This window comes from Phalacrocorax carbo, chromosome 2, assembly GCF_963921805.1.
Source record: "Phalacrocorax carbo chromosome 2, bPhaCar2.1, whole genome shotgun sequence".
Lineage (NCBI taxonomy): Eukaryota > Metazoa > Chordata > Aves > Suliformes > Phalacrocoracidae > Phalacrocorax > Phalacrocorax carbo.
In genome coordinates, this window is record NC_087514.1 from 40890459 (window position 1) to 40951406 (window position 60948).

Consider the following 60948-nt stretch of genomic DNA (forward strand, 5'->3'; position numbering starts at 1 on the left):
CAAGGAGAATTTAGCACTGCATGAGGAGCTTGGAAAATCTCCACATTTGAAGGTTTTAAGAACAAGTTAGGTAAACATCTGTTGGGAATGTTGTAGATGTGGCTGATCCTGCCCTGGGGCAAACGATAGGCCTGATGACCTTTTGAGCTCCCCTCCCGTTTTCTGTGTGGGTGTGGTAGGCCGGGAAGATAATTTGCCAGATGGTAAACACATTTTTGCCCAGACTGAAGCTGAATAAGGAGTACTGATTCGAGGGACGAGGGGGTCCCAGGCTGCACAACTGTGCAAAGGTATCACATGAAAGCTGGAAACGAGGAGAAAGGATTAGGTTACTGCACTGTCTTTTCTGCTGAGCGTCAGCCAAGTATATTGATGGGAGGTAAATAAGAGAAAGAGGAGATGAAAAATGGGTCAAAGATTGCAAGTGTAAATTCACAGTTGTGCTCGATATAATGAAATTGTTCCTGTAAAAACTATTGTATCATTGAATGCCACTGTATATTCACTCACAAGGCCATAAGTATGTCTTTCCCAGACTACCTATAATAAAGATCTTCATGTCTCTACTCTAAACAGACAATGCCAAGGGGGTCAGCAGAAGCAAGAAGAAGCACTTTACTCCAGCTAGTCTGCAGGTGAAGTGGAAAGGAAAGAAGAGCCAGCGGCAGAACAATGGAATCGGGTATTGGAACACACACACAGAAGTCACTCATTGAGGTGGCAGCAAGAGAGGGTTTAAAAGAGGGTTTAAAGTAAGAGAAGGGAACAAAAAGATATGCCTTTGTGATAGGAAGACCCTCTTTATTGACAAGACCAACTGTACTAAAGTGAGCTGAATGAAACTTTTGGTTTAAAAGACAGCTCAGTGTTGAAAGAAAATATTTTCTATGGTTTTATATGGCTCTGAATGGAGCCCAAAGACTGCATCCAGAACGAGGAGGAAATCAAGGTAGTAGAAATACATGGAGGCTTTATGGCTTTATTAACTTACCTAGATTCACATGTTTCTTGTATTATTTAGAAAAGATCAGTCAAGTTTCAGGCTCTTAAGCAAACTGTGTGTCTGTGTGTGTCTGTGTGTATGTGCATATGCAGAGGTTTGTTGGGTTTTTTTAACTGCATCTATCATGTGCCCTTGAAGAAACTAAATGCAGACCAGATGAAGAATGATATTTCTTCGGTGGGATACAAGGAGACATAACAACTGCTGAGAAGAATTGGGCAGAGAAGGTACCGGTTCCAGAGCTAGACTATTAGACTGAGGGATCCCTCCTGGTGCCAGGCATGAGGTTTGCTCCTGAAATGCATGGAAGGTGCTTAAAGCCAGAAACAGGGTTTAGCCTGTTCTCAGTCCCAGTAAGATAAGGATTTACAGCCTCCAGAGTCTGGACACTATCATGACCATCTGGTGAGAGTCCAGTCATGCCAATTTGCCTAGGAGCCCAGGGAATTCATACTGGTATTGGAGAAGGAGGAAAATAAAATATAAAAATAGAATCCAGTTGATATAAAGCTGAGTTTGAGTTGATAAGGACATCATAGCAATGTCAGAGCCATGGAAGAAGACTAGAGACAGAATGGCCAGTCAGTGGGTCAAGGACAAGGTGATGGCCATGTGAGCTATCAGCGTGGACAGGGGAATGGGTTGCCAAGGGATTACCACATGATGAAAACGTGAATAGGTTAAAGACAGAGCCAAACTAACAAAGGCTCACTGAAGAACTGGTCATAAAGGGAAGGCTGAGAAGGGGGAAAGCATGGTCAAAGATGTCTAAGGAGAGAATAATCAATGAGAAATTGATTATTTGAGTTATCATTGGTAACTTAGCTTTCACAGACAGACTGGGGAAGATGAAAATAGCAAGAAGCCTTGGCAGCAGCCAGAAAAGGTTATGTTGGCCTTGACAAACACCTCGTTAGTGGATGAAGGCACCTTATTTCAGACCCATAGCAGGGTAAAGGAAGGGTGATTCAATGGAAGTCAAGTGGTGGCAGTAGGAGGCACTTTCACAAAGTTTGAAGTCAAAGCTAGATAGAACTTGCCGAGAAAGGAAAAGTCTAGATTAGATTTTAAAAGACTGAGGAGATGAGGGCTGTGTCAGATGACAGAGGGAAAAGAAGTTTAAATGGTGGGAAAGTAAACTATCTGTAACCTGGAGGATAGGGATGAACCCAACGCTTTCAGGTCTTTGTTCATGCCTGTGTACACTATCTATTAGCATTTCTAAAACTGAAAACCTCCTCACTCCGAGTAGTGGTAACCTGTAGAGGCAGATGAATGGATGACAGGAGAACTCAAGGCTACCGCTGCTGAAAGCAGGCTCCTGGCACAGCCAACCAGTCACAGCAGACTCTGCTGCTAGAGCGCAAGTACCATTTGGGTGCCCAGCTTCCACATCCCATCTCCATAGCTTTAAAAAAGTATTCAGAGTCCATCCAGAGTGACTTTGAAGCTGCATGAAAATTACACCTCTGCTTCTATGCCAGTATCTCTTGTTATACAGGAAGGATCAGAGCTTTATGACAGTGACTCACTACCCATACCTGGATGTTATTTTGGCTAGTTTCTCTGTCTCCGTTTTGCTCAGCACTAGGCATAATACAGTGCTAAGCTCCCGGAAAACCAGTAGGGACTCTGTCATACAGAACTAAAAATCACATATCTCACTCTTCCATGTGGCAGCAGCAAATTTGCTGTCCTCTGTGCATGTGAGTGTGTGTGTATATATAAGTGTATATATATATGCATGAATCATGAATGATCTATCATTATTCATTTGTTAGATATTCATTGTAATTACCCTGCTTGTGATTAATTCATTTGGTATTAATTCAGATGTCATATGTACAGTACTTTTGTAAGGATTGCCATACGATTCAGCCTTAATTAATCTATCTCTAAAGCAAAATGTTAACAATCAATTCACATTACTAGGATGCTTAGGCTGTCGGCAGGAGCACATTTATTATGATTATTATTATTTATGGACACAAGGAAGAAGACATTACAATATTTGCAATCATCTATACGTTCCATACAGTAGGATATTTTAGTCCCAATATAGCTATATATCTGCATGGCCTTGCTTAACTGATTTGTCTAATCGATTTGTGAATGTCCTTATCTTTAAAGATGTCACCTTGTATTTACAATCATTGGCAGGTCATTATCCATAAAGATATCTCAACTCATTTTTTTCTTCAGCAGTGAATCCTATTACTTATCTGCTGTACACCAAAAATCTCTTTTCACTTTCTTATGCTCCTTTTTGGGGTGGAGTAATTTATAAGGGGGTATCAACGGTTTAAAAACAATCCACGAGACATTTGTATTCCAGAATGGGACTTATGTAAATAATGAATTTAGAGAAGGCTAATAATATTTATTATTATTACTAGAGAAAGCTAATAATCAATTTAGAGAAGGCTTTATTACTAAAGAAGGAAATCTTATTTTAATTGCATCTCAATTCAGTTGAACTCCAGTTCAGTTTTCTCAGTGCTGTAGTAAGAACACCAAGTGCAAACATTGATTACAGTAAGGTATACAGAAGCATCAAATAAGAACAAGCAATATTTCTGTTTAAATGCACATCATCCTTCACCAGAAGAAAGCACTAAAGCTATCAAAACGGAAGCACTTTTAGAACACGTAGGAATGAGGAACTCTATTTACATCAAATGTAAATAACTAAAACCAAACTAAAGCTGCAATACATAAGGAATGTACTGCAGGAAACAATGAGATATAGAATTTATATTATGTACAGACTCCCATATTATTCTTACAGTGCTTCTGGATACATGATTATTCTTGTAGCCCTCTTGGTACTTTCAATTTCCAAATCCTGGGAACAGGATACTTATGCCTGCTGAGATCTTTTTCCCTAAGTTTTGTTTTCATTTTCCTCTGATGCAATGTTGTTGCATTTTGTGAAGAGGCAGTGAATAGCTTATTGTAAAATAGAGGATTAATATTAATGCACATTCTTAGCAGCTTTTATCAGGAATACAGTGTGAGCCTCCTTGAAAGATTTTTTTTGTCCTTTTCTTGGGGTATGACAGTATGATGTATATGATCTATCATGCTCATTTCCTTCACGCATTCTTAGCCCTACTGGAGCAGCCTTAGAGTGATGGTAATCTTATGAAAACTCAAAATGATTTGTTTATTACTGAAGGTTTATTTAAGGCTGTCACCATGACCTATATCCATTAGTAACCTCAAGAATTCTTAAAGGGACACCGGTCCCATTACCTGCTATTTTCAGCTGTACTCCACGAGAGTAGAAAGCTAAGGCTGTTGCTTCTGAGAGCTTTTTATAAATTATATTGCTTTCCTTCCCTCCCCATCAACCTTCTTTGTTCTACAGAACTCTTGCCTGGAGAAACGCTTAATCCCACCCATATCACTCAAGCAGCACATATAAGGGCTCCAAAAGAAGGGAAATGAAGTAGCTACATCCATGTATTCCAGTGTATTGACTTTCAGCAATTTGACTCTACTGGTGAATCATTTTGAATAAAAGAGAACATGAGCCCAGATTCACTCAGAGGATACAATGACCTAATGCAGCACAGAAGTCCACTACCTACATGCCTTTGCATTTACAGGTTTCCACCCTAATTCACTTATAGACAAGTCACATAAGGTACCCTCCTTTTTTCCAAGAGGGCTGCACAGCCACAGGAAAAGCCCCTGTCCCAACTCCCTAAGGTCTGCAAGTCCCAGAGCATGGTCACAAGAGGGCTTTGTGCAGCAAAGGTAGAAGAGAAAATGGCACAGTTCCTTGCCATCTCTAGGCTTCACATTTAGTACCCTAATCATCACTCAGAAAAATATAAATATTTCTCAATCTGTTTTGAAATGTTTCGTTCTTGCCTCCCATTTCCGCAGACAAAGCCCTAAGTTACGATCCCTTGCCACTGCAGCCAGTCCTGTTGAAGACATCACACTTTGCATTTCACTTACATTCAGATGGAAGCCAGTGATACATCCTGATGAGCTGCTACATAATCCTTCTGGCATACCTTTAGGCTGAATGACTGTTCCAATCCATGACATTCAAGGCCCAAGTGAGGCGGCAGTTTCATTTTCTTCATTTTCTTCGAGAAAAAGGCAGACATTAGCCCCAGAGAACACCTGGGGGCAGGCCATGAGTTCTGGGTAGTGAGAGGTGGCTACTCCCCATGTGACCACACTCAGTAGCTACTTAGGTTCTCCTCTCATGATGTACAAGGCCTACCTTACAACATGTTACAGCTGTATTATATGTAACTTCATTATGACAAAGCGACATGGCCTCAGCCTGTCCTTTGCTGAGTATTTACACCACTCAGGGAGTAACAGACCTGGGGTTAGGGCTCTTTTCAGCCTGAGAGGCATTAAACCCACATCCCAAGAAAAAGCCCTAGCCACCAGGCCATTGCAAGACAGAGAAGACTCTGTCTCAAGCCTACAGCATAGGAATGGCAGGATTTTTCTCCTTGCATCCAGACAGGCGTAATTTTTCCAGAAAGAAACCCCAGTTGTATATTCACAGTACCAGAGGTTAAGTCAGGTTGAAAGGGACTTCCTGAAGTCTCTGGTCCAAGCTCAGCTCAGCTATGAGGTCAGAATAGGTTGGCCAGGGCCTTGTCCGATCTGATTTTGAAAACCTCCAAAGATGGAGATTGCACAGCCTCTGGGCAAACTGTTCCACTGCTTGACTGGCTTCATGGAGCTTATACCCATCTTACCTCGATATCTGCCCATCATCTCTCACCCTCCTTTCATGCACCTCTGTGCCTTCTCAATAATGTTCTCACATGTACAGGTGTGCTGCTAGGAAAGGTGGGGATTTGCTCTTTACATCCACACTTAGTGCACAGTTCTCAGGTTCCTTTGAAGCAACCCCAGATCCCTCAGTCCCTCACTTCATTTGATTGATGTCTTTCTTGTACCGGGAGGCCTGAAACTGGATGTGGTATTCTAGGTGCCATCTAAGGAGTGCTGAACAAAGAGGGATTATCACTCTCCTCCCTATACTGGCCTTGCTGCTGTTGATACCACATAGGATGCTGTTGGCATTCTTTGCTGCTGGAGCACACTGCAGGCTTATGTTCAGCTTGCTGTCTACCACAGTCCCCAGGTCTTTCTCAGCAGAGCTGCTCCCCAGCTGAAGCATCGACTTCGATGCTTTCTTGCCGTGCCCTCATGGTAGGAATTTACATAAAAGATGGGCTTCACCAAAGCTCGTCATAGTTGTAGGCCCACCTAGCTTTTCAGGATTCTCCAAAGGCTCCTAAATGGAGTTCACAGACCCATCTGTCCTAAATCTGGACCAGACTGAAGCTTCATGCTGTAGGAAGATGATCATCTCCACAAAACAAACACTTCTGAGCACACGGGGAAATCAGAAATTTTCCATGGTAAGGATAGGCAAGATCTACTGGCATTTCGAGAGATTCACCCCTATAGCTTCCTGTTCAGCATGTTGCTTTCCATATTTCCTATTCTCAGACATGGAATTCTTCTGCATTAGATAAGGCAGTCTGTCGTCTAATCTGGGTTATGAATTCCCCAAGATGATAGGACATAAAAGAGTAAAGGTTTACTGTATGAGATCACCTTGTGAATGTAGTTACAGGGTTTACCTCCATAATCCAGACTACCTCAATCAGCACATATGATTTTCCTGTCTGGCTAAATCAACATATTTCCCTCAGTAACCACCCCTTCTGCCACAATGTCTTTTCCATCTGAAATCTCCCTGTTTATTTTACCTTACCCATGGACCTGGCTATGTTGCATAAAATCTGCTGAGGAATGAAAGAGGTGCTATTGAGCTATACTTAATGTTCTAACCTGGGAGAAAACAGAAACCTCCTTCTCTTGTCTTCTTGTAGAGGGACAGAAAAACTTGCTGCCCTCTCAGAACCTGACATCACACAATGTGACTCCTTATACTTAAATGATGGTCTAAGGGTTCAGACCACAGGCTTGAATCATCCCTTTGCTTGGTCTGTGAACTCGTACATCTTGTACAAGACAGACGTGAACAGGCAGTGGCACAAAGTCAAACCCCAGACTCAAGAGGCTGTATCAGTTCAAGTCTGTAGGCCATAAAACTGAACACAGCAAGAGACCTGAGACACCTAAAAAAGTGGTGAATAAAATCTCTTCTCAGCCCCAGCTGAGGACTGAAAAGTACAGATGAGATTCAGAGTCCTGTACATCCATGCAGGGTTCAAATTTCTACCTTCTTTACCCATAGAAAGAGCCCTGAATACCCAGCCATAAGGGCATTACAGGGGAAGAAAGAGGATCCCTATTACAGACTCTTTTACCAGGAATTTGAAACCTGTTTTACATGACAGGAATAGAATAAACTCAGCAGAAGACCTCATGTGCTCTAGAAGGAGCCTTGTCAGTCCTGAATGTCACCCATGCATCAAGCTCCAAACATTGCTGTGCATCTAAGTCATGGACCTCATCTGGCCTAAGTGTCCCCTAGGAAGATGCCCACACCCCAGAATCCACTTTAATTGGTCAGCTAGCGAAAAATACAAAACCAGTACAATGAAGGATCAAGCTGCCTGACTGTCATTTCCCTAAGATTTATGAATGCCCAGAATGTTAATTAAAACAAAATCTTTTAGAGAGCATTTTTATTCTAATCCTTTTTCATATTAAGATAAAACTTTTGGCCTATGTAATGCCTGTGCTCCTAAGTTGCACAACTGAAGAGTACACAACTGAAACTAGTCCCTACAACTGTTTAAATGTGCCAATGATATCAATAAATAGTGAGAAAAGAGGTTACTTTCAAGTAAATTACTATTTCAGTCATTCCAAGTTCAGGGTCCTAAGGTAGAGGGACAAAAGTGAGAACTTTTCTATGCTGTATTTTCAAAATCTCCATTCTCTCTGATTATAAAGGTGTGATAGTCCATATGGTGAGAGAGGATTTTTAAAGTTTGCAGCTTTCACCCTTCAACTGTTGGGAAACATGTTTTCTTTTGTAGCAAGGCAAATCGAGGCACCATTTGAAATTCTTCCTGGCTAAAGAAATTTAGACTCACTTTTAGCTGTAAGAAGTGACCCTTCTTTGGGACACCACAATTCCAATCACAGCAAATGGCCCGCAAGGACCATCTGTTGCTCTGTTGAAATGCTTGAATAAAAGGGCAAAAGAAGAGGAGATAGCTGATAAATTAGAGCTCTCCTGAATCATCTATGTGTATCTACGTTATATCTAAAATAGCTTAGTGCTGTCAAGGGTGGGTAAGGAACTCCTCTGATACGGGTTGGGGGAGCACGGATGGAAATGTCCAATTGAGTGCCTTGTCAAAGGGAATTTGAATTCCAGATAGGTAGTTCAGAGTGCTACACAGGGTTGTGTGCATTCTGAGCATCTTTCTATAAGCTACGACTTAGCTCAGCTGCAAACTGCTCGTGTAGCTGAAGAAATCACAGTGTGAAATCACATGCCTGGTGCTATGCAGGAGGTCAGACCAGACGAGCATAATGGGCCCTTCTGGCCTGAAACCTATGGAGTCTACCAAATCTTGCAGAAGATAATGTGTATGCAGACAAGAAACATGAAAATCAAGTGCATAATTACAGTACCGCTATATTTCAAATGAGGATCTGAAACTAAACGCTGTAAATGAGTCAGAGCTTATTTTTTTATTTACTGAAGCATATGGCAGATGTAAATGAAACTGATCTGTACATTCAGTCACTCACCAGATTTGTCCTGTCCAAACTATGAAGATTATTTTATCAGAATCCTATGTATTTATATATTTTGGAACAAAACTCAAAATAAACAGCGGCGTTAACGGGTACTATCACAGAGACGCCCTTTCAAATCACCAGCACCTGCCTCTAAACACTAACTGGCTTGCTCACAACCGAACTGCGCACAAGAAAGATTGGCATCTAGTAATGAAAGTATTGCTTCCCTGCTATGTTGGGTAAACACCTTTTTGATTAAACCATTTGGGCTTTAATAAAGAAGAATGGGTGCTGCAGAAACACAATGGAAGTGGCTGGATCCTTCTCAGGCGCAAGATATATAAATGCACCGAGAAATGTAGATGCGTATGGAGATCTTTATCCGCTCTCTCGTGAAGGTTTTTTGGCTGCCCTGTGCTTCGGGGCGCCCCGCGGGGGGCCGGGGGGCGGCGCCGGGGCCGGGCGGGGGAGGCGGCCCCGGGGGCCAGCGGCAGCGGGGAGGCCCCGGAGCCGGGGAAAAAAAGGGGGTTCCCCGCCTCGGTCCCCGTGCCCCAAAGCCCTTCGGCTCGGTGGCAAACGGAGGCGGGAGCGCCGCGGTAGCAGCGCGGGGCCCGCAGCCGGTAGGTGGAGCACAAGGCTAGAAACTGGGGCTGGGGAAAGCGCTCGGTGGGCTGCAAAACTGGCGAGTGTTTTGATTCATAAAATGTATAAATCCTCCGAGATGAATAATAACAGGAAAACGCCGTGACTGTGCGCTTCCCACGGGGCGAAAAACCTCAAAGTTCCCAGCACCCGTGCTGTGACCGCCTGTATTTAGCCTTTATTTCAGATTTGGACGGCAGTTCTGTAGTTAGTCCGCCAAGATTTGTGCACCTTCTGCGTGTTTCGGTCTCGGTTTCACTCACCTTCGTGGTCCCAGGAAAAGTGTGTTTCCATCGCCGTCCTGCACCTTAACGGTATAGCATGCAGTAGCTGCTCCTTGGTATCGTAAGACCTAGCACGCTTTGGAAATGTAGCAGCTTATAAAGTCTGAGAAGCAGAACAGTTCGGTTTTTAAAAAGTGTAATTAAAAAAAAAAAAACACAAAAAACCCCCAAACATTTTCAGGAGCCCTTAAAAAACAAAAGTTTTGAGATAAATGACCCACAAGCCCTGAATTTCAAGGTCCTGTAACTCTTGCAGAAGCTTCATCATCATTGTCACAGCTTACGTACAACATTGATTTTTGTGTTATTATCCAGACCAGACAGGGCATAATGTGTGAACATCTACCAGCTATTTTTCCACTGGCTTTTATTTCTAATGTGCCTCAGAATCTGAGCAACTGCGAATTCAAGCCCCTTAGTTCAGTCGAATTTATTATCCTTAAGGGAGGGGGACCAAAATCACAATTCTAAGTGCTCCCTCCGCTCACACACGCATGCACGCACACACACACTAGATGTGCTGTCTGTGCACCACTCCCCTATTGTTTTCACTGTAACTGATTTTGGCACCAGCTCTTTAGCACTTTGGAAGGGCCTTCATTAGCACTGGGACACTGTCCAAAAGGAATCCAGAAAAATCAACACATGGCTGCTCTTGTTCTCATGATAAATGACAGCTTTGGCTGAAAAACAACAACAGTAAGGAAGCAAAACAAAACCCAAAAAGCAACAAGGGTAGCCATAATGTGAATAGGAGAAGTCAGACATGACTAACTCAGCCTGGATGGGGGAATGGGCTTGGCTGGGAGGGGGCAGGGGGATTCCTCTCTTGGTACTGTATTAAAAAACTGGTTCGGCCTTTACGCTGACATGGGGAGTTCGCTCTCGGAGGGGAGAGAAACAGGGGAACGGGGAAAGACTGTGGCCAGACAACACCGCTTTGGTGACACAAATGAAAGGGCACCAGCGCAGTGGGTTATGGAAAAGAAAATGTCTGCCATCTTCACCAGGAGGAAGAAGGATCCATGTCCCTTATAAAAAGCAGAGCTTACAAATGCAGAGAATGTATTAGGCTGCTGTATTAACCCATTTATTCCCCAATGGCTGTGTTTACACTCAAATCCTGAAGTGCTTACTCAGGCAAAACTCCCAGTTGACCTAGTCCTGAAGGCTTTAATCAGGAAGTATGCCCAGTGACTTCAATGGGAGCTTTGTCTCAATAACTATTCAGGATATGGCCCATAGGGATCTTGAAACTAGAACTAATTGAATTTTTTGCACGACATGCCTTTTCACTTGAAAAGAACCCTTTTTATCCAAAAACAATTCTTCACAAAATGCGTAATTTTTCTTTACTATTGGAAATTTTCTATCATATTTCACCAGAATGCTCATGGACTTTTTACTTTGTACATAAAAAAAAAAAAAAAGATGACAAAACCCAAACAAACCAACCCCCTCTCCCCGAAAAAGCCCAGATCCTTATGGAGATTTTTACTCCTTTGCTAAGAAAAAAAAAATGACGAGCAAATAGTTTTGAAACAACGTTGGTGAAAACTATGGAAAACACCTAGGGAATGTCAAAAGAAAAATTAAAGTCCTTTTTTTAAGGCAACGACAATGGGCTGATAAAGATTTTGTTGTTGATATTGTTATTAACTCATTCCTTGCATTTTTATTTCATCCATTAAAAAATACGATATACTACCAGTGAATGCACGTGTTTGCATATACAGTTCTCTTAAATCACCACAGCCAATTATTAAATTCATTTTGGAGCCTGTAAAAAGGAAACAAATGTCAGGCCTGACCTGTGAAGTCTTCTGTACACTTAAGCATCTGAGCTGTGGGGAGTCCTTCAAGTCACACAAAATTCAACAAATATTTCAGAACAGGCTGACATTCAGTACAGAAGACAGATGTGGAAAGAAACACCATAAATAAATTTTTGAGGCAAACTTCCACAAATCTGTGAAAAGATGTACACACCCATCACAGCAGTAACAAAATTCTCCTGGAACTGCTTAGAAAGTGGGGTATGTGCCTTTATTTTCAAGTCTGAAAATAGACTGCTTTTCCAAAAATATATCTCAGGATCTGGAGTCAAATCAAAGAGAATGTTAAAATACATTTTGAACCTATGTCTTCAAGTGAGAGCATCTATTGAATTTCATGGGGGAAAAACCCATTTTGCAAGGTGCAGGTCTGCTGTAAATAAACCAAAACAATGTTTTCCAGAAATCCTTCATAAGCTTTGCACACCACGTGTCTCATCCAAACTTGGCACATATCAGATGGCTGGTCAACAGTGACCCATGAGAATACACACAAGACCCTCACACATCAGCTGCATTACAACTTGTTCATTACCACGCACAGCATCCCACATTGATCATGAATATATATCATTAGAAAACAGGCTGTACACTGATGAGAAGGAGTTTGGAAATTGTCCTGCTTGCAATTCACATGAGGAGTGCATTTCTGATAGATTTTTAGACTGTTCACTTAACACATCTGAAAGATAAACAAGTATTTTATTGGAATTTGCACCTACATCTCTATCCATGCAAAAAATATTTAGAGAAAAGCCTTACATACTGATTTTGATTTTGCTACAAAGCTAAAGGCCTGATAAGGTGTGCTGAGCGATCCCCTCTGGTCTCTGAACTTGAATCAACATTTTGAACAAGCTTGAGTCAGGCATTTGTTCTGAAACAGCATGAACTAGCACTTCTCAGTGTTTTCACATGAACTTCGCAAAAAGCTGGATCTTTGCAGGGCTATAATTCAAACAAAAATTCAGGGACACTAGTAGATTAGAGCTGATCCTTTCCCGTATCTCCCTTGTGAAGCTAAATCACTGGGAACAATCAGTTGAGCGTCTTCTAAATTCCCCTTCACACCCACCCAATTAAACTTTTATCATATGGGTTGATCCTGTGATATAAAACACAAGTGTGTCTTAATGCAATTTGAAGTCGCAGGCAGCCTTCTGGGAGAAGGGCAGATGCCTGATGTACCTTAAGCTGATGTATTGGATGCTGTTTTTCCCTGCTTTATGCCATTAGTACACTTGTTCACCATCTCCCCTACCACATTGCCATCAGGGAGATCTAAGCTTGGCAGCAGGCTGGGATCCCTGCCTCTAAGCTGAAAGAGGTTGAGCTATTTGCAGAAATAATGCTTTCCAGACGTACTAAACAGCACTCATCTTTCCAGATGGAGGGGCATTAGTGTTGCTTCCAGCCATCTCTTCACCTTCTGGTGTACTTGCCACTCCTCCCATATGCACCACGAGCCTTATGCTTCAGATACCTCTCCTGCATGCTGAGAAACTCCGCGATGTGCCTGCACCTTGCAGCCCTGGGAGCCAGCTGGAGGAGGAATATAGCCCATCCCATTTTAGCGGGGGGACTCCTATCAGATGGGAAATGGGGGGCTTCAAAAAGAAACAAACATTCACAGACCTTTTTCCTTTCCACAGTCTGTATTTCTACTTAAAGGATTCAAAAAGGAGAGGAGTTGGCAGGTAGAGGGTCTGCTGAAGATAAGCGCTGATGGCAGCCAAGCTAAAGGGATATAGAGAGAGAAAGTCAGTGATGAAGAGGTAATGGCCCCCTTGCTAAACTGAAGCTTTTAATGGTCCCACAAGACCTGCAGACTGTCTGGTCCAATGACTAAGGGCTAAGAGCCAAGCCTTGAACATGCAGATCTTGGATCTGCAGCACACCAGGCTACATCAACCCTGACGAGGTCATCTGGATCACATGAATGCTTCAAGTCAAACAACTTTAAAAAAAAAATTATTTTTTCTTTCTTTTTTTTTCCTTTTTTTGTTCTTCATGTGAATCCCCAGTGGAAGAAATCCACCGAACAAGCATGTTGATTTTGGCAAAGGCACACACAGTCACTCTGTTCTAAAGATGAGCTGACACGTGCAGATTCACAGATTAGCCATTTCTAAAGGTTAATTAAATATTGCCATTGTTTTCCAAGCTATTAATGTATGTTATTCTATTTTTCGCTGTTAAAGAACATCTGGGTTTTGGAATTAAAAAATATGCAACCCTCCGTCCCCCTTCGAAAAAGGTCTTAAAAAACACACACAGAGTGTCTGCTTTAAAAATATGGCATGACCATCTTCAGAGTCACATTACAAAGTTGAGAAAAAAAATCTTTGGAAAAATATTAGGAAAAATGTTCTTCCACAGTTCAGAACATTTGATGTGCATTCTCGTCTGCCGAATGCATCTCAGAACTAGCTCACACGCAATAAATGAACGGTAGGAGAGGCTCCTGGTATTAGTCAGCCCTTCGTTATTTGCTGAAGTTACTGAAAGTGATTACATTCAGATATGTTCCTGCTCCATCCCTTGGTGCCAGGATGTATGACAGCCAGTTTTGTTTACAGTGCTGGCACTGCTGGGTAAATGAAGTGGGTCTGTACAGCTTTCCTCATCCCTGTCCTGCGTCCCTCCTCGGCATGTTGGACTCAGTTTATGAACAGATTTGAGGTGAAAGAAAGAATAGGTAGGATTAAGAGAACTGAGGTGTAGAAACCCTGATTTGGTAGAGGTTTCTTGGCAGAGATGTAAATGACTACAAAAGATTCAAGGCAGTCCTAGCCCTAGTGATCAGGCTTGCCAGCAGGAGCAAAGGAAAGCTAGGCTTTGCCTGCAGCTTTCCTCCAGTGTTCCTGTGATATCTGAGACAAATCAGCTTTACTCCTTGCACAAAACCTCCTTCATTACATCTCCAAGCCCAGGTGTTAGGCAGTCTGGAAAACCAAATTGATAATGTTTATCTCCTCTTTGTACAGATAATAACTGCTTAAAATGCACAGAAGAAAAAGGAATCTAATCCAGTATCTCCTGTGCCTCTATTTACCTCTCTGTCAAGCAGTGACAGTAACACACAGGAAACTCTCAGGTGTGGCAGGAAGTTTCACAGAACCACAGAATCACAGACTGGTAGGGGTTGGAAGGCACCTCTGGAGATCATCTTGTCCAACCCCCCTGCTTGAGCAGGCACACCCAGAGCAGGGGGCACAGGAACGCGTCCAGGCAGGTTTTGAATGCCTCCAGGGAAGGAGACTCCACAACCTCCCTGGCCATTACTGCTAAAAAAGTGCTTGGAAATTCTTAGCTGTAAGGAGCACAGAAACAAAAAATATTGTTATAAGAATGAGAATGTGATTTTGCATATTTGACAAGGATGGCTATTCCTCATCAGCCGGACTTTGAGCTTCAACTTCATGCTATCTGTGCTAATCAAAGTCCCATGCAAATCCTGAAGAAGATATTCACCATCCCTGATGCTGGTTCTGGCCCCAACCATGTTTAGGTCCCAGTTGTCAGCTAGTGTATAGTTTTGTCATCTTAGTGGCACTGAATGAACTAAACCCGCTGGTGACACAAGCCACAGATCAGTGGTGGTCTAACTCATGTCCTTCTGCATGACCCTACCATCTCTGCAGCCAAGCTGTAGTAGCAACTGATCCCTTTCTCACCTCCTTCCTAGGATGGCAAGCTGTGGTGGATCGCTTCCCCTATTTACCAAGTCATACTAGCATGGGTGAAGGGAGCCCTGTGTTGCCTCTATAAGGCATCGGGTCCCAGAAAATCAAAGGCTTAGTACCGCTGGCGGTAGGTAAGCCTGGCTTGGAGCAAAACCAACCAGCTTCTACAGTGTGCCTACCATACTCTATGTTGCCATGAACTCAGCTATCTGTACTTTATACCACCATGTGAAGTTGGTTTCCCCAACCTACTGCCCAGTGCTATTATACTTAGCCCTTCCTGATACTGCTGGGATCACAACAGTCAGAAGAAATGACAATAACTCTGTTATTTATTTCTGTCATGTTCTGCTTGGAAGGTTTGATGATTCCTCCTAACAGGCATTTTACTAGATGACAAAAAGTTATCCATATTGCAGTGCTTGTTCTGACCTGCGAGTTAGCAAACAATAAATCTTAATTACACTTAAATGCCAGAAATCTGCAAAGAATGAGGCAACATTAGTCAGCTGTGAATTGGTCCTGACTCCTGCCTCTGCTTTGGCTGGAGATCAGCTGCAGGAATACATAAATCAGTTTTTTATTTGTTTGTGCCAGTACAATCAGTTGTAGCTGTTCCTTAAGAGCATTTCCAGTATTAGTGGGCTTACTGGCATTCATCCTATTAGCATCTCAGATGCAGGTGGCATCTGGAAAGTTTTATTTTAAAAGACTTTTAGTATTGTACTTAGGTTAATAAGAAAGCGTTATTTTAAAATATCTCGGCAGTTTTCCAGAGTGCAGCTCAGTCTCATGACATCTGCTCAGTGGATACTTGTTACCTTTGGGTTTATTGAAAGAAACCCTCTGAATAAACTTTTTGTTAGCAATCTGCTTTATAGGCCCTGCAACGGAATAGCGTTGGAGTGCAAATGTTGTCGCTAGCAGAGGGGATTTTCTATGCTGTAACAAGCTCTTTGGTATTCTGGCACTTACATGTCATAACGTTCAATAAAATTGCCCAGGCCTCCTCATGTCCCTTTTTGTGAGATTCTGCCATCTTTACTCAAGAACTGGAGTTCAGCTGACAGCCCAGCTCAGCTCAGTGGATGTGGTGCAGTTCCCACTTCAGTAAATGGTGTCTGGGGAAGATTTCACTGCGGCAGTATAGGTGGTATCATGTACTGTTTTAAACGCTGCAGTGAGGTCAATTTTAAGCGACTGCTCCTACCGTTCAGGAGGGTTGATAAATTACACTGGCTGAGTAATGGTTCATTTGCAATAAATGAAAGGAATCACCAATTCCATTTCCAAATTTCACCCATTCCAATATTTATCATTCAACACGAAAATGATTCAGTGGAAATCCTGTTGGTGAACAAAAGGATTTTATTTATACTGAGCAAAGTCCTGTTGCCAGAAGGAAAAACACACTTTTCATGAAATTCACCTTTATCAATAGCTGACAGAGCATAGCTGGTAAACCAAGCTACCTATTCAGCCACTGCCATAAATTAAACCAAAGCAGAAACAATTTTTACAAAAGGATCAGCTGGAGCTTGGGCTCCCGTTTGGTGACATCATTCTCAATACACTAAGCCAAATTTTGCAGATTAAAGAGCAAGAAAGCTGCAAACATAAACCAAAGTAAAGGAATTGAAGCAGTCTTTTCCTGTGAAACACCCGTATAAGAACTTGAGTATCACTCTGAATACGTAGCCAGGGCCAAAACGTGGGTTGAGTCTGGTGTGGCTCCACAGAAATGAAAACAGCAAAAGTGCAAGCAGAGGCTGAGCTGATTCACAGTCCCTAAGCGTTTTACAACTTAGTGTAGTTTCTATTCCAGCATAAGGCCTAGATCTCTTTAAATATAGCTGAGTAAAAATAAAGAAATAACATTCTCAGAAGCTGTTGCAGGTCTTCTTTAAGTCCTAGGAAACGGCAGTCATTCTAGTTGATGGCTAAGCTGGAAACTCCAGATTTGTCAGAGTGTTCCTAGCAAACAAACTGTAGAAATCAGACACACTCTGGGGAACCTCCTAAAGGTGCACCACCTTTACCAAAATATCAGAATGACAGAGGAGTCATCAAAATGTTGGACAGAACACCAAAAGAACTAGATTCTGCTTCAGCTTCAGTCAAAGAACATGGACTGAAGTAATGAAAAGTTATGTAATCAGTAGTTTTCTGGCCAAACCTCAGATTTAGGTTCATATCTAAGGTAGACAAAGGAAGTTGAGTTAGTCTTCGAAGAACAAATGTCACCAGGCAGCTGACACCAGTGTGATGCTGTCATTTTTTTACAGAGGTCTTTTCTTCTGGTGTCAAACCTGGCTTTGGGAATAGTTTACATGATAGAGTTTAGAGAAAAAGTTTAGAAGAGAGAGTTGAGATCAGCCTTATGGTTTAGATGATAGCTGCTAGAAACATGGACTTCAAAATGAGGTAATATACAAATGATATAAGAAGTACTCCAAGAGATATTTTAGGAGTCTTGGGAACATTAATTCCAGATACAAAGCCAAAGTTTTGTCTCTGGCTGCTGGGCAAGAGCTCTCAGAAAAGACCAAGAATAATTAAATAAGCAGGTGGCATATGCAAATCTGTTCAAACCAAGACGAACAAAGGCAGCTTGTTTTAAATACAGAGGAATGTCTTTGGTAGCAAGGTCAAATCAGTCAATTTTGGACTGCCTGTAAAGAAAACTTTCTCCACTTGGACAAATATATTTCCTCCTGTGTTTTTCTACACTGTGTCAGGATCCCTACAGATGTAGGGATCTGTGTCTCTCAGTGCTACTCAGCCAAGCAACAGCAGTGTCGTCAGGTGCAGTGACTCTGGGTCTGGACAGAGTATCTGGCTGCAGGGCTGTGAGATCAGGTCCAGGCAGTCCAGGAGCTGGATCAGAGGCTGATGACCATCTGTACTAAATCTGTCAGCCAAAACTGTCTTGGCCAGTACAGAGCTGGAGAATGATCTTGTCTTTGTCTCTTTTTGATCTTTCAGATTACCCTAGAAATCAGGGGAGCTACTGGAAAGGCACAATACAGGGCTCAGCAGGAGAAAAATAATCCAATAACAATGCTGGACCTGAGCCTCCTTGAAGAAGCTCCTATTCTTGGAGGCAAGCAAACCTGTTCTGGTGTCTTCCCACTGTTGCCTCCATATACAAAGTCTATATTTACTACTTATGGACTGCCTCCTCAGGAAGATGCTGCTTTTTTTTTTTTTCAGGATCCTGGAGATGAATGACCATTTGGATTCCCCAGGTGGATGTCATCCAGGTCTGAGTGTGAAGCCTTCATGGAGATGGTCTTTCTTAACATGTCTGTCATGACTCTGTGAAGAGTCATCTTGCTGAGGCTTGAGATCAGAATGCTGTTCAGGCCACTTCTGTGTCTCCTGTCTCCAAGAAATTTGTATGTAATTTCATGACATAGTTCCTGGGACAAAGTTCTCTGCCTACAAAGGTGGTAGAAAAAATTAGTGGTAAAATGTTAGTGATGCAGCTGTGATTAAGGTCCTTATCAAGGAGGAGCTTTCCCATGTGTTTTTATTTTCAAGCCACCAAGCCAGTTCTGCAACAAGATTTGGCCCTAAGTGTTTCCTGTCTATCCAATGTGTTATCTGAGAACAGACTGACTTGACTCAGAGCTAATGACGTTGCAGACTAAATCGATAGGGCAAATTCACATATATTAGGCTGACATGAGATCTAATTATGGGGTGTTGGAATCATTTTGATAACCCATAGGAATAGAAGCACTTGTAATAAAGGAAATCTGCCAACAGGGAACTAAGATTTTACTGATCTGGAGTTAGTCATTAGCCCCATAGGCTGAGAAAGAATTAGCAACAACTAATGGGATGCATAGAGATGTGCATATCTATATGATCCGAATGCCATGCATTCTTACATGAGTAACTGCCACTGCTGAGCATTTTATAAAGACATTCTTGTTTATGAGGGGGCCAATTGGCAGGATTTTGTGCATACAATTGTTTGATCCTGTTTTATCCAATGGACTGCCTCCAGTCTACTCTGCTCTTTCTGGTTTTTTCTTGCCTCTTGGTCAAGAATTGAGAAACCTGAAGCTCTGCACAAAGAGCAGATCAGAGAGTATCTAGTTTTTTGTTTCATGCCATTAATAGCCATTGAGGGTGAGGAAATTAAGCAAGAGCCACAAACACACCTACCTTTTTTTTTTTTTTTGTCCTTGACCAGCTACACAGCAAAGCAGACAGCCCAAAGCTGCTGCTTTTTTGAAAAATCCACACTTGGGTATAGGCACCTTGAGTGAGATCCACTCTCATACAGACCTGAAAAGCAACAGCGTGCTTACAACGGCTCCTCAAGCTTCCAGGGGCAGAAGAGGTGAGAGGAGAGGTGAGAGCAACAAGTTCTGACCTGCTCCAGGAACAGGGGCTGGAGGCAGTTCACAAGGAGACTGACAAGGCAAGGTGGAAAGGGAGAAAGGAACAAATAGGTGCATTTCCAAATGCAGGGCAGCTTCTGCCAGAAGTAAATATGTCAGCAAGATCTTTTGAAGAAAATGTGTAGGTGAGACCCATTAACCACTCCTGGAAGATAAAGAGTTGACATCACATTTTTACCTTACCTAAAAATGTATTCCTATATACAACTCCAGCTCTCTTTTATCCCCCCAAGATTATTCCCTCCTTCCTTATGCTCACCCAGTTGTGGGAAAAAAAAAAACCAGACAAAAAAAAAAACCCCACTGCATTAATGGAAAACATCTTCACACCAGTGGAACCAAGAAATATGCACTGTCCCTGAACTCAGCTCCAAAGGACTGGAGTGCAGGTAATTCATAGCTCTCTTACACCCATCTAAGTTTCTGTTAATCTAGGTGTCACTGTGGTGACACCACTCTGACCATCAGTCTGGCACCACTTTTGAGCTGTTCTCTATGAATTAACAGTAGTATCTGATACAGGATCAAACACTAACAACCTCGCTTGGAGTGTGCCAGCACCATCTAACTCTACCAGAAGTATGCCAGAAGCTAAGGGCTCTGACCACAGATCTTGGCGATCCTATCAAGTGATTTTGAGTGCCAGCTTGAATCCCCACTATATCTTTAGACTACAAGTCTGTAGGCACATCTCTTGGCATGGCTGGAGTGTCCCCTCCAAAAGAGTCTGAGATTCAGATGTCAGGTAGGTACTTGGTCTTAGCAGACTGTCCGCAGATGGCTATGGAGATAGCGGGTGGATAGTACAGCATGGGCCATACTTATGGCATCCCATGTATCTATTTTTTCACAGTCCTCTGAAACTGCCTAGTCCAAAGGAAGACCATCAACATTCATCTCAAAGTGTTTAGGTAGCACTATGTCTCATTTTATGTTAGCTCTTCACCTGCAAATCTGCTACAGCACACCACTTAAAGCACCTTCCTTTGCATTTTTTTCTCCTAGGCTGACCTCAAGATGTGTAGATAGGGGAAACAGTGGTGGAGGAGCAGCACTGCACTTATCTTCTTCCTGCTGCTGACAGGCCTGGCTGGGTTTACCTAAGGCTTGACCCCTCTCTCTCCTACATAGATGCCCCAGCAGATGCTATGCCCATTGTGGAGATGTGCTAGTCATCAAGATAAAAGGAATAAGAATCTCAAAGCACTTAGGTATGATTAAATAAAGGAGGCCATTTCCTGTGCTGCTAATCTGGTGCCTTTGGAAATCATAAACTTAACTCTTTTTTTGAAGTTACCATCTTTTAATTCTCATGGGTCTCCTTCATAATACTCCTCCTCCTTCCTGGGAAGTGGTGACCACTTCATGATACAACAGTAGCTCACAGGGCTGATTAAACTGAACTCCATGTAACACAAACAGCAATTTTTCCTGTACAAAATGAAAGAACTGAACTGCTCTCTCTTCTGGGTTTTGTCTGGGTCAGGATACCCAATTAACCTGCAGGCTCCTGTACTGGCAGTTACCTGCTCTTCACTTTGAAATCAAGTCACTCTCCTGTTTTGGGAGCTCTACTGCTCTGAAAGTCTTCCTGTCCTTTAATATGACAGAACAAAGCAGAAGCAGCTACTGTGAAAAAATGAAAAAATAGACTCATTCAATATGGCCTCTTATTATATGTGTGAGTATTACAGTCTAAAGTTCAATAACATCTTAAGTGCTTGGCCACTAAGAGACAAGGTATTTTAGGACTCTAATATTTGATGAGTATGTATGAAGTCAAGTAACTCTCTAGGTCGTACCTTCCCACTCACAGGAATTCCAGGGTTTAGTCTTTACAACCTCAGCACTTTTTTTTTTTTTTTTTTGTGCCATTCTTCCCACAAACTCAGACAGATTGCATACCTTGATGGGCTTTCCAGATTAGGTACCAGATGCTACATACAGTTTCCCATGGAAAAGTCCAATATTTGGTAGCCCTCCATTTTGGTGTGGTGGGTTTTTTTGGGTTTTTTTTTTTTTTCTTTCTTCCAGGATTTCAACTCAAGTAGAAAAAAATAAGGAATTTGTATACTTATCAACTGTTACCTGCAGCAACCATACAAAATGGCCATTGAGCATGTGAGGAAGGACCATGCATTGTCAGTGAATCCCAATCTGTTCTAGGCATAATCAACCCCAAAGCTACAACCATAGTGTTTGACATTTGAAGTGCAACAGATATCTGACCACAGTGAACGTATCATGTGCCTTTACTTTGGACTGGTGACCTGCGAATGTGTCTGTTGAGCAAAGCCGTAGGCAAAAAAGGGTTGGATGTATCTGATGAAGTGTCAGGTGCAGGGGGCATGTGCTGCACAGAGCACAACCCCTACCTCCACCTCAGTCAGCCTAGATGGGAATGTGACGGTCATAACTTGTCAGAGCTGCACTTTACCTAGGATCATCAAAATCTACAGAAAGCCGTATGCAACTGATATTTCTCTGCTGCAAAGTATAGCACAGAATTACGTTATTTACCTACTGAGCCTGACTTTCCTTTATCTTATGCCGTGAACAGTCTTTACATTTGTGAAAAAGGGTGAGAAACCACCACCAAGTCAGTATGGTTATACAAGGTGTGAGCAAATGGAGAATGAAGTTTCTGGCACACTACACTTTTCTCTATGGTCTTATTTTCTATAAGTATAAACTTTTAGTAAAAGCTAGCGTAGGATTTAAGCTGGATGTTTTAGAAATTCTGGAAATCAGTAAAACCAGTGCTCTTTACTCTTCCTCAGTCAGACTTTACTAAGTGTGATTTCAAAATATGGGCACTGTTTTTGAGCTGACAATTTTGCTCCAACTTTAATTTTGTGCATGTGCCACAGATTGTAAGGCTATGCCATGCCATAATATGCAATTGTATGTGTGAGAATGTCCTGCACTAGCGGCATGGAGGCTGATAGCTAAATCTCTCAGAAACCTTAGCGCTTTTGTGTCCCAGGACTCCTTCAGAGCTTCTCATCATTAGAAATCCCCGGGTTTCCACCTCCTTCCACGACAGCCATCTGGCCAGTGCACACTCCAGCTGTAGTCAGACGCCCCTCACCACTTACACCTGATCTTTTGACTCTGCACACCTGAAACAATTCTTGCTCTATCTATCAAGCAATATAACATTAGACAATCAGGAAAGCTTTTACAAAAGCTATGAAGAAATTGCCCAGCTTAAAATCCACACATGCTTTCCGTGATATCCCAGGCACTATTAAAATGGAGGGAAGGATTTATTTGAGGAAGAAAATGCAAGTGTGTTTCAATACTGCAGTATATCCTGATGAAATGGTGTTTGTAAAGGTTTGTACTTCTTTGGCCATTGTTCTTTTGATGCTTGCTGTTGGGATATTCTGATGGACAACTCCATCGTCACCTCCCTCTAGTTAGTGGATCAAAGTTTAACACGCAAAAGAAGGTAGCATCTACCCGGAAGGGCATTGCAGAAAGGGAGACACACGGCTGGCACTGAGTGTTTGAAGACTGTCACTAAATAGTGGTGGGACGTGGGACCAGGAGGAAGAAGGCGCTATGCTTTGAGCCTACCTGGTCCCAAAGCTTAAGGGCATCTACTTTATAACACAGACCTTTTTTCTTCACTCCAGTTTTCTCCTTCTTTATTTTCCATATTGAAGGGCAATGATGGATTATTTTCAGGTTTTTGTCCACAAAACATTTGAGACAAAAACCCCACAAACCTCCTTTTTCATACAAGCCTTTTCAAACTCTTCCATACAGCAGTCTTTGTTAATTTATAGCTTAGTTAGGTTAGAACGAGCTGTTCTATATCAGCAAGAAATCTGTTACAGGACAGACGCCAGCATGATTACAAGAGATGGGTAAACCTCAAAATGCCTAAGATCTGGTTTGGTTTCCATGAAGCTGAACCTCTGGGGAGCATTGCTTCCTGTTGGGGGGTCTGGTTTTGGAAACAACAAGAACAGGGAGTATTGTTTTTAATGTTATTTTCTGCTCCTGGTTTTAGGCCAAATTTGAGAGTGCAGAAGTGCGCAATTACTTTAATGAACAAATACAAGAGTTTCACAGCCTGGAAACATATTTGCTTGTGGTTTGTTTCCCATACTCTATTTTTATTTTATCATTGAATACAGTGGCCTACCTTTAGATTTCTGTGGCATGGTAGACCTATCAGAGCTTGCCAAATCAAGAAAATCTGACTCCTTATACTACTTTTGTCACTGCCGCAGTGACCACAGAAACACACTTTCTGTTAATATTTTTTTGTTGTTTTTCATTAAATGCCAGAGTCTGAGTCTGTTCTTAATACCTGTTAGATTGCCATTGACTTCCATGGAACAATTCCAGATTTACACTGATCATCATTAAGAGTTGTTTTATCACAAGGCTCATAGCAATAACTTAATTAAAATTAGTTTTGCTGATGTTGCTCCTCTTTTTTTTCCAGTTAAGTAAAAAAAATCTTCAAGGAGATTTCTTCACTGGTCAGCCTGGAGAGCTTGCACGCTGCCTCTCAGATCTTTCCCCTCTCCGCATTCCGGTGCCCAGTCTCCCCTCACCAGTCCCCTATCACACACACTGTTTTATAGTAATGGGGTCAGTAGAAAACATAGAGTTCAGCACTATAGAAGTGGAAACAGAAAGCAGCCATGGGCAATTAACCAGGGCTGTGACTGCTTATGTTTGGTTCCTGCTTCCATTTCTGTTTCCATGGAAATGGACATCAGATCATTGGAAATAAAGTAGATTTTCTACTTCTCCTCACCTTCATATCACCCGGGCTATACAATCCAAATAAATCTAAACTTATCTAATTAAATGTGAATTTAGAAACCTTTTCATTTCATTGAAATAAACTGACAAAAGCAACATTGCTTTTGAAGGACTCAGATGCTATTGGCCGTTCTTTGGGAAAGAAGTAGGTAAGTTTGCCCACCCCTTTTTGCTTTGTAAGGTATGGAAACGTGCAAACATCCACCCTACCCCTTGCTCTGTGCTCCTGCCTGCCCATTAATATTGTTGTGCTGAACAGTACTCATCACTTGCCCATTAGGGGTCATTTAAGCATAAATGACCTCCCTTACAGAAACTGTGTGGGTTAAAGACCTCTTCTTTGTCTGGCTGCTAAAGCTTTGAGGTTCATTTGTATTGCAGAGCAGCTGCATAAAAAAAGGTTCAAGCCCACCTTTAAAGGTCATATGGTCTCAGAGGAGGAGCTTTGACCTAGAAGGGTTTCCCAGGTGAAAAGCTCAGGGTTTGGGAACAAAGAAAAAAAAGTGCTTTTTAAGCTTTCACATTCCTGTGAGAGACTGAGAAAGATAAGACTTATGTGTCTTTTGTAAACAAACATATTAGAGACTGAACGCTTGATTTCTCCTCTAAACAAGAAGCTGATCTGCAAAACTACCAGACCTGTAGAAGGGTAACAATAATTTTTAGTTAGGCTTATGATGCAACAGATCAGACAGACAAAATCTTGAGAATCGGCTTCAACAAAAATGTCCTATGTCATGAGTCAATAGCCTTCCAGTTGTAGCAATTGCCTTTACTGGTCAGTGAATGAAGGCACAACTTGAAACAAACTGCTAGTCTACCAATGTGAGTTACCCACAGGGTGATGCTTCATACTTTTTTCTCAAAGCAGTCCTCTAATTCTGTTAAACCCAATGAACTAATAGAAACTTGCCGGCAAAATAGCACCAAATAGTATCTCTGCTTGAATTGGCATCACACTTTGCAATTTGCAGTGATTGAAAGGATAAATATCATTACTGTATTAATGCAAACTCAGTGCCAATAAATGGCTTGTTTTCTAACAGGGTCCATTATACAGCAGAAATCAGGGAAAGCACAACCTGTCTTTTCCAGTTTCTACCAAAGTGTTAATTTCTGGAGCCCACTAACAAGAACAGTTAGAAAGAAAGCAATCAAAGTGGATCTATATAGGGTGGTAGATTTAAAGTGTTTAATTACTGTAGCTGTAGCTGGTTATTGCTAATGCGTGGATCACAAAAGCTTCACTCCTGTAGAAATCAGTCATGCGTGGGAGATCAGGAATTACAGATACTTCACCAATGTGAGGGATTTGCTCTGGTCCTTTAAAGAGATTTCCTCCAATGACAAAAGCACCGTGCCTGATACTAATGAACAGTATGTAACAAATTTACTTTAAAGAAAAGTAGCCTATAACCTAATCATACTCAGTCCTAAAATATACTTCTTTAAATGACTCATATCAAACCGTTCAGTCATGACGTAGATCTCTGTTTTTTTTATTATTAAATCCATCTCTGTCAAAGATGTTAGCATGTCTTGAGGAAGCGGAGAAAGCTAGATGGTGGGTAACTACATGCTATCAATGGTAAAAGGTCTGATTTTCCCTCTCTAACTAAAAGCAAAGCTTCAAACTCTCTTTTCCTGCTATAATCCCAAGCATTACCGTCACTATCACAAGCACGGACACAGTCTCCAAATCTATCTGTATGAGTTTTCTTCCCTGAAAGGCATTGCACCCGCATTTAGAACTTAGAACAAACACATAGGCCATTAACACTGGTGTAATCACCCACAAATGAACGTGATTGGGATCTAACTTCACAGCACTGGAGCCACTCAGTACTGGAAAATTAGAGCATTACAGAGTGAATGAAGGAGAAGCCTATTAAGTATTATTTGGATTTGCACAGAAATACATGAAGAGGGCAGGGAGCAAGGTTCAAAATGTTTAAGGGGCACAGTAAAGGAAATAAAATAGCTGGAATTGTGGGTTGAGGTCTAGTCTATAGCAGGTACTGATAGGTGCCAATAAATATGTAGGTACAGGCCATATTTATTCAGCAATTCTAATAAAGCTATGCAAGGCAAATCATACTTTTCTGAGTAAACTGCAGGTATACTTCAGCTTTTATTTCAATATTTTAAAGAAAGAATCATACCCTTAATCGCTGTTATGATCAAGGCCCAAGTTTACATCTTGTCTAATCATCATTTTGTAGACTAGATCCCCAGAGACCCTTCTGCTATGTGTACTGATTTTGTTCATATCTTAGGAGACTTTTTTCAAGCAATAAGAAAGATTTAAAGTGAATGTCTCTTAAAGGATAATAAATACCTTGAGAAGAATGAGGAAATACATTAAAACTGAATCACTGCTGTGTCACACCAATTTTCCCCTTTTACTCTCGAGATTCCAGTGAAATCAATGAAGTTACAGTTACTTAAAGCTGTAGGATTATACGACTGAACCAGGTACATCGCATTGCAATAAATGACTAGAACTTGCTGGCAGACTTGCTCAGAATCAAATATGTCCCCTTAAATTTCACACTATTTTCACAATCTTGTAGCAGCAAAGCAAAACAAGCAGTTCACTGTGCAGTCAGAACAAAATCTTTTTTCTCTGGTCTAAGTATTTAGCCAATACAGTATCACAGAAACATTGATTTCTGTTCCCAGCCTAAGAATCCTCCTGATAGTTTCATACAGAACCAAAGACCCAACACAATCTCTTCTTTTATGGCTAAGAAAATGCTGGGAGAATCGTTATCCCTGGGAAAGATTTCTTTGATAGACGAGGAAGGACTGTTCATTAGTGTCATGAATGATGCTGCCTCTTTTTTATGCAACTTGCATTCACTGATGCTGGCACTGTCAGAGTCTCCAACTGTGTGCACAATTCAGTTCATCGAACAACGCGGCATCCTTTCCAGATACACTCAACGTGCGGTATTATGGTTGGGAAAATCATTCCGCAGAAAAGAAACACAAATTATTTCAATTCTAAAAAAAAAAAAAGCACAGTCTGTGCCTTCTTTTTCCATGCTATTAGAGAGATTATCAGGAAAAAATAAACACAGCAGTTGTTCGAGGTCCCACACAAACAAAACAAGGACTGCAGGCCACTCCACACACAGTGCTGAGCCATTGCTCTGTTTACTTGAAAGATGTAAAATAACACATTTTTCAATTCTTTTTTTTTTAAAAATAATTATTCAGTGCTGACAGAGCAATTTTGCAAAATTTTAAAGAAGAAAAAAGCCCCAAATGTTCGCAGTTTTAAGTACGCTCTGTTTTCAGCTCCTCCATCTCAGCCATTTCCTTTTGGTCTATTTAGTGTGGCGGCAGCACATCAATTTGTCTGCAGGGAATGGCTGCCTTTCGCTGATGCCAAATGCAGGTAGAGGCCAGTCCCACACTCCTGAGTCACCTGCAGAGCTCAAGGTGCATGAACAAATTACATGTGGTCCCTAAGCAGCAAGGACCAGATCCAACAAAACAAGCTACGACACGTGTCTATGTATGTGCCTTGGCGCTTGCCATACGAGAGAGCCTGGAGCTAACAGCAGGGGAGCAGATACATCTACTACAAGAAGCAGAGAGCCCTGCAGAGATAATATCTCATGTCCCAGGAGCTGGGTAGGTGCTTTACATCAGTAAAGCTGACATAGAGCAAAAAGCCCAGTTCTCTCCCTAGGGCTGAGCTAGTACGGTCTGGGCACAGTGCTGGGGGCAGCCCATCTCTGGTTCGGCAGGGATCAGCTGAGCAAGTGCTGCTGTGCAGGACAGGCAGAGTTTGGGGATGCACTGATTCCTCCCCTTCACCCTCGCCTCATCCAGCAGACAGGGGCATTGCACAGCTGGGGCACAGGCTTTTTAAGATCACAGCATTTGGCCCTGATCTGCAATAGCTCTGACCCTGCGCTTTAAAAGCAGCAGACTGAGCAAGGAGCCATCGCAGCCTATCTCTAGGAAAACTCTGAGGATGGGTGATAGGGGTGCAATTAAAATCCCTCTTCTCTCTAGACCGTAGTTATTTTACATTGTGCATTTTCCCGATTTGCATGCCTCTTTCCAAAAGTTGCCTCTTTCCTGCAGAACTGAGCAGGGTCACACAGGGTGGTCAGAAAAAGAACCCATGTCACTGAAATCCTCCATCTTTTGTAATGGCTGAATAGTCCCACCCAAAGCGCCCTGTCCCCTTTTCTGCCAGAAGAGATTTACTTCTCTGTGCAGAAAGCTCTCACTCACACTGTTGATAAGGCATTTGAGGTGGAAAGACCACCCTTCCCTTCTCTTTACAAAGCAGTCATGCTTTGTAGGAATTATATATATATATATGTTGAATAAGAAAGATGATACATGATAAGAAAGAAGAAAGATTTGGCCTAATGGTCAAAGAAGGACCAGATCTGGCAGAGCGCAGCAGGTGGATTCAAATTGTCCTTGTGAGGCTGAGCACTGCAACAAGATAAGTGGATAACCATGGTTTCTAATCTGATTTAAATGTGAGTACCCCACTGCACAGCCTGGTCAAGGCAGAAGCACAGGTTAGGCATGCTCTGAAAAGGCATTAGATACCTCGGGAATTTTAATAGCAAAGACTGAAGGACCTGCACAATCTAAGTGCCTGACAGGAGCTGAAGATGGGTTTCAGGGAACTTTACACTCAGCTTCCTAATTTCCTTCCGGTTATGTTTAACATGCCTAATTTCTGTCTTTCATCTGGTGTGAGATGCAGCTACATTTGAGATACAGAACTTGCAAGGAGCCAAGTTCCCCAACATTTTCTCACAGGGATTCCTATAGAAGTGAGGAGGAATGTTGCATAAACCCCTAGTGAATCCCCCAATATTGACTTCTTTGTGTCCTTCAACATAACTGCCAGCTTTAAAAAAACAAACAATCTAACGAAGATGCAAATAATCCCTGCTACAAATGGAGTGGACTGGAATGTGGAGCATTTATTTTTCCATTATCAACCATCAAGGTAAAGGGAAGGAAGTGAAAAAATTATGTGCCAGAAATATTTGTATGGAAACCTTTTCAAGCTATATGTTAAAAGCAATTTTTTATTACTTCAGGAAATACTCTAGCATCAAGCAATGACCCCATGTTGGTGTCAATGCTTGCCCAACAGGATTACCATTCAAAAAGCTTTATGGTTACCACATAATGTTTAATCAGTGCATTAAAAATAATTTAAAGATTTGCTAATTGTAATGTAATTAGCTTAATTTAATTACATTGCTCAGTGACTGAGAATTTTATTGTTATTGTGAGATCTTTTCTCATTCGGGGCCTGAAGTTAAGTAGCGCAGTATTGACAACCATTTCCTCCCTTAATATTCAGCTTCAGGAATGGGCTGAAATTTTTACCTGAATCTTGCAATTTATCACAATCAGTATCATCACAAATTACAGAAAGCATCCAGTAACATGATAACTTCTAAATGAAGTGTCTGTAACCAGGACAGTAGCAGCCTCGGCTGTTAATTTGTCATATTTCATAGCCAGCCTGACACCCTGTTCAATTTGCTTGTAAGCTTTATCACAGAGACAGCTATGTGAGCTGCCTCTGACTATGAGCAGCATGGAGGAGATGGACAGAAATTCAGTGGGGGCAGCTTGGCCCTCCAGGTTCCCTGTCTTTGCATACAATCCAGCTGAAAAATAAATGGCCCCATGTTTTGGTGATGTTTGTTTTCTCCATTAAAATCCCTCCCTTCTTTTCTCCCCTCCCCACTTCCTCATTAAGACAAGCAGACTTTTTTCTTTAAGACTTTCTGCTGACCATAACCTGATGGTCAACATAATTTCTTAGCAGTTACGGGGGTTAAAAGAAATAAGAGGGATAACAGTACTCAGAGCATTGTTACTTATCTTACACAGGCTCTCAATTTCAATCTAAAGCATGTCATCCTCTCAAATGACCTGCAAGTTTTTCCTCTTGGGCAGAATTTGTGCAGCACTGTAAAAATGGCCATGAATATTCCTTCAGGAAATTGGTCTCTCTTCTCCTGTTATCTTCCAGATGCTCTGAGGCCCTCAATCAATTTGCATTGATTTAAGCAACATCATTCAATACATATTATCAATCTGATCTGAGGGGAATTGTGTGAAGAGTAGGTCTTCCTTTCTGCTCCCGACATGCCAAGCGCAACAGCACAAGACACTACAAAACCCGTAGAATGATTTCTAAAAGACCAACAGGTGTTAAAAGATGACTGGACTTACAAAATGCAGAAAACTGCCATTTTATTTTGTCTAACACATTAAAATCAGGTTGGCCAACTTGGAGTGCAGACAGAGCAAATGTCTGCTCGGACAGATTTTGTTGATAGTATGGGAACATTTTTGAAATCCTCAGTCTGGCTGCACACAGCACCAACCACCTCCTAGCATATTGGGGTACAACAAACTAATACCAGCCTAACACCCTTAGGTTTTTCTGGAAAAGAAAAATAAACCTCTCCGTGAGACAGGAGGTGTTGCGCTTCCTTCCGTTACTTGCTCCAGCAGGTGAGGCCGAACACCTGCCCTCCTCCTATTGATGGCTGCCCACTCCACCAGAAGACCTAGCAGCCAGGCTCTGCAGTGCTCAACTCTCCAGCCTCTAAGTGGTTTTACAGGTCTGTCCCTTATTACACCAGCAACCAAGAGAGCAACTAGAGGGAAATTAGCATAGAAGCATTCCAGTCTTTACAGCTGAGCCTCCAAAGGGGCTATAAAACCTCAGACGCTGTTGGGGTGTCAGGAGAAAACAGAGAGCTTGTAGTGCCTGCTGTTAATAAGAAGAATTTGAGAATGGTGACTGTCCAAGCACACCAAGACTAAAGAGAAGGAAGAATGAGAGGACAGAGGAGAATGAAATAAGGTAGGAACCAGTCAAGATCAACTGTAGAAATGGTTGAAAGAAAGAAGACAAAAAATGTAGATAAATTTTCAAGTTCGAAGGAGCTTTTTCAAGCCAAGTGACCATATGTCAGTCTCCTGAGGTTTTGCCTATCATGTTGAACTCCAGGCCCACTGATTCTGTAGGATGCAGTCTTCAGCACACGGCTACCACTGTGAGTGAGTCATTTGGTACAGTTCCTGTGGCAAGAATCCCAAATGTGTCAGGCCTGGACTAAAAAGCAAGATGGAGAATGAATACACCTGAAGGCACATTTGGCACTTTAATTCTGAGCAGATATCACTTCTAATTATAGCCAGCCTTATGCCAGCTTACTACCGTTCAAGCACTTGTGGGTTTGCGCATTGAGTGCCAGATTTAATCCATTCAAGGTAAAACGCAAGAGAACCAATTGCATTTTGCATGCCTTCTACCTGAATGATTTGTTTTGTTGTTCCCAATTTGCAGTTTGACTGGAAGATTTGCACCCCTCTGGTTAGTTCTGGTTGGCTTCTCTGCAGCCATGGGGGCATATTTTTCAGCTGAATGAAGCCCAGCTGGCAGGCTCAATTTACCCCACCAATGAGTCATATCTTTCTCTCTCTAATTTCACCTGCATGAGAGAATTGCAGGTTCCTCTCATAATTCTTCGAGTTCAGAATCGTTCCTGCAAAAAGAAGGCTTATGCCCACCCCAGCACACAGAGCCGTAATCCTGCTTGTCTGGAAGACAGCGACAAAACGCAAGACAAAGCCACCAGTAAACAGTACTTAAATAGTAAGTTTAGTTAAGAGAAGCCTTTCCCAGTCTGATCCTGTATCAGATTTTGATCTTATATGGTGCCTGGTGCTTCACAAGGACCAGTGCTCAGCATCCCACAAGGACATATCGTTTTCTGGTATGATGTAGGGCTTGGAGCAGAGGGAAGGTTTAATAAAATCATGCATCAATTTTCTTTTCAAGCAGCACTGTGAAACACAGAACAGAAGGAGGATTGTCTCTTCTCCCCATAAATCCACTTAAGCTTGGATTATGAGCCATATTCACCCAATTTTTGCTGGGAGCTTAAGGTAGCACCAAGTTGCTGTTGGGCTGTGGGATGCTGGGAAGCTGAGGCAGGTTTTGAGAGGCTCCGAAATTCCACAAGTGAAAGAGACACGTTCTTCAATATGTGGGGCTGGAGCAGCGTAGGTCTGTGTTCAGCCATGCTCTAGGTCTGTGTATGGAAATAGCTGGAGTGTACAAAGCACAGGCAGAAAAGGTTTGTTTTAATAACTAGTCTCATGCTAGTAGCTTTCAAAGCATGTGTTTTTCAGCAGCTCTGCCACATTGAGTTGACAAAGAAATAAAAGGGAACGCTTCCCCCCCCACAAATCTCTATTGATCCGAATATGGATCTTGTTTCAAGATAGAGAACAACTAGCACTGATGCTGTCAAACAGAGCCTTCTGGAATTATTTCAGAAGCTCCATTTTCCACCCTTATGCCTCTTTCCCTTCCTGCTACTACACAGAAAGAGAGGGAGGGAGGAGAAAAAAAAAAGAAAATAAATGAAAAGAAAGTGGAAAAAAAAGGAAAAGGAAAAGAAGAAGAAGAAAAAGAAGAAAGAAAAAGAAGAAAGAAAAAGATGAGAGCCAGCATGGCCGCTGGCAGGCTGCATGAACCCTCTGCACACGTCACCTGCTCCCAGCGTTGTCCTTCCCATACCTATCCCTGATGAGCTGGCTCAGTTGTGCAAGGTAGCTCCTAATTACCTCTCTCCTGGTTTCTCTCTTTCCCCCCTGAGGATTGCCTTTCCAAGAAGTAACGCACACGCACACACCTGGCACTGTGAGATAGGGAGCCTCACCATGGATACCAGCCCCCCATTCCCAGCCCGACCTGTGCTCCTGGGATTCAAACAACTATCTCCAGGATGCTGCAAACTCCAGATGTGCCTTACCTAGTGCCTGGAGACACCGTGTACGAACGCCAGTTACAACTGTTATTCTGCATTCACACACACACAGAGGTTCTGGCTATGCATATCAAGCTTTGAGAAACAAAATAAAGCAAAATGGTAATCTTAATCTTCCCTTTAATATGCTACCCCATGCCAGATAAGAGCAGCTGTGCTCACACGATGTGTCCAACTGGACATGATAAATAGCCTGGGAGAAAAGAAAAATACATACATACACACACACAAACACATACGTGCAGACATGCTCTAAAGAATTTAAAACATGTTTGTTTTCAGAAGGGGTGGCTTCCAGTTCACAGCTTCCTTGATTAATAAAAGGGTTGATTAGAAATAAATACGGCCTGCCAGGGTTGGGATTGTTCATAAAATCCTAGGGTAAATATCTGCAAGGGTAGCCCAAAGGGTTAACCTTACCAATGCACAAATACTGGCTCTCCTCCTGTTACAGTTTAAATGCTGATTGGAAGGAAGAGATCATTCTAGGTCAGTATGTCCTTTACATTGTGAATAGCTTGACAGGGGCTAATAAACTCCCCTGCCTATGGAACCGATAATTTATTATATGTTCCCAGGCATCACGTGCAATCTTTTCTTTATACATGTATTGTTTGTTGGTTTGTTTTTAAAGAGGGGAAACAGGGCAATCTGGGTCAAGAAATATGCTTAAACCTGAGAATGCAGAGTGCTCCGCTCTCTTAGTCTCAGCCTGTGGTGGAGGATAACATCCTGGCCGCTGCTCCCAGCGCTGCTGCAGGGATTTTGCGTGGCAGCCGGGCATTGCAAAGAGCAGGACTGCGGGTCAGCACAGCTGACTTCTTGCACAGGGATCTGACTGGTGCACACACAAACACACCCACGCGGCCCTCTCATACTGTGAACCAAACCTGGCCAATTTACGACGGACCTCTTGAATTGAGATAATTGCAAAACTAACAGATTTCAAGTTTATTTCCTGAGCCGTGCCCCGGAGAGCAGCCTGCCCCGCTCCTGCCTTGCACTCACTGCATTTCACATCGATGAGGTAATTTGACTGCAGATGAGGTAACCCTGTGAGTTGCCCACGAGCTGGAAGAGGTTACCATATGATCGCTCATGTAAACACACAGCCCGGTCCCCCCGGACGGCGGCTGACAGCTGCGCTCTGCTGACGCGCAGCGACACCGGGCTGGTGGGCGGCAGCGGCCCCGGGGAGCCCCTGGCCTGCAGACGCTTTGCACCTCTCCAAAAGCAGGCGGGCACCCACCATGCATGTACCACACACCATGCACAAACGTGCCAGGCACCACGCAGCTTTTGACCTGTCTGATGGGGGACCCTGTTTTTCCAGCACCCCTGCAGCCAGGTTCACTGCTCGGACAGCTCTGTCTCTCCCCGCACAGAGGTTTCTAAAGGCGTGTGCCTTCTCACGCTTGGGTGAGGTGGTTCATCTCTTCCACAAGCGCTGGGGAACAACTTCCTCCTGCGGTTGCAGGCATTAGACCTGGGGGAAATCCCTCCTTGTGGACCCCCCCGGTTTGGGTGCCGCAGGGCAGCAGTGCAGGGAGCTGCCCGGGCAATCCCCACCAGTTCCGTTTGCGAGTGGTGACGTTTTGTGTGTGTGCATTTTGCACAGGTGCTGTTCCTAGAAAGTCCCCTAATTTGCAAGCAGTGAGAAAAGTGACTTTTGTGGTTAGGTAGTGCTGATGACTGCGCCCCTCTCCTGTCTATAACTATACACATCAGAGGATCTGCAAGCCTCTGCTCGCCCAGCAGGCAAAAAGCTCAGACCAAAGCCCCAAAACCCAAACACTTTGCCTTCAGAATCTCATATCATTCATTGTCATTTACACAGTCTAGGAGCCCTAGTAGCTCTGCTGTGGTAAGTAATCCCGGTGCTGATCCCTAACCAGGCACTGGGCAAAGCAGAGCAGTACGATGAATGTGTGAGAAGGAGGAGGAATTCAGAGCAAAAAGAAAGCGGGACACAGGCTTGTCAACTCCTGGAGCCCAGGGCTTGTCTGCTCAGTGCCAGGATTTCTCAAAGTCTCCTTGTGACTAACAGGGTGGCCAGGATCCAATCATACCACAACTCCCAGTAACTAACTACCTGTGCATCCACGGACTCTACTTAGCCTCACAAAGCATGTTTGAGAAGTTTGTTTTAACAAACTTCATCTCAGCAGCGGCAGCCACTGATCTGGAAATCTGTTCTGGGCAGACCTCAAGCTGAACTGTATGTGACAAGTGACCCAGGAGGACCCTGACGGCTAACATGTCATTAGATGCAGGAAAGGAGCTACACTGAACGTCTTCTGCTCCATTCCCAGTTTACAAAGCTCAGCTCCTCGGGCCTGGCCAGTCTGGAGGTAGTGGTAAGCAGCAGTGGTAAGGCATGCCTGTGTCAAGTACCCGAAGGAAGACCTTCCCCTGAGCCCTGGGGGTAGGAGGATGAAAGAGCTCCGAGCAACAGAGAAAGGCTTTCCCTCACCCTCTGGTGAGTTTATTTGGCCAAAAATAGGAACTACTATGAGCAAGCCCTGGAGGAAGTCATGTCTCTCCTTCCCCTGCCTCCCAGAGCAGCTGCTTATAGAAGGAACAGGTCAAAACAAATGACTGTTATAATTGGAGTATATGAAGGGACACAAATCTCCACTACTGCTGGAGTTGAGCTCGCCTCACTATGCAAGGACTGAGGCCAGGACTCTTCCCCCTCCTGTGAGCTTGCAAGACTGCCAGAGGGCCAGGCAGATCCCCTAAAGTCTGCCCAGAGGGGATTCAAAGAAGCAAGGGGAGAAGTGGGGCCACATCACATTCCCCTCCCTCCCTACCAGCTTGGAGAGCCAAGAAGCTCCACACCAGAAACTCCATGGCAGGGCCCCAGGGAGTCATGCAGCAGGACGTGTGTTGGACTCCAGACATTGCAGCTAGATTTTTTAAAAGATGTGGTTAATTTTATAAGCTCTAGTGGTTGCTGTCATGTGTAATGAGGTACAGTTAATCATATCACTGCCTCATGCTGTAGCTGGATCATCTATGCAGCCTCTCTTGAAGGGAAAACCAAAGTGCAGAAGGTTTTATACTTCCTATCCCAGATCGGGTGCTGGTCACTGTTTGGTGGAACACCAAGCCTGGCAGAGCAACAAGTTCCCTCCACCTTGAAGGGGTCCGCAGACAGCTGGCAGAGACCTGGGGCATGCCTGCCATGGCAGACCCCAACTTGTTCAGACATATTCTGGGTAGAGGGCAACATGGCCATGTCAATGTAGTTGGGTGGCCTGAGCCTTTCCAGAGCAGTGCATGAGCGGGATTCACCCCTCCAACCCTTGCCTGTAGTGTAAACGTTGCCATCCAAGCTCATCACAGCCCCTTCATGGTTTGGGGGGACAAGCAGGCCTCCTGTGGGCACAGCCACCTCTGTTTGAGACAGTTACAGCCCAGGACAAATCGCTCTCCAAAGGTGCCATTTCCTTTCCGGTGGCCATAAAGTGTCTCTGAGGTCATTAGCTCAGACACCTCCCCTGAAGAAGCATGTGTTCAGTCAGGCCAGTCCCACCCTTTGAACCCAGCCAGCAGCCGGGCTGGCACCCACAGCACACCACCTGGGTGGTGCGTGTCATCGGCCCCGGGGCGCAGACCCCACATCTCTGCTGCCCCACCTCAAGATGCAGCTTCCCCTCCAACATCTTTAATACAGGTGCCATAACACAGGCAGGGCATTAATTACAGCAGGAGATGATGGAGAACCAGCAGGAAAAGAGTTAAGAGAGCCAGGGCTTGTTGCTATCCAGGAACCCAGGCTACCTCACCTCCCAGGATAACCATCAGCCAGCCCTTTCTCAAGCGCTTTTTTGGCAGGCTGCGTTGTCAGAAAACCACCTGTTACTTGGGAAGGATTCAAATGCATAATGAATTAAAAAAGCATATTGTGTGTTACTATCTAACCCCCAGACAGATGTGTTATTTAAGTGTGGTTATGATCTGTGCTGTTAATTTTAAACAACATATGATCAAAGATCATGTCTGGCTTTGTGCTTTGCTTCCTTTCAGGTTCTGGCTTATGTGTCCATGCCAGACAGTTGTGGTTTCTGTCATATGGCAGGAAAAGCTTATTTTACATGCTGCCTAAATTTATATTTTATAGCACGTTAAAACAACCCATCAGAATTAAGTTATCGCATTGTTTATAATGGTAAGTGAATCACAGCTGTGGAAAAGAGGGCACCTCACGAAGGGATTGTTAGGCACACCTACTCCCTACGCTAGGGTCTTTCAGCCATTTTAAAGACAGCAGCCGGCTGAAGCACAGACTGAAATATATAAACCACATCACTGCTCCTGTGGGAAGGCTGGAAAACTGTTGGAAATGGCAGTCCTGCCAACCAATCAGTCCAAAAGCACCAGCCGGGTCCTCTGCAGACAGGGAGACATGCTTAACAGATCATGAGATTTTTTTGAAATAATACAGTTGGGGTTCTTTTTATTTGCTCCCTGGCCTGAGCCTTCAAGCTTTGCTGCCCAGCTAGAATAGCTAGACATCTGCCCTGAACGAATAGGTGGGTAAATAAACAGACCAAAAAAAGGAAGAGCAGCCCCTTGTGATCACTCGGCTCTAAGAGGTGAGGCTTTAACTCTGTGGCAACGTGTATTTGAAGATGTCAGGTAAAGTTGCAGGAGCAGGAGCTCTGGCACACTCAGAATGGTAGAGAGGCAGATCTTCACTTAATGTATGCCTAACCAAGTTGCTTTCCAAAAAACCACACAGTTTAGGGCAGATGTAAAGCATGGCCAAGAAGTGACTCTTGCTGATTCAGTGGGCAGATTACATGTTTCACCCCTGTAGTGTTGAGGATACAAAGAGAATCTCAGTTCAGACTTTCCTGCTAAATCTACGAAGCCCATGTGGAAGTGGGATTCATCGCAAAGGAACTGAAAGCGAGAATTGGTTTAACATTTGCAGACATGGAGCTAGACCCAGCCCTCATCTGCACCGAGGTAAATGCAACACCACTGCTGTGGCAAGCACAGGGGCACGAGCAAAGAGCAGCTGCTGCCGGTTGCCCACCTCCGAGACATGTTGGGACGTCAGCCGTCCTTTCGCTAACAGCCTTCTGCCAGGCTACAGGCAGCTGCCAGGCTTTGACCACCCTCCCGGGGAAGTAATGATCCTCTGACTAAACAAACAAGTTACTCGGCCCCTGTACAGGAATCAGTCATCTCTTCCGCCCAGGTGTGCGGGAGGGCTGCTCTGACTCAGGGCCAAGGGCGGGCTGCCCCTGCTCTACCCACTCCAGTGATTTCGACCCAGGTCTCCTTCCCAGCCTTTTCAGCCACCGAGAAACTGTTCTCTGCTTGTTGCAGGGTTTCAGCTGTGCCCACTCCAGGCCCAGAGGAGGTTTCCTGCTCCCCCAACACCAATGTGCTCCCAGCCCCACATGGAGCAGATCCATGAGCCAGGCTGGCCACCGGCTGCCGCTGTCCCTGTGGCAGGCAGGCCAGCCCCAGATCGCAGCCATCACAGGAATAAATAAAGGGAAAAGACACAAACTCTCCCCCTCCAAGGCTGTATTGAGACACGCCACGATGGCTGCAGCTCAGACAGCCTCCAGCTGTGGTGCTACTGCTCTCTGGCCATTTGGCAGAGGTACCACCCCTCCTCCCTGCTGGGGAAAAAACATTGCCCTTAAACCAATCTGTGGAGGGGACCCAGACAGGATATATCTGTGATATGTCTGTGGAGGCTATCCCCACCTCTGGGAGCCAGGCTGAAATGCCATGTAAAGGCTCAGAGGTGAAGCAACAAGCACAGGTTAAAGGGATCACACTGCACCTCTTTAACGTAAAATACATCCTTCTCCAGGGCTGCTGCTGTTAGAAGACCTGAAAACACCCTCACCCACACAGGCAGTACTGAACAGGAGAGCATGAGGGGTAAGAGGGGATTGTCTAAGAGAAGAGACTAGAGCTGAGGAGAGGATTTTAAAGAGCACAAACTCATTTCATATGGCTGAGTGCTGGCAACACTAGGAGAAATTCAATGGATTATGTTGCACCAGAGGTCAGAATATAATTGTCCCTTCTGGCCTTTAAAACCTGTGAATGTATAGAGGAACCTTGAAATGACCAGATTCCTCAGGAATTTGATTCCTGGGGTTTATTTATTTATTTTCTTACCAGCTGCCAGACACAGCATGCTCCTAGACAAATAAGGAGGTGGTAGCTATGGTGGTGAGTATATCAGTAGTGTTAATCTCTTGCAGAGCTCCCTAGCAGAGTTTCTATCTATCTCCCTCAGAGGAGGCAAGGTTGAGGGATAAAACACAGTTTCACCTTAAAATCTAAGATATGCAGGGCTATTTTAGAAGCGAATAGATGCTAGGGAGAACTAAGCAACTTGGTGCACGAGTATTCTAGTAGATTTTTTTAAAGAGCACTTTCCCAACCCCCATATTAAATAGCTCTCTGTTGTCCTTGCAAAGGGCCAAAGAGCTAAAGATAGCTCCACTAATTGCTACTTCCCTTTGTCCCTTAGCTCTAGAGATTCCCATTTTCTATATTATTACTTCATCACTTTAATTGTGCAAGGAGCTTTTATGCATCACAGTATTAATTAGAATGAAATAATAATAATGCAAAATGTAAGAAGAAACCATTATTATTATCTAGGTAGCATCATTTTTAGAGCAGGTACTTTGCAAAAGAGTATTAGCCAACACTTCTGCCTGCATACACTCAAGATGGGCGGCCTCGTTCTGCAAACGGGGGACCCGTCCTGTGACCTGCACTCACACCAAGGGGCTGTACTCAGCAAGTGTGTTGCTGTCTCCTGAGACATACACTAAAGAAAGTAGACAAAAGTAACAGGGGACTGTTCCAGCACTGAAACAGCCTAGAAAGAGCAAGCCTAGAAAGTTAAAGGCGACTTATGGCCACTGTCGCCTTCTCCTGGAGGTACAGGACACAGTCTGCTCTATAACTGATATCCACATGGGGAAGCAACTTGGAAACATCTGACCCTCCATACTAGGCACAGACATTCAAGCAGACCAAATTACCAGTGCCATTCATTTGCACCTTTCAACTTAATGATACCTTACAGGGAAGGAAAATTCAAATTAAAAATTGAAGCTATTAATATATCTTTGAAAATGGTAAGGGAACAAGATTAAGACCAATAGGAGGCCACTAATCTTAGCATACTTCTGACTTGTACCCTTTAAATCATTGTAATACCTTGTTCAAATTCAAACATAAATAGGATTTTTTATGAGGGCGTTAGTGCTCCTGCTGCATCAAAAGCCATATTACATTTCACGATTCCTAGAGCTGAGAATACTCATTCCCAAAATAGAAGGCCTCTTCACCGGATGATCGTAATGCAGATGACAAAATAATGTTACATTGAAAAATACATCTGTAGAAAGTGAAATACAAAGGCAGAAGAAGAACTTTTCTCCTACACCTTTCGGTATGGTTCAAGGGGCTCAGAAGGTAAATAGGATGTATTTTGCAACTTTCTAGCAGAGATACAGTATATCGCAGAGTAACCACATCCTCTCCCTTCATCTGCTTCTCCCTTCCTGGCGACTAGTTACAACTCTCATATATGTGAGAAGCAATAGCCAAGGACGGGCAGTGGGAGGGAACTGTTCCCAACCCACTAATTGCATCTTTGAATTTCCTTTTTACCCCCCTCTACTCTGCCTGTCTGCCTCTCTGAATGCCTGTTTCCCCGGAAGGGAGGGGAGGACCCAAACAAACCCTGAAACAATCCCAGATTTCCTTGGTAGGGGAAAAACCCTACTCTCCAGAGATCAAACCTTCAGTGAATCATTTTCCACCGCTCTGACATGTCAAATACTCCAGTGACTCACCAGTCATGGAGCTCTGATTCACCTGCAGTAAACAGGGCTGATTGCTTCCCAGAAGCGCCGTGGTTTGCAACAGTCTTTAGAGGCTCCACTTCCACCTCACAGCCCTGCACTTCTCACCTCTCTGCCACACACCACTGCCACTGCCCCCCTGCCACAGCAGCAGCCAGGGCAGCAACAGGAGCAAAAAGCCCAGGCTACTGGTTTTAGTCCGAGGGGCTGAGAGGGAAAAGAGTCTCAAGTAAATGAACGGTGAGAGGAGAAGTTAAGAAGGCTTGTGAATCTTCCCTCTGTCTTGTTTAAGCATGAAAAAGGGAAGGACAGAAAAGAAGTGACAGGAGGGGTTTGGTATTTGTTTGTGACTCTCATTGGGTTCATCTCCCTGCCAGCGCAGGACAGCTTCTCCAAGAGGGAGCACCAGAAATAGAACTGACATTACATCTAATGAGCTTTCTGGTGGCATATTCATTAAGCTTGTGGAAAGGGTAAAGAAACGCAGGAAGCTTAGTCTTGGAAAGCCTCCAACTGGACCCCTTTGACTCATTAAAGGAGGGAGTAAAATGAACCATGCCCCAGGGCAATCGTAAAAGGATAAGCAGGAAAGCAGGAAAGGGTCAATTCATTAAGGACTGGGGGACCCCGTCGGTCCCAGCTGGGCAGTACAGGGCTGGGGCTGTGGGATGGCCAGGGTGGGCTGGAGCCCAGTGGCAGAGATATCTGCTCGTCCTTGGTGTGCTGGTGGAGCCACCAGTGCTTTGTTCTGGCCAAGCCCCAAAAGGCAGCAGGCACCTTCCCAGCTGCAGTGAGGGGGCCTCGGAAAACCCTTGCTTTATCTCGGGAGGTGCTGCCTGCCCCCCACAATAGCCGTGAGCTCCCCATCCACCACCATCAGTGTTCCCCTCTCCATCTCTGGCTCGGACTGTCCTTCCTCCCTGCCGAGGGGAGGGGGAAAGGGGGAAAAGTCACACAGACCCTCTTGAGCCATGCAGGGACAGGGGGAGGGGAGGGGGAGGCAAACTCATTTGAGCAGCCTCACGGGGGGCCCCAGATTTGCTCAAACCAGTCACGCCAGCTGCAGCCCAGCCATGATGAGAAGGGAGGGGAGACAGTGTGGCAATGGCTTCCACAACCCCGAGGGAGGAGGAGGAGGAGGAGGCCCAGGCTGCTAAACTGACACCAGGCGAAAGTTGGCCAGTTTTCCCCCAGCCACGGAGGAATAGCGCAGGCAAGTCAGATGTGACCATGCTACAGGAGCCAGGAGAAAAGAAAAACAAGTGACAGCTGACTCTTGAGGACTTTTGCAGGAGGTGGAGGGGGGAGAGAGGGTGACGAGGGAGGGAGAGACCTACAAATACTGGGGGAAGGGCAGAGCGCAGCCCAGGAGCCTTCTGCAGTGGCAGATGGAGAGGGAAGCTACTGCTGATTCCTGCAGAGTCAGGGAAGGAGAGAGACAGCATCACACCGAGGTGATCACTTGAATAGGGAATGAAAGCACAGAACAAAGAAGGGGTTTTGGGGAGAGGGAGCGGGAGCCCCCACAAGGGACCCCCAGAGCCAGGGTATCTTGGCGTGGTGCCCCGGGTGCAAGGCTGCAGGGGAGCTTGGGCACAGCCGGCCGAGGCTGCTGGAGGACAGGGTCAGTGCAAGCAGAGGAGGGACAGAGAAGATATTTGTGCAGTTACTGAGGGGTGAAGCTCAGTAAGGCCCCATGGAAGAGGTAATTCCTCAGACCAGAACGCAAGCAAATGGTGGGAAGGAAAACCTAAATTCCCTTGCTCCAGGCTCGGGGGCTTCCTCTAACCTACCGCGGGATGAAGCTGCAGAGGCTGTGAGTTGTGCTGCCTGCCTTTCCACTGGTCCTGAGGTCCCCGATGTGCAGGCGATGATTATTATGACAGTCATTCTCGCTGTGATTGGCACCTCCCGGTTAGATCAAGGTCAATGTTAGAACACAGCTTTTCTTTTTTTTTAGTCTTTTCATCTTCTCATTTTAGTGGCCAAGAGCGTGTCAATGACCACAGGCCACGACTAATTAAGGGAGGACCCAATACCCCCATGCAGGTGAGTATCAGGGCTGATGCCAAGCCACCTACCCCAAAGGGAGCTGGTGAAGTAGTCCTGCCCCCAGCACCCTCACGCACAGGGAGGACGTACATGCTCCTGGTATGCCAGGCCACGCACCACTCTCGCTGCTGTCACTCCAGAGCAACAGCGTCACCTCCTCTCACACAGCTCATGAGAGGCACAATAGCATCCCGGGCACCTGGGCGCTTGTGCCCAGCTAGGTCATGGGCCCTGGAAAGGGGAAGGACAGATGACAACAGGCTCCTTACAACACAGTCAGGTGCACATTTGAGGAACAATGACCCGTAAGTGGGCTTTAGATTTGAAGAAAATCCTTTTACAAAAATGTCTAAATACAACCACCAAGTTATAATAACTAATTCCTGGGACAGTATGAGGTTTGCACTGTGCAGGACTTGGCAAACATTCCGAGGTCTTCTTAGGAAAGGACACCGTGGGAATGAGTCCACACTACTTATATAAATAAGCAGCTCAAACCCTGACACGGGTGTGATGCAATTACACCGACCGAATAATTTTTTGGTGTCAAACACTGAGGTGAAGCCATACACTGCCAGAGGTCCCTATAAATATTAGTGTCTCCTAATTTACACATTTTGGATAATACCTGCCCATGGTCTTGGTTTGGCTTAGTATGGATAAAAGTCAGTTTCTTCCTCAATTAAAACCAGAAATAAATCTTTACTGAAAATCAAGGAAAACTGTGTTATTCTAAAGGCTACTCGTGTGTCTCAGTCCTGTGTTACAGCACTGCTGTCCAGATCCTTTCCTAGGGCTCTCTTTTCTAATTTCCCACCACTGGATGACAGCACATGAGTTCCTCATCATGGAAAATGGGCCTCTGGGCTGACTCCAGACCATCACAAGTGTCATCGTTGACTTTTGCCATCCAGCTACCATGTCCCAGTCACACTACCTTGTGTTCTCATGCAGCCAAACTCTTCCCAGTTCAATATCATTTGCACCTTATGCAGGGGTGTGCTAATCTCAAGAGTGAGATGTGAGCCTCCTGCAAGGTGGTTCAGCTCACTCACCAATGCACTTCCACTTCGTTCTAGCTCAGAATGAAAAGACATTTGGAAATCTGACTTCTCTTGCAGTGTCCAGGTGTGCCTCCCTTGTTTTGTGTCTGTGTAGGCCCAGCCCAGCTTTGCATCTAGAGATAAGAGAGAGCCTGTTCTCAGCGTTTAGTAACACAAATGAGTGGGATATCACTTATTTCTGTCCCAGTGAATATGGAAAAGAAATTTGGCTCCTTAAAATGGCTTCTGATATACCAGACACCTTCAATGACTTCCCAGCAGAGGAGGGGAGGGAGGCTCAATCCTCCTACCCAACTTGTTCTCAGGCTAAACAAATGCTTTTCTGCCTTTCCATCAGTTTCTCCCAGTTACTGTGGTTCATAACTTACATATTAGGCCCTACACCTGAAAATAGCTGTGTAGAATAGTCAGTGCAACTGGACCCTGGGCTTAGCAGATGTTGCTTGGCACAAGGTAATTAAATAATAACAATAACAATGTTTAATTTTGTCTGTGACTGTGGGCAAATAGCAAAAGACATAGCAGGTACTTACTGCCTTGCACACGAGACATTTTCCACTGCAGCTTTTTTAAAGTGTGCTTTAAAGAGACTTTTTCAAAATTGCTGTGAAAAAAGTTAAGCTATGTGTAATATAGTCGGCATTTCACTCTGATCTGTAACTGTCTAGTCCAGGCCAGGACTTCGAGAAACCCATTACAGTGACACTAGGCACCCACTGTGAGAGTCAGTCTGGGAGCTAGACAGCTAGGAAAAACCACAGCTTTGGTCTGTGTCCAGCAGCCTAAATAAAAAGTTTCCTTTGCATGCTTTGCATTCATCACAAAAGAACGCTAGGTATCTCTTTTATATAGTAAATATGCACCGTCACAGAAACATAGCACATTAAAGTCACACTGGTAAAAGCTTGAGTACAGGACGTTAAAAATGAGGCATTGGAATTATGTTATCGCCGATGAATTCCTCCTTTATATGACTTATGTTGTTCACGGAGAAATATCAATCACAAGCACACAAAAAGCATGTGTTGCTTTCTCCCTGCCCCAGTAAAACATCATACAGTTGGCTTAAAAAATAATGATTTAGATATAAATATACATATTTATGTATATAGGTGTATGTATGGAATTGTGATTGTTTCTTTATTTTATGTTTTCCATTTGCACTTTGATGGTGCTCAACATGCTCTTCACAAAAGTCAGGCTGCTAAAACTGAGCTTTTTCTGTTATTCACAGGACTAAAGAGGCTTGGGCTTAAGTAGAATATCAAATGTTATGAGTTCACAATGAACTGTAAGAACTGCCAACACTATGAACATCTTACAAGATAAATGATACATACTAAGCCAGGAAAAAAATGCAACTTGAAAACGCAACTCACCTGAAATACCTCTGCGTTAATATCGCTAGGAATTTAACAGCTGCATCTCCTGACTTCAGTATTAATTGTGCTTTTCTAATATCTTCCTATGCACTCAATCTTCGTGGTGCTGTTTAAAAAAGAGAGAGAGAAAGAGAGAAAATTGAGCACTGAAGTTCAGCACTCTCAGAGGGGAATACGGTGGGGAGTAGCGAATTTCGAGCAGTGCTAATTCCCATGCTGCTAATTGGACAGAGGCCATTTCCTGCATGCTAAAGTCAAACAGGACAGGAGCATATGGGCTTTCAGAGAGAGAGCTGGGCCTTTGCAGTGGAAAAGAAAACACACACAAAAAAAGCACCCTAGAATCCCCACAGAATACTGGTAGTTGCAGAGACATTACAGACAAATTACAAACTTAAAAGCTATAGGCACAGATGCTGCTCCTATTGCTTCTGGGAGAACTGCACCTTTGAAAAGATGATGTTTGTTTCTTGGGGATATGCCATTTTCAGCACCCGATATTCTCCCTTGTCCCTACTGTTAAAATAGGATAGGGGTTTTTTTTGTTTGCTTTATTAATTTTTTATTATCTTGCACTTTTTCTGCAATTCATATGGGTTTCAACAGCAGGATGAGATCCTCCTTTGGTAAGCTTTTCTGAGAGCAGCCAGTGTAGCTCTCAGGCCTGAAGGAGGGTTGCATGCTCCGTAATGTCACAGAGGGGACAGACCTGCCCTATAAGGCTGAAAATCTTAGCAGACCACATCAGCCAGCCACAGTCTTTTTTTCAGCTGCTTCATATTCAACCAAGCAAAACATTTATCGTCACGGGCACCATATCAGGACAAGTTTCAAACATCACCTGCTCTTCTTTAAACATGTTAAATTTAAGCACAAATGAGTCACATGCCTTGAAATATAAGTTTGGGACAGGCATAGGGAGGTCATGCTTCAGGGACATGGCAAAGTGGGGATCCTAAGGGTGAGAAGGATGCTCTTGGGGGAGATGCTGATTATCCCACTGCCCTATATCTTACTGTGAAGAAACTGGTGTCAGGCAGGGTCAAAACCAGGGCACTGACAGAGCATCATTCTGATCCAATGTGGCAAGGACAATGATGGTCCAAAAGAGTCGATTTTCTTCGATTAGCTGCTAACCAAAGGTGTCCCTTTTACTTTGTTTGCCAGTTTATTCTCCCTACAGCAGTCTCTCCTACCCAAACCCCTGCCAATATCAGAAATGCAGAAGGTGCTGAGCAGGGACCGAGCATGGAAAATTTCCGCTGCCAGAGTGGGTGGTTTATAAAGTCAACAGCCACGTAACGTCAGAGGGGCACAACGGCTCTCCTGACAGAGCTGGTTACGACGGGCAGCACAAGCAGCAGCATTCTCCTTAGAGGATCAGACCTGCTGCATCCAGCTTCTGCCTGCAGCCCCCAGCTGCTGACTGACCGCCTGGTTTTGCCGCTGCTCCAGCTCCTCGGCGGCTGTCACACCTGCTCTGCCCACCCCTCGGAAAGCTGCCAGAGGAGAGAGCAGACAAAGGAAGAGCAGCACAGCTGGAGCCGCTGGAAGCTGCACGCTACCCGGGATTGTTTTTGCGCTCGCCGGACGCCCCTCTTCCGTAGGAAGCGCCTTTCCTGTCACCCTGTGAGCTCAAGCTCCCTCGTGTTTATCGCTTGCCATCATTTTTAAGGCATTACTGCAGAGTTCCTTTGTCTTTTTAATATTATTCTCACTGTTTCTGGCCGGTTTAACCACTGCAGACAGTATATCTTCATTGCTGGCTATGCCCATGAAACACAAACACACGTGGCCTGCCATGATGCCCCCACTTGTTTGAATGACCCAGGACAGAAGAGCCCTCCCAGAGCACATGGACACCAGAGCACCAGAGAAGGGGTTAATAAAGGGTTTAATACCAACAGGCCACACAGCAAAGCCCAAGTTAGGGCCGGCTGCACCCCTCCCCCTGGCCTCCATCCTGCTGCAGGAGCCCTGGCAATGCTGCATCACTCAAGTGCTTCTTTCCCCACTGAGCTCCTGCCCCACTTGTGTGATGTAACGCAATCCTTTTGTTTTCTCTTTAAGACATTAGCCTCAGGGGCCATTACAGGGAAGAAAGGTAGCTGGGGCTCTTTTATCTGGAGGAATCCATTAAGAGGGGGGGTCCTTTCCGTCCTCCTTGCCCAGGGAGCAGCTCATGCCTTTGCAGTGCTCCAGGGACATCTCGCTGCTCTGTGGCCACCTCCTCCCTGCTCCAGGGACGTCTCCTCCTGCTCCAGGGACATCTCCTCCCTGCACCATGGCCACATCCTCGCTGCTCCATGGCCACATCCTTGCTGCTCACAGCCATTTCTTCACCCCACTCCAAAAATGGGGCAATCGCAGCATCACCATGCAGAAACCATGAGTCCTCAGCCCCTCAAGTGAAGTGAAAAGGAGGACATGCATTTTTAAACCCACGACAGTCTAATAGACTAGCTTTCTCTTTTCTGACATTTTGGATAGCTGAGGGGTGTTTAGTGCTCTGGCATGTCTTTGTGGCTATAGAAAGCAGAAACACATTCTTGCTTTGTTTATGGTTGCACTAAAAGCAGCAGTTCCTACGCATTCACAAGACTCCAGGACCCAAGGCTTGAAGTAATAACTGCAGATATTATAAGACTTCTAATAAACTTGAAACCACTGAAATAATAATAAAGAAATTTAAAAAAAATGATAGGGAAATTAATTGCGTAGTGGCAGGGAGGTGCTCTTTTTGGGCATACCCTTTGCGCTTTCCCAAACCATGAATCACAGAACAAAACACTTGCTCTGTACAGTGCATGCCACCAAGACCAATGAGGATATATCTTAGTTAATATAAATTGCCTGAGTTCCAGTAAGACATTAACAGCAGATATGAGCCTCCCCTGCTTACGCTCCAACCTCACCAGAGACCAAGCAGCCATGGTCAGCCCAGAGCCGAACCAAGCAAGCCAGCCCAACTCAAGGGCAGAGCGTATTTACCCAGGCTTGGTGTTAACTGCTAACAGCATCATGTGGCTTAACCACAGATAGGACCTGGCTTGCATATCAGTGATTCAGAAGACAAGCAGTGTGAGGACACCAAAATAATCCTAGCTAAATACAGTGTTCAGCACAAAAGATGCACATCAGAGCAGAAAAGGTGCCAGCGTGCCTTGCTCCTCTTTAAGTTGTGAGGGATAGGATGGTTTTGAAAGCCCTACTCAGCACCTGCTGGCATCTGTGCATGGGGAAGCACCTCTGAAAGCCTTCCCCATAGACACAGCCATGATGGGCAACACTGACTAGCCTAAAATAGAGGGTGGCTCCCTCCCACGGAGGGACCATGAGTGTGAGAAGACATACATGTGAGGAAATGCATGTGCATGCACAGGCAGAGCCGGTGTGAGTGGGAGCATTACTATGACTCCTTGTCAAAACCGTCAGGATGAGAGAGTGGGGGATTGCCTCCCCCAGCCCTGCCCTGCCTGCCTTGCCCTGCCCTACCTTGCCTTGCCTTGCCTCATGTGGTGTCTCCGGGGGCAGGGAGGGAGGTGGATAATGAGGGAAAGGAGATGCGAGCTCCCCTCCCCAGTGCAGTTGCTTTATGAAATGCAGGGTCTCAAGGAAAGGTGTGGGAACACACCCACCCACACACCTCTCCGCAAAATGCGGCAGCTGTGCACACCTGAAAGCCACGTGCTCAAACGCCAAAATATTTCAAGTTCACAAGATCTGGCAGGAGGAGGGAGAAAATAAATGAAGGAGGACTGCTGCCGGGGCACACGCATGGGAAGGCCAGCATCCCTACCACCTGCTCTGCTGGGTCACCCTCTGCTCGCTCATAAATGTCCTCCACACTCGCCATATGTCACACACACCCTCCCTGAACCCAGCAACACAATTATGCCAGGCCCCGCCATGGCCAGGGGACAACATCACCTTCCTGGTAGTCCTGCACTGTTGTCGGTGCCTGGGGAGATAACTGACCCCCAGCTACTTCAGTCACAGACGACAGAGAACAGGAGCAGGGAGGAGTCTGGCTGCTAGAAGCAGTGATGGATGGACAGACAGACACACAGAGGTAATGGGAACAGCACCGGCATGAAAAATATTTAAATTCGTATGATATTGCAGAAGGTGTCCCCTTTCCTGTGATGATCTTAATTCAGCGTAGGCTAGTGCCATAAAAATGGGCGAAGTTGGTGCCGCTGGTAGGATAGCAGGCAAGCACTAACCTAAGCAGCCCCTCAAGCAGGGCTCAGGCACCAACATCCACATCTAGGGTCTGGTGTCCCACAGTATAAACTCATCGGCAAAGTGTCTACACCAATCTAGGCTAATTTACACTGGCAGAAGATCCTACAGTGGGTGTACACTTTGTATTAGGGTCTTGTGATGAGGGAGAAGGTGCAGGAACGGGGAGATGGGCTGCCTGTGCACACTTACCTGGAGCAACAGCCTCACGGGAAGCGGGAGGCCAGTGAGCGTGCAAACTGCGGGGCAGACCCTCAGCATGTCCGGCGACGCCTGCAAAAACGTGTTAAAAGCAGCTTGGCTTCCAAGCCCAGGCATACCCCTGTGGATTTCCTGCAAGGAAGGAAGCAACTAGCAAGCCCGTAGCTGCCCATTAGTGAGACCTCAGGGCTACACACTTCTCACAGCTGTGCCGCCTGCCCCTCAGCGCTTCAGGGGACTGTGGATGAGCTGGACACCATCTTCACAGTGCTGTTAAGTGGGTGTCTGATGGGGCAGCATCGACGTGCCGGCTGGCTCCCAGGAAGCTACATCTGGCGCTGGATGTAGCATAGGCATCTTGCTCATCCTAGGCTGATGTTCCCAGCAGGGCTGGTGAGCAAGCAGGGGTTTATTGCCTCCAGTCAGTGAGGACGGCTGCTCAGGCCTGCCGGGGTAGCTCTGCACAGCATTGTCCTCAGCCACATAGGTATGTGCTCCTTGATCCGTGCAAGTCAGGATGATAAGAGTCAGGGAGAACTGCAAGGGAGTACATTTTGCAGCCAGCTAATACAAATAAAACAGGTCATCTTCAAACGTATTGCAGACAAGGCTCATCTTTCTCTACCCGGAGAGTTACTGCAAACACCAAGAAATTGCCCTAACAAAGAGCTCCTACGAGACAGTGGAGGGATGTGATGGAAACCCCACCATTTGAGATGTGATTGACTGGACAAAACATTGAAAATATGACGGCTCCGAAGCTGCCAGAAAAATACATCAGAGCTGATCTCATCTATGACAAGTGTATTATGTACTTATGGATGGATCTATACAAAACCCCACATCTGACCCAGGGTCACAGGCATAAAACAGTGGGAGTCACTGTAAACACACTTATAATTATTTGGGAATTTCTTCCCTTTCTTCCATTCATTAAAGAAAATTATTTTGTTTCTCTTTCTACTTCTTTACTCATGAAGAACTTGAACCACAGCCTATCAAGGTTTGCAGAACTTTGTTGGATCAAGATTTGCACCACTTATTGGCAAGAACCAGCTCTGCCAACATGTGGAGAAAATGTAATCCTTATCCTTGGTAATTGCTTCTATACCTCATTGGTGTGCAAACAATAAACAACACTAACAGTGATGTTTCTGACAGCCCTTGTAGCCCCACGGGCAGGACTTACACCGAGTGCCTGTTACACATTGCTGTCCCAGTCCAGTTGCTTCATGTGCAATTATAAATGCTCGATCTTGGGAAGATGCACCAGACATTTTTGCTGAGTGCTGCTCTGTGCAGAGGTGGTACAACTTGAAGAGGACACTGTGCAAAGCGCCAGAGGAGTTTTTCAACTGCTCCCTGTCCCACTTACAAGCAGTTCCTGGGGCAGGGGCCAGTCGTGCTGGGAAAAAGGGCTCACGCAGCCCAATTAGCCTCGCTGATGGACTGGCACATGCTGGCAACTAGAAAACAGCTAACACTCAGAATTTTTTTAATCTACTGTGTTTTAACCTGCTTGGGTGCCAGTTTTGGGGCCTGGCCATGGATGTTCCCAACACTCATGAGAACATCTTCTCTTTCTGCAGGAAAAGTGAGTAAGTGCCCCAGGCTGAGGGGACCTGCAAGAGGCAGGTGGGCTCCCCCCAGCCCTCCCTCAGCCCCCTCACCCTCATACTCACAGAGGCAGGAAGGCTGTCACTCAGCCTAATCTCTGGGCACTGCAGTGGCTGGGGCTGGACCGCCTTCAGCTAGACTCTATGTCATTCATTTCTCCTCCTCTGGGAAATGGCTCTCTGAGGCCCTGGACATCTGCTGCTGCTTACTCAGGCTGTGATGCTGGTATCGGAGCTGGCACTGGTTCAAGAAGGGACTACAATATTTTATCGTGCCGGTGCTGTTTTGCTGAACCCTGCCTGGGAGGCCAGGAGGTTGGGAGGATAGGGAAGAGGTAGATGCACCTGGTCCTCCACATCTCTGTGGTGCAGGAGGGCTCCCGCCCCAGCAGGTGTTGCAGCCAAAGTGCAGGTCTCCAACGAGAAGGACACTCAACTTGCACTTGCCAGGTGGCTGCATGAGGGGAACACATTGCTATGGAGAGGAGGGAGGAGATTTTCCTTGGTTTGGCTGGGGAGGGCTGGAGGCAGGAGTGGGAAGAAACCCTCCCGACATGCAAGAAGGTAGGCAGGGGAGGGAGAAGATAGCAAAAGCAGGAAAGTTCAAGAAGGAAGGCAACATCAGCAGGCAAGCAACTTAGCAAAGGGCACCTGTTGAAAGAGCTCTAGGAAAGTTCCCAGTTATTCAGGGAGTCAAGGACATGTTGAGTCAACGTGTATTAGGAAACAAATCTGGTGGGCAGAGAGGGAGGTGCCTGCATCTATCTTGCCCTCAGAAATACTCTGGATAATGTCCCACAGTGATTGCCCTGAAAGGCCAAAAAACTCGCTGCAAATTGCTGTATGAGCCGCAGGACAGCAATGCCCTCAGCCAGGTGTGATTTATCAGCATGCAGACAGTGAATGGCCCTAACAGGAGCCACAGACAACCCCTGATTCAAGAGGGAAGATTTTTCCCAGCAGGGTCTTGACAGACCCCTAAGCTGCCCCACAGCACACCACCAAGGTCAGTCTTCAGCCTCCCATCCCTCACTTGCTCTTCTTTGGGACAAAGTCCTCAGCTTTTGTGGGTGTTTCTTCAGCCCCAACAAGATAAAAGCCCATGATGCACATGTGGTGGGGCTGTGAAGCCAATTGCTGGGAGCAAAGCAGCTGCATCCATGAGAAGCAGGACAGTTGGGGCTGTAACAACTCATCCCACAAACACCGTGGCAAACCCCACGCTGAAGGTCTCCATTAGACAGTTTCCCAAGGATTTACAGCTCAGCCATAAAACTGCGCGCTGTGGCAAAAGTTGGCAGTGTGGGAGCAAAGTTGTGGTGTTACTGTTCATCTGCAGATTTGCCTTACCCAGTTTTCTCCCTGCTAAAGAAGAGTACGCGTGCTCTCAACTGGGGTAGTTACATCTGAGCACTGCATGGCCAAAAAACCCATGCATGCAAGTAGAGGTGAAGAGGATTTGGTACAGGATCAGCATTACCAGCCCTTCATGTGCCCCAGGGATTGTTCCACACTGAAAGAAGACAATAAATAACAGTGACTGATGGTGCTAGCAGCACGCCCTGCTGCAGAGGGCTCTGCTGGAGGGTGCCAGTGGGATTTGCACGGCACAGGCTTCTGCAGGCAGGATGGTGGTTTGGGGTGCCTGGCTGGTGCCCAGCTCCACGATCTCCAGGCAGGCACTACTGCTTGTCACAGCGGCAAATTAATGCCTCTCTTCCCTTCTCTCCCTGCTCCCCACCAGCCCCTCGCACCACCTCGGTGGCCACCAGGGAGGGGGCCCGGGGGGCGTATCCGGTGGTGCGGGGACGCAGGTGCCCATCACCTGCTCCCAGCACCAGCTGGGGGAGAGGAGGATGGGGCCAGCAGCCTCACCCCCTTCTCCTGCCTGGCTGTGGGAGGGTCTGGGCCCAGCAAGCGGGGAAATGCATCTCTAGAAATCGCAGCATTTGCAAGGCGAATCAGGCAGAGTCCTTGAAATTGCTTGAAATCATTTTTTTAAATAAAAGGAAACTGAGTGGCGCAGGGGGCCAGGTGGGAAGCAGCAGGAAAGAAGCCTTGGGGTCAGAAAACCATGGTGGCAGGAGATGGACCGACCTCCTGAGGCCATGCAGTGGACACCACAGCAGCAGTTTGTACCCTCTGCCACGCCGCCCCAGCACAGCTGCAGGCTCCCCACCTCCCTAAAAGCTGCCTCACTTCAGCCAATGCCTGTCTGAAGGCACCAGCATGGTAGCAAGCAGGGCTTCCCATCACTGTGAGCCATGGCAGATTTTGAATCCAAAACCTTGCCGGTGCTTCCCCAACCCCCCACTTCTCACTTTCCAACTTCAGGCTCCTTTTTCTTTCAGATATAGACCCATGCTGAAATCGAGTTAAGGGAGGCCTGGGCTTGTCCTTTTAAACAGATGAAGTGGGGGGTGTTGCGGGGGGGGTGGTGTTTGCTATAATTGGATCACTTACTGTGTGACTAATCACAGCCGCCAGTAACCACAGTGACTGTGGTTTTAACCTTACTTGGTCATTTCCAAACCACTGGGACAACCCAGCCATCTGCAGCAAGGCGGGTGGGCAGCTGCAGCCCAGGGCCGGGGGTGTGCAGTCCCGCACCCCTCACCGACCAGCCTGCTGATGGGGTGGGGAGTGATGGGGCATCGGAGAGGGTCCTTTCCCCGCTCCTGTGCAGGTGTTCTCCCAAATGGGTGTGGGGAGTTGGGAGCATGGCCACAGAGCAGGCAGGGCCAGGGGCTCACAGTGGAGATGGGCTTCAGCCAAAAATCCAGCTCCAGATCTGAAATTGGTGGGGTCCCCAGATGCATGGTTCAGGCTTCGCCCATTGGACAAACCCACGCAGCTCCACACGTGTCTGGATGTGACTGATGGCATCCACGCTCACGGTGGAGGTGGCATCTGATCGCCCACGTCTTGCCCTGGTGCATCCATTTCTGGCAAGGAACCAGCAACTAGATTATAGACAATAGAGAAGATTAAGTTTTGATTCTTATTTATTTGAGGAAGAACAATCCTTAAAAGCCATTATTAACCTCCTTACCTTTAATCAGCCAATTGCTAGGTGTCCTGGTAGCCCTGCTTTTACTGGGTGACCTGGTAAACCTGAATGTGGCTCAGGGCAGCAGTGTGTGGGCTGCTGCTGCCGCTCACGAGGAAGCTGAGATACAGCAAGGCATGTGTCAGGGCATTCTCCCTTCTCTGTAATAAATTCAGGGCGGCGAGGTGAGGCTGGGGAACCCCCACGTGCCCCATGCAAACACAGCCACCCGGGAGAGCCAGGCAGCCACTGCTGCTCTTGCTCATTCTGAGCCCAGCGTTCAATTTCTCAGAACGAGGACAGAAGGAAGCAACAAATGGGAAGGAAACGGGCCTGCTTGTGAAATCCAAAACCGGATCAGTAAGAAAAACACCATAAATTATGGATCCCCTGGAGCCGCCGGCGGCCTGTCATTGTGCATGATCTGTCTCCATTGTACTTTTCAGTGCGGGTGAAACTGTTGTAAACTAACACAGGGCAAGCTTTTTCTGCCGAGGATCACTGCCCGCTGCTGGAAGAGCCCTCTGCCTTCCAGCACAAACAGCCCATTGCGAACCAAATGTTTCGTGTAACCGATAGCGGCCCCAGTGGATAGGCAAGCCCTTGAAGAGGGTGAAGGGGAATGAGGGTTTCAGCTGATCCTGCTCACTGGAGCTTAGCACCGGTGGACACGCCAGCTGCAAGGACGGGGACGGGCAGCCTTGGCCAGCACAAGGGCGCCCATTGTTCCCCAATACACTGCTGGAAAAGACAACCGGATTAGGGTAGTTGAGCGGCAGCACTGCACCGTAGGACACCCGTGATGGGGAGCCGAGGGGGCTGCTCCAGGCCCTCAGCCCCCCGATCCCGGGGGCTGTGCTGGGGGCAGATGGGAAGCACCCATGGAACGCCCTGCCTGGAGCAGCAGGGGTTAAGGAATATGGGGAGGGGGATTTTCGGCCCCCCAGCTGCACCAGCCTGCCTCGGATGCCAGATGCAGGCGGGGAGGGGGAGGAGGGGAGCGGGAGCAGGAGCAGAGAACGAACTCAAGGTCAAACGGCGAGGGGAGGGGGAGGAAGAGGAGGTGGCGGGGAGGGGAGGAAGGGTGTCCCCCATGCGGGCGGAGAATTGCTCTTTATCCAACCTCCTTCCCCACTTCCCACACGCCAACCGCAGAGGCAGCCTCTCATCAGGATATTTATGAACACGCACACAAATGGGAGGCTGAAGGGAGGCAAAAAAAAAAAAAAATCCCCCCCACCAACCACCCAACCCTATTTTGCTCATTCTCTTTCTTCAAAGAGCAGATGTGCTGTGGCCTGCAAACCGAGAAGGACACTCCCTTGCTGTTAGCTAATTTAGGCTGACATGCTAGGTTTTTGCGGTTCGAAAGGAGAAGTTTAGTAATCAGCTGCTAACATTAACCAACACACCTCTCGCACAACGGCCCGCGCTGTGCTTGGGTGTCCTTCGATGTTACAGGCAAAAAATTTAAAAAAAATCCGTTTTTTTCTCTTGCAGAAGAAAAAAAAGGCAAAGGCTCAGCAGCACTGAGGAGCCAGATAGTGCCGTGGCGCCCGGCTGCAGGAGCCAAGCGAGCAGCCTGCTTTCATGGGAGCCCAAAAAGTAAATGAACAGCAGCACCAGCGAGGAAAAGGCTGTTGCATCACCCTGGTGCTCGCCAATTGCATGCCACCCCCACGGATTTGAAGAAATAAGTCTTTCTAGCAGGTTTATATGATACTTAAAGGGTCTTGCTTCTTCTTTTAAGCCACTTTCCTGCTTATTTTCTCTGTTTCTGGCCACGGTTCAGCAGCTCATCAGAAGGTGGGCTAGACCCTCATTGCAGATTCAAACACACTTCTGTGCCAAATTGACCTGCTGTTATCCCCCCTTTCAGCTACTGTAACCAACACCACACAAACAATGAATTATGAGATTAGAGTTACAGAAAAATGGCCTCATTCTGCAGATGTTGTGTCTGGAACCGGCTGCTGCGTGGCCTCATGTTTGTTGTGTCATCTTCCTCACTCCCCCGCCGCCTCCTCCTCCTCACAGCCCCACCTTCGCAGGGTGGCGATGTATGCCAGGGACACTGTTATGTGAAGGGTTAATTAGGAGCTTCCAACCCTCCCCCCTCACCCCCCCCCCCACCCCAAAAAAAAAGGAAGGAAAGAGAGGGGAAATGGGTGAGAGAAAAACAGCATTGATAAGAGAATAGCCATTGTATAGGCAGAAAAGCAAATAATCGATCTGGAATTAAAAACAAAAAAGCCATAGCAGATATATTGGAGTTTCATGTGGGGGCTGCGCAGCGGGGACAGCGCGATGCTGCGGAGGCCAGAGAGGACATGGGGTTTCTTTGTTGTATGTGTGCTGGGAGAGGCGGGGATGTGTGTGGGGTGCGTGTGCGTGAGTGTGAGCGTGCACACGCGTGTGGTGCTGGTGCCGACACGGCGCTGTCAGCTGCTCGCCACCACGGCAGCTGGTACCTGTGGACTGAAAGCCCCTGTGTGCACCATGGCAGCATCAGGACACAGCACTGCAGCCTCCAAAATACATTTGGTAACTGAGGAGCATTAGGGTGTTGTGGGTTTTATTTTTCCACATTGGAACCAAATTTTCAGGTTAAAAAGTGGTGCTTTAAAGCAGATATGGGGACAAGAAAATATAATGAATTAAAAGAAACCCCTGAAAGTCTTGATGCTGCTGAGAGTTTTGCTGTTGACTTCAGCTGGGTAAAGAATTTGCCCAGGAAGCCGGTGACTGATGTGGATCGAGCCTGGCGGATACACCTCATCATTATTCTCTTTCCCGCTATGCATGGTTTACACAGCTTAATAATTATATCTTATGTGCAACTTTTAATGCACATTAGGGAGTGATGAATGGAAATAAAGGCTTTCTGCATACTGAAGGGCCAAGGCTATGCTCTTGGTTAGTGGTGGGACAGGTTTTTTTCAAGGGAGTAATTGATTTGGAAAAACAAAAAGCAACTGTAGGTCTGTTGAAACTATTTGCCAATTTCATCATGTTTTCGGTGAACAGTTTTGACAATTAGAAAAAATACTCCAGCGTTTAATTTGGGGTTTTCAAATGAAAGTATCTACAATTTTCAGAATGAAAATACTCAGATCTGTATTTTAAAATGATGTCTCACTTTGAAAATTATTCATAACGACTTTAAAAGGTATAACAAAATGAAATGGTCTTCTTTGGAGTGAAATTAATCTTTAATTATTTCTTTTGCTGCTAAGAATTTTTTTCCAGTTCAATGAAACCTTTTTTTGTTGTTGTTGCTGTTGAATTTATGTAAGAGGGAGAGCTGGGTGTCCCTGGCCTGCCTGGCTCCCTCCCCCAGCGCAGAAGGATGTGTAATTGCTGGGGAAGGTAATTGCCCACGAGGTGACAATAACTCTGTTCATCGGGATGAGGCCAGAGATTCCTGCAAAACCACAGGTTGGGCATTGTGGAAGTGGGACGAGTGCAGCACGAGGGAGGAGGGCCACCAAACCTCTTCCTCCTCCTCCACTCGGTACCCAGCCTGGGGGGGTCCCGGACTGCATGGGATCCCCCCCTCTTCCCCCGGAAGAGCCTGGAGGTCATCTTGCACCAGAAAGCTGGGAGTTTCTGCATCCAAGAGCAGATGGCTCCTTGCCCCAAGGTGGGGCAGTCCCATGTTCTCCAAGGAAGACACAAGTGTCTCTCTGAATTGCCTCGTGTTGCATCCATCCTCCCACTGCCCCCCAGGGGCACCCACTCTGCCACTCTGCAGTGCTGCCGTGTGCCTTTTTAGTATCTGGGACTGACGTGACACTCCAGAGGACAAGAAAGCACAAGGCAGGAACAGGAAGGCGGTGGCGAGAAGACGCCCCATGGAGATGCTGCATCTGCTCCATCTTTTTCTTTTTTGCTAGTATTTTAATCTCTCAGCTAAAATGAACAGCAAGTTGCAGAATTTGGCTCGATCTTTTATGCTTTCTGCAAATTCTCGACCTTCCCTCACATCCTGTTGTGCTTCAGGCAACGTGTACTTTTTCCAGGCTTTGCTTGACACCAGGCTGCACAGGCAGGAGCTATAGGTAAGCTCTAATATGTTAAAAATACTTAGCAGTCCTTGAGGAGAAACACACTTTTCTGAGACGCTGCAGTCCTGTTAGGCAGCAGATTCAAGCTCCTTTTCTCCCTGTGTCTCTGGTCTCAACTTCTCTACAGCATCAGTTCCCTTTCCACCCTATGTTTTTCCCCATGGTTTTTACTTCCATTATTCTAAGGCAATCTCATATTGACATTCTCATCCCAGTCCCGTGCTGGTAAGGCAGTTTCCCTATCAGCAAACTCAGCTAATAGTATGTCAAAACAGCATTTGATAAACACCAGTTATTAAGACCCAACAGTGACAGAAAAGGACTGAAGACTCCAGCAGCCTGTGCTCCTTGCCCCCTCTGTTTAGTTTCTTTGGCCGTATTCACAGCAAGTGCTTTCTACAGTGCTATCGAGAAGTTTTGCATCTTCCAGTCCACTTGCCCTGGACATTTCAATGGAGTTTACACTTATGTATTTTGGTGGAGTTCATCATGGTCGGAGACATTCCAGGAGAAGAAGATGGGGGGGAAAAAAGTTAGGAAGGTGCTCAGGAGCTGGATATGTGCATAGCTGTATGTTAGCTACTCCCCAGCCTATTAATCCAGTCTTACAGTATCTACAGAGAAAGAATTACTGCAGTTTCCTTAGAATTTGGGTTGTTCCACAGCGATCTGTGAGGTTGTGCTAGGCTGAACACAGACTGCTTGGTTTTCTTTGGAATATTCAGATCAAATGGTTGCATTTGGTTGAATCCCTTCCATAAGAATCAAATGGATTTCTATTGCATTTCTGCCTTTTTCCCTCCCTCACCCCGTCAAACAACAACAAAAAGTCACTCATGAGGAAAGCTTGAGCAAGGAAACCTAGAATTAATTTGAGAAAGTTAGGGGAAGGAGACAAAGGTCTCGTAATGGAAATTGCATTAACTCAAGTGCTCAGATGCACTATTATCGCAATCCCAGTGTTAAGAAGCCACAACTGGCGCTACAATGCTCTCAGCAATATCCACTGATAGGCTGGGGGGTCAGTCCCAGCATGAGGACAGTTGTGGTAGCAAGTGTTTTGGCTGGACAATGCCAGGTCTGCTGTGCCATCACCTCAACCCCATCTGCTTTGCACTGCAGCCGTCTCAGGAGGGCATTAGTTTTGCTTCATGCTGGTGGTATACAAGCATCTAGGTACATGACTGCATCCCTCGTTTGATTTTAAACTCTTTTTTTTTCTATCTGCATTTGAGTTACAGCTTTAACCTTTGCAGCAGCACCTTTTTTAACCCTTTTCAGAATCACCCCATGACTCACACGACATCTCTGCTATTTGATATTCTCTCTTGTTGTTGCTACCCATGCGCATTTTAGTCTCTCACTGTTCATATTATCCTTATACAGATGCCGTACCAAACTCCTCCCCATCAACTACAGCAGTGAACACCTGTTCTCACATCATTAACTTTATGTGCTTAAATTCTTCATGAACATCACTCCTGGCCTGTAGCACTGCTGCTTGTTGAACCCTGACGGATAATCTATGAAATTTGCAAAATAGCTTCAAGGATGTAATACAGAGGATTCTCCACCCAGATTTACTTGCTGGTTCCCAACTGTCCCATCTGAATTTGAAATATATATGCTTGCCTGATTGGGAATAGTTTATTAAGTACCTGGGCTTAAAAAAAGCCCAGTTTATCCATCCATTATTCTTCTAACTCAACTGGTGGTAAATCAACAGCCTTAATAGTGTTGCATTTTCCAAATGAACAGAAACCATTTCAGGACTCCTGGAGGACAGCACAAGGATCTTTCTAAGGCTCTGTACAGTCAGCATCAACTTCATCACCTTCAACCCTTCCAAATTTTTTTTTACTCGGATGGCAGTTTTTACAGGAGCATCTTGATGCGTAGCCTGGTGCTCGCTGTCCCTCATCTGACATATCTGCTTTTTGTCAGTAGCAGGATTGCAGCGGATCCTGGGGCCAGCCCCCCTCCCTCCCTCCTCTTTTCTGAGCCATCCCCAGGAGGTGCCGTGTGGGCTTTCCCCACGTGACGGGGAGCAGCTGCACTCCTGCTCTGCCCCCCCTCGCTCCCCCCGCGTTGCAGCTGCAGCCCATCCTGGCTACAAAGGACGAGGAGCTAACTTTTTGTGGCATATGCTGTACAGTCGGCTTTGCTGCATCTTTTGTCTG

At 45.5% G+C, this 60948-nt stretch overlaps 1 long non-coding RNA gene across 3 annotated transcripts; it reads right to left on the reverse strand.

The window, feature by feature from the left end:
- Positions 1-19347: 19347 nt before the first annotated feature.
- LOC135312303 (uncharacterized) lies at positions 19348-50132 on the reverse strand. 3 transcript variants are annotated; one of them, XR_010371871.1, is made up of 4 exons: positions 50028-50132; positions 45588-45696; positions 21490-21626; positions 19348-19468 (listed from the first exon to the last, which is right to left on the reverse strand). It is a non-coding gene; the product is annotated as an uncharacterized LOC135312303 (long non-coding RNA). The 3 variants fall into 3 exon arrangements; XR_010371869.1 differs by lacking the exon at positions 50028-50132 and having other exon boundaries at positions 45588-45823; XR_010371870.1 differs by lacking the exons at positions 19348-19468; positions 50028-50132 and adding an exon at positions 19479-19729 and having other exon boundaries at positions 45588-45823.
- Positions 50133-60948: the final 10816 nt, after the last annotated feature.